Source organism: Ipomoea nil, unplaced genomic scaffold (genome assembly GCF_001879475.1).
Source record: "Ipomoea nil cultivar Tokyo-kokei standard unplaced genomic scaffold, Asagao_1.1 scaffold0319, whole genome shotgun sequence".
In the NCBI taxonomy this organism is placed as follows: Eukaryota; Viridiplantae; Streptophyta; class Magnoliopsida; order Solanales; family Convolvulaceae; genus Ipomoea; species Ipomoea nil.
The window spans coordinates 1,363,373-1,435,461 of record NW_017616747.1 but is presented as its reverse complement, the minus strand read 5'-3'; the positions used below and the strand labels follow the sequence as shown (position 1 = coordinate 1,435,461).

At 35.1% G+C, this 72,089-nt stretch overlaps 4 protein-coding genes and 3 long non-coding RNA genes across 7 annotated transcripts; 3 read left to right on the top strand and 4 right to left on the bottom strand.

Annotated features, from left to right (window-relative positions):
• Positions 1 to 23,611: 23,611 nt before the first annotated feature.
• On the bottom strand, positions 23,612 to 34,703 carry LOC109171524. The gene is made up of 3 exons (XR_002052603.1): positions 34,693 to 34,703; positions 31,641 to 31,644; positions 23,612 to 23,710 (listed from the first exon to the last, which is right to left on the bottom strand). It is a non-coding gene; the product is annotated as an uncharacterized LOC109171524 (long non-coding RNA).
• Positions 34,704 to 35,591: 888 nt separating this feature from the next.
• Positions 35,592 to 38,803, top strand: LOC109171551 (probable pectate lyase 5). Its single transcript, XM_019320591.1, has 4 exons — positions 35,592 to 35,778; positions 36,354 to 37,103; positions 37,615 to 37,753; positions 38,298 to 38,803. Exons 1-4 carry the CDS (start codon positions 35,654 to 35,656, stop codon positions 38,517 to 38,519), a joined length of 1,236 nt encoding a protein of 411 aa, XP_019176136.1. The 5' UTR covers positions 35,592 to 35,653; the 3' UTR covers positions 38,520 to 38,803.
• Positions 38,804 to 43,569: 4,766 nt separating this feature from the next.
• LOC109171550 (T-complex protein 1 subunit epsilon) lies at positions 43,570 to 48,857 on the bottom strand. The gene is made up of 9 exons (XM_019320590.1): positions 48,501 to 48,857; positions 47,544 to 47,862; positions 46,848 to 47,196; positions 46,151 to 46,283; positions 46,009 to 46,061; positions 44,966 to 45,068; positions 44,292 to 44,458; positions 44,074 to 44,187; positions 43,570 to 43,924 (listed from the first exon to the last, which is right to left on the bottom strand). Exons 1-9 carry the CDS (start codon positions 48,697 to 48,699, stop codon positions 43,754 to 43,756), a joined length of 1,608 nt encoding a protein of 535 aa, XP_019176135.1. The 5' UTR covers positions 48,700 to 48,857; the 3' UTR covers positions 43,570 to 43,753.
• Positions 48,858 to 49,223: 366 nt separating this feature from the next.
• On the bottom strand, positions 49,224 to 55,968 carry LOC109171552. The gene is made up of 3 exons (XR_002052618.1): positions 55,854 to 55,968; positions 55,107 to 55,109; positions 49,224 to 49,234 (listed from the first exon to the last, which is right to left on the bottom strand). It is a non-coding gene; the product is annotated as an uncharacterized LOC109171552 (long non-coding RNA).
• Positions 55,969 to 63,448: 7,480 nt separating this feature from the next.
• LOC109171520 (uncharacterized mitochondrial protein AtMg00820-like) lies at positions 63,449 to 63,874 on the top strand. The gene has a single exon (XM_019320547.1). It carries the CDS (start codon positions 63,449 to 63,451, stop codon positions 63,872 to 63,874), a length of 426 nt encoding a protein of 141 aa, XP_019176092.1.
• A 66-nt stretch (positions 63,875 to 63,940) lies between these two features.
• LOC109171519 (uncharacterized mitochondrial protein AtMg00810-like) lies at positions 63,941 to 64,973 on the top strand. The gene is made up of 2 exons (XM_019320545.1): positions 63,941 to 64,786; positions 64,890 to 64,973. The coding sequence occupies exons 1-2, from the start codon at positions 63,941 to 63,943 to the stop codon at positions 64,971 to 64,973; spliced, it is 930 nt and encodes a 309-aa protein (XP_019176090.1).
• Positions 64,974 to 67,139: 2,166 nt separating this feature from the next.
• LOC109171533 lies at positions 67,140 to 68,025 on the bottom strand. The gene is made up of 2 exons (XR_002052610.1): positions 67,972 to 68,025; positions 67,140 to 67,611 (listed from the first exon to the last, which is right to left on the bottom strand). It is a non-coding gene; the product is annotated as an uncharacterized LOC109171533 (long non-coding RNA).
• Between the last annotated feature and the right edge of the window lie 4,064 nt (positions 68,026 to 72,089).

Below are 72,089 nucleotides of genomic sequence, written 5' to 3'. Positions count from 1 at the left end.
TTCAAGAAACGGAAGCATCTGAGTCCTCCAAAATAGATAATTCTGGGAGGTCAACTTTAACGAAACAAAGTGATGAGCCGACGAGAGGCTACCACTCGCAGGCATCGTAGGAATCTCGGTAACAGTCCGTTCAGAGGAACCAATAATAGAGCCGTCATTATCACCGATATTTTCCATGGAAAAACCTAGCTGATACCAAATGAGAATATATTTTCTGTAATTAATGAATGATGTTTGAGAGTACAGGGAGCGAATATATAGAGATGCTAGATAGAATCCTAGTCTAACACGAATAATATAGTCCTAGTCTAATATGAATAATAGAGTCCTAATATCAACTTTGCAGTTTCAAGGTTTTATAAATTTAGGCTCTTCATTTAGAGGATGTGTGTAATGATTTTAAGATTTTTTTTTAGTTTCGGTAATTTTTAGAGGGGTAATTGGAGGTATATATGCTTGTTTTAAATATGTATAGTATAGTATTTTATATGGCTGTTGTGCATGATTTTAGGGAAGGAATTCATGGTAGGTTCGAATTTCGTTGTTGTTGTACACTCCTTCGTGTGGAGTTCTTTCTCCATCTTCTATTGGATTTTACTTCTTTTACTTTTCTTTTATTCAACCATGGACTCAAGTTCATTTTTGTATTTTTTTAATTGTCTCTCATTTGAGTATAATATTGTCTATATTTTTGATTGACTAATATATAGTTTTCGCGGGCAATGTACCAATGCATTTGGCCTCTGTAGGTCTGCATTTGCACTATCGATCCTCGCCGCTGGGTTTTCATTTTATCGTGGCCTAGTGTTCACACTTTGTGTTCATGTGATGTGTGTGTGCATTGTAAACTTGGAAGGTGTGCACTATAGTACATATGCGTTCATATTTGCTTGTAGGTGGTGGTACATGATGTGTATCTGTGCATTTCAATGTAAACGTGCACAGTGCAATTTTAGAGTTTGCATAATGTAATTATAAGTGTGATTTGTGGCGTGTGTGCATATTATGTTGTGCATGACTGCACACAATCACCCATAGCACAGTACAACACTCCATTCTACTGTCGTTTACTACACGTGTTTGTCTCGCTAAATTAAAGCATTGCAAATTAACAAAACAATTAAATTTTTTTATATTTAATAATAATAAAAGTAATAATTTATTTTTAAATAAAAATATTTGAAATTATAGAAACTCGTATTTGGTTGTTGGCCTACCTATTTGGATGGAAGTTTACAATTTTGCTTGGACTCATTTTTCCCTTAATTGATATTTATGTGGTTTGGATTGTTGATTATGCACATGAATTTAGGATGTTGACTTTTAATAATAGTCTTTGATCACATATTTTCTATGGCTAAGATTTGTCGCAAACACACACAAACACACACACACACACACAGATATATATATATATATATATATATATATATATATATATATATATATATATATATATATATATATATATATATATATATATATATATATATATATATATATATATATAAAATTCATTTCAAGTGCGGTTGGATGTGTCCCGTGCGGTTGTGCGGTTAAATCTGATCCATTGATCTTGCCTAAATCAACGTTCGGGATTAACAATGATTAAAAAACGCGATGGCAATTTGGTCATTTTGTATATAGGTCGAATTTAAGGTGCGTGGTTTTCCTTCTTAAGGTACGTGGTTTTTGTACTGTGTGGCTTAAGGTGTGTCAATTTAAAGCTTTAGGTGCGTGATTTTCCTTTTTAAGGTGCGTGGTTTTTCCTTCTTAAGGTGTGTGGTTTGTGTGCTTAAGGTGCGTCAGTTGTTAAACTTAAGGTGTGTGGTTTTCCTTCTTAATGTGCGTTGCTTTCCTTCTTAAGGTTCGTGATTTGTATGCTTAAGGTGCGTCATTTGTTGAAACTTAAGGTGCGCCATTTTAAAACTTTAGATGTGTTGTTTGTGTTCTTAAAGTGTTTTGTTTGTGTGCTTAAGGTGCGTGGTTTGTGTACTTAAGTGCGTCATTTAAAAACTTTAGGTGCGTGGTTTGTGTCCTTAAGGTATTTGATTTGTGTACTTAAAGGTACGGTATTTTAATGCTTAAGGTGCATCTTTTAACTCTTTTTGTGTTATCCGCACGGGAAGTTATCTTTGCACCTGATCCACTCTCTCTCTCTATAAATATATATATATATATATATATATATATATATATATATATATATATATGGATCAAATAAAAACCCTTTGCTTAAAGCTAGTGTCTTATGGCTTTATCACTATGTAGTTTCAGTCCTTGTGTGACTTGAAGAACTCTTCACTTGGCACTTGGCAGGGAGTAGAAGGTGAATCTTTGGCTCTTTTGTCCAACATGATCAAGCTGTCGACCAATTCTTTGAAGTCAGGATCTTGGATTTATTCAAACGTCTGTTCATAACATCCTTCATTGGTGTGAAGAATTGAGAAGAATAGACTCCATAAAAAAATTATCAAGTGGGACTGAAAGAGATGAAGAAAACCGGGAAAAGAAGTTATAAGACAAAAATATTCTTGTGTAAAACGAAATTTTGTCGAAAAAGTTACTGAAAGGATTAAAAGTGTCCAAAATATGATAGTTTGAGGTGTTGAATGACAAAAACGATAGTTTAAGACTAAATATGAAATTATTGTCACAAAAGACAAATGACATAAATAACTCTAATATTTACCTCTTTATATGAGAATACTTAATTAAGTTTATGTATTTTATTAATAATTAGATTTTTTAATATTTTTAATGCAAAGTGAATTGACCAATTCATAAATAGTTAATAAATAGTGTTTTCGTAGTACAGTTAATAAAGAGAAAATTACCAATTTGGTCCATCGATTATGAGGATTTCACCAATTTGATCCTTGACTATCAAAATTACTCAATTTGGTCATGGATTATGACATTTTTACTCGATTTGGTCCTAAAGTCAAACCAGTGTGATTAAAGCAATAAATTTGAGGATATTTTTGTAATTGCACATTATGTCCTTTTTCGGCTGTCCACGTTTATCCCACGCGTTGCCTTTTTTTTTTTTTTTTTTTTTTGAAAACACACGCTTTGCCTTCAGACAAACAAAAAAATTCTTAGTCAACACTGTTATTAGGCCAAAAAAAGGTTGAAGTATGTGTTCTCCCAAGTGTGAGTTTTGAAGATGACAGTATTGAAGATAGTTATGATTGGGAAAAAGGAGAATCTGAAGATGAATTACATTCAACTGGATTGTGCGATTAGGGTTTTTTGTTTATAACTAAGAAGTTTTTTGTTTGTCTGAAGGCAAAGGAAGGCAAAACGTGTGTTTAAAAAAAAAAAAGGCAAAGCGTGGGATAAATGTGGACAGCCAAAAAATGACATAATGTGCAATTACAAAAATATCCTCCAATTTATTGCCTTAATTACGTACACTGGTTTGACTTTAGGATCAAATCAGATAAAAATGTCATAATCGAAGACCAAATTGAGTAATTTTGGTAGTCGAGGACCAAATTGATAAAATCCTCATAATCGAGGATCAAATCGGTAATTTTCTCGTTAATAAATATTGTTATATCAAGAGGGAAAATAACATTGTTTTTTAAAATGTATCACTTAAATGAAAATATCAATTTTTAAATTAAGAAAAAGAAAGTAAATATTGAGTGATGTGTGTTAGTATATAAAAAATGAAAAGGTCAATAATATAGTCTAAAATTCTGAATGTTCACACCACCGACACATGGTCTGGAGTTAATTGTGTCGGTGATTGTAATATACTAATTTCTTGCAAATAATTATCTTTGGCCTATTAGGCATTTCCATTAGTGATTTTTAGGAGGTTTTTTTGCGGGCAGAAAAAATTTACAAATTATGCTGTGGAAATATGCTCACTATGTGCGTTGTGAACACAGGGATAGATCTATAATTTTTATATTGTAAATTTGTAATTTTGTTTTTCATTTGTTGTTAATGACGTTTTTCTTTTCGCAATCGCATTATTTCGTCTTCGCAGTACAGATATTATGAATCTACAGTACGGAAATTATAAATCTACAGTATAGAAATTATGAATCTATAGTATAGAAATTATAAATCTAGAAATTTTGAATCTACAATATAGAAATTATGAATCTACAGCTTAAAAATTATGGATCTATCCTGTGTTCACCATGCGCATGGTGAACACGGTTCCACAACATAACTATTGAAAAAATCAAGCTATGATTTTTATACTAATTGTAACATGATTTTTAGGTGAATTTTACTCTGCAAGTTGTAGTTTTGTGTGTGTGCTATATTAGGCGCAAAATATTAATCTGTTTTATTTTTTTTCTTTTTTCTTTTTTGTCAACTTTGGTTTTTTTTTTCCTTTTTCTTTTCATTCTTTTTTTTCTCGCTAGCTTCCTCATTTCTCTCCTAATTGACACCTTAAAAACCTCAATATATATATATATATATATATATATATATATATATATATATTGAGGACAGGGGCGGAGCCAGCATGGGGGCAACTGCCCCCCTCCCCCCACCCCCCACCCCCCACCCCACCCCTATATTATCCTTGTATGTATATATGTATATATAGAACAGGTTTTAAGTATTAGTATAATAAAACACAAGAATTTAAACATGTGTTGCTTCAGTTCGGTTGGTTGGGCGTGTGTTTGGCCTTTGGTAAGGTCTAGGGTTCGAATCTTGTTGTGCTTAAATAAGATTTATGACTTTTTATTATTAATTGTTAGGCTATTGCTTCAACACAATTTCATATATATAAAATGAGATGTGTACTTTATAATTTATTTTCTATTCTAATTATTTTATCAAATTAATTATGTTTCATATTTTATTATAAATATTTCTATAAAGTTTTGATATGGTTTATTTTTTACTTATATCCAAAAATATTTATAATTATACTTTTAAGTGTTTTATTTTTGTAAAAACTATCTTTTTTTGTTGTAATGTTCTGCCCCCACTGACAAAATTTCCTGCCTCCGCCACTGATTGAGGATGCTCTTAGACATTGTGGTCAACCGGTATAAATGTGGTTCTCTCAAATAAGAGGTCACTACTCAAATTTCAATGGGAATAGTGACTCTATGTGGTTCAATAGATTGAAAAAGTATATATGAACAAATACTACATTATAACACAGTAATACTCAAAAAAAAAAAAATTATCTTTATCCTATTCCTTCCACTCCTCATAATTGGACAACGATTGAACACCTCTTCTTTTGTGTCTCATTTTTTTCTTTCTCTTTGTTAGTGTCTAATAATCATTCTTGTCCTTTTCATACTCTTTTTTTGGCGCTATTAACGTTGTAGGAAAATTTTTAGAGTAAAAAAACAAACTTATCAATCAATTTTTTTTTTTACTATGTCTTTATCAATATTTTTGAAACACTCATAAATCTTTACAGAAAAAATTCTTGTAACACCATCACACATATCAAGATAAAATGTAATACTTATACTGAAAATATAATACTAATAAGGAATAAAATATTTATTGCTTATATAAGAAATTGTAATACTTTTGAAAAAAATTACAATACTTTTACATTTTGATTTAAAAATATTATATTTTTCTTAAAAGTATTATCTTATAAGTAACAAATACTTGACAACATTACTTATAAGGAAAATGTAATACTTTTGATGAAAAATGTAATACTTTTTACATACATCAAAATGTAAAAGTATTACATTTGTCCTTATAAATAACAAACACTTTATTCCTAATTAGTATTACATTTTTCAGTATAAGTATTACATTTTCATATTAACCAGACTCGATTCCGTGAGACGATCTCACACAAGTGTGACCCTTCTTTATAAGGTAGTATCTGTTCTATAGTTTCTTAATCTATTTTAGCCCAGAGAATTAATGCATATACCCCACCATTGGAGTTTGATCCGGTGACCACCCATTTGAAATGGTAACAAAGGTTTATCACACTGCATAGTAGTTGATAATGGAATGCTATTCCATAATGAATGGAATACGCAATGAATAGAATAGTAATTGTATTCTATTGTTTGGTTCGCGGAAGGAATAGACTTTAGGAATTATATTACGGTGTTTGGTTGGTTTAAGAAATAGAAATGAAATATGTTTAAAAGACATAATTACCCTTATAAAAATATGTGGTGGCGGCGGCGGTGGTGGCGGCGGCGGTGATGGCAGTGGTGGTGGTGGTGGCAGTGGTGGTGGTGGTGTCGGCGGCGATGGCGGTAGCAGTGGTGGGGTGGTGCTGGTAATGGTGGTGCTGGTGGCGGTGGCGATGGTGGGGTGGTGGCGTTGGTGGTGGTGGTGATGAAATAGGAAATAAATTTAATTGGGGGGGGGGGGGGGGGGGGGGGGAGAGTAAAATAGGAAATGGCAACTTTAGAATATTATTGAAAACTCAGGAATAGCCTATACCCCCCTCCCCCCCCCCCCCCCCAGAAATCTCTATTCTCCTTGCAAGGGGAATAGGTCATTTCTAGGAACATTGTTTCTGAGAATAGATGTTTTTACCAAACAAAGGAATAGGCCTATTATTGGAAATACTATTCCATTCCAGGCCTGTTTCGCGAACCAAACGTGTCATAAAAGTCACAAAAATGTTAACTGAGTACAAGGTGTTTGGCATCTTATGTACATTTAATTCACTGAACACATTGATTGAGATAATTAGATTTTAGGGATAAAGATCAAACAAGTCCTTGAAATAGTCATAAAATTATAAATAGATTATTAAATTACAAAAAGCTCTAAAAACATCCCTGATTTTGTAAAAAAAAAAAAAAAGAAAATGCAATCAAGTTATTTATTAATACTCCGTAATATATATTTTTACTTTGATTTACTCTCATCCCTTAAGAGGGGTTGAGAACTCAAAACCCCTTCACGTATGAAAAAATCAATATGACTAGAACTTTGGTGTCATCCTCAACAAAAATTCACTAAATTTAGTTGAGGGCATTGGAAGGGTGTGCACTGGGTAAATCTACCTTATGACTTTAGTCAGCAAAAAATCAACTTAGATTGCCCATAGCTAATCGGCTCAAATCAAGAAGATCAATAGGACACTCCCACTGGAAGTCGAACTTGTAACATTGTGATTACTAAGTCATATATATATATATATATATATATATATATATATATATATATATATATATATATATATATATATAATGATGCACCACGAAAAGAGAGATTAACCATTATGGTATTACTAGTTTTACACGCGCATTTCGCGAATGGTTAATGCCCAATATTTATATTTAAATAAATATTTGAAAGTATATCAATACAAAATATATAGGAGAAATTCTTACATAGGTAATTGAATGTCAAATTTGTTTATTTAAATATGTAATTTAAAATATATGAATGCAAGATAATATAGAAAATTCATTATAATTGTCACTAAAATAAATGTTTGCAATTTTGTAAAATCAAAAAAATACTTGGTCTAAAAACGATAGTCTAAATAAATACTACTTTTGGTTTGAATTTTTCTAAATATTCTTAATTCTCTTTTGAGTAACATTGTCATTGTCTTAATCTTCACTGTTTGTCCTCTTCCTTTTTGTTGGTAGTGTGTTATTTGCAATTGAGTTACTGTTGGTAGCATAAATGACAACGTCATGCAATGAGATTATGGTGTAGGAAGCTGTGGATTTTCCTTGTTATGTATATGACTGGGTTCTTAGTTGTACTATGAACTCTTGATCTTGCAAGCCCATATTGATATTTTGCAGTGTTAGTTTGTTCCCCTACATGTTTTATGTGAAAGTATTGAATAAAATATTAATATTTATTATATTTGTGTAAGGTTTATCAGTAGTACATCTTGTTCTATTTTCATAATTTGTTACTTGATAGTAACAACAATAACTCTCCAAGTGTTCGAATACTGATGTTACAATGTGTCTAGTTTAATTTTATTAATAACTTTCACATACATTTTGCACCTGTTCATTTTCATGTTCATATTTTTAGAATTAGTAAGAATGAGTGTAGTATTTAATTCTGTGTGTGTGTGTGTGTGTTTTTTTTTTTTTTAATTCTTTTATTGAATTGATATTAACCTTTGAGTTAAATTATTTTCTACTTTGTGCATAAACATTTTTTAAATAGTGACTATATATATCATATATACCAAGTATTTTTGTTGTGAAGGTTGATGTTGATTTTGCTTGTAATCTAAGCAAGTTGGGTCCAGAAGATGAAATGAATTGTAAATTTATATTAGTTCTAATATATTTAATGAATACACAATATGTATTTTACATACAGGATAAATGAGTGAATCAACAGTGACTATTTTGAAATTTCTTCAGTTTCTAGGTTTGACAAATTGATTGGTTTCGAACTATATATATATTTTTTTATTCTTTTCATGGTATTAATAAAATACTTGGTAAATAAATATATAACATTAGCAAAAAAATAATTATAACTTTGATATTTAATTACAAGATAGTGTAAAAAAGGTAATGGATAATGCAATGAATATCAATTGATGAATTTAAATGTAAAGAATCTTAGCATTGGAGAAAATAACGACGATATAACTAATGAGATTATTTCTCTTATTTTATTTATTAATAATGAATAATTTTTTTAAATAAATACATTGTAAACACATAATTTTAAATTAAAAAAATGCATATGTATCATTTTTTGTTGTAGCTACTAATTTATTTAAGGAATTTAATAAGAGTAAAATAGAGTGAAGAACTTAATTATGTCAACTTTGATTGGAATGAGGTTCGAACCTAAAACCTTTCATATTGAAATCAATGAGTAAGTTAACGGAGTATATAATTTTTAACGGAAAAGTTAACGGTGTGTGGGTATTTAAGTGAAGAAAATCATATAATTAAGGATAAATTTTGAAATCTCAATGAAAAATTAAAATCTAAGCAATCTAAACCATTCATTTTTTTAATAATTTGACCGTCATTTTTTCTACTCATTATACGGGTAACTTCTTTGGGCTCTTATATATATATATATATATATATATATATATATATATATATATATATATATATATATATATATAGTAGATTATATCATAAAGGAGAAATATAGAAATGCAAAACCACTTGGATAATGCACAGTTCTTGTAATCTATATGCACAACTCATATAATCTAAGTACACCACAAAATAAAGTAACATATAAATGGAAATCCCAAAAAAAAAAAAAAACAAGTTTCATTTTTGTCTCTCACATCAACTTTTCACCTAAGGGGGCGTTTGGTTCACGGAATCTTGGATTACCTAGGTCATCTGAGTCTGGTAATGTTATATTACCTTGTTTGGTTCAAGTTATGAGATTACCAGGTAATGTTATATTACCTGAAAGCTGATGTGGCGGTAATGTTTCAAGGTAATGTGATTACCCTCATTTTTTTAGGTAATCTTAGATTACCTTGAATTATTCCAACTTTGCCCTTGTTAAATAATAATAATAATAATGATAATAATAATAATAATAATAATAATAATGAAATTAATATATGTTTATATAATCAAATATACATATGTGTATATTTATATATTTAGTTTTTTTTTTAATATTTAAATTTTGATATACATTCATACATATAAATAAATAAATACACACACATAATATATATATATATATATATATATATATATATATATATATATATATATATATATATATATATATATATATATTATTGAGGGCATTATTGTAAATTGATTCATATAACCTAAAATATAACCCTGAACCAAACAAGATAATATTATATTACACCATCCAAACCAAACACACAAGGTAATCTTACATTCCCAAAATCTCACATTACCTTCGAGGAGGTAATCCTATTACCTGGGGTAATCCAAGATTCCGTGAACCAAACGCCCCCTAATAGTTATGAGTTACACACTCAATTTTGTAATTCAAATGATGCTGTCCACTCCATGTTCCTTGCTTTATGTTCATTGATATCTGCGCTCATAATTGCAGCCAAGTATTTTGATTGTCAGGTTGTTCAATTGCTCCTTGTTTCCTTTCTTTTTTTTGAGGAACCTTGTTTCCTTTCTATAAATCACACTCCCAAGTCCCAAGTGTTTGCAGTCTGGCCACGAAATGCCTCTATATGACGTATCATAATTCATAACTACTCGACAATCTTTTTCCCCTTGCCTTTCACTTGCTCGTTACATGAAATGTTGCACAAAGCAGTGTACAATAAATAATGCACTTGAGTCATTAAATTTTTGGAATTCAATAAATTCACCATAAATTTAGCAATTGCTGGACTACACCACCCAATATCTAAAAGCACAACTCAAATAGTATAAACACACCACCATGGATCAAAATATGCACCAAAAAGTGTTCAATAATGCACCACAACCAATCAACTACTTGAATGCCTCACCCAATGTCTAAAAGCACAACTCGACTACTATATACACACCACCATGTATCAAAATATGCAACACACCACAACCAATAAACTACAAGAATGCACCACCCAATGTCTAAAAGTACAACTCAACTATTATAAACACACAACCATGTATCAAAATATGCACCAAAAATGTTTAATAATGCACCACAACCAATCAACTACTTGAATGCCTCACTCAATGTCTAAAGCACAACTCGACTACTATATACACACCACCATGTATCAAAATATGCAGCACAGAGTGTTCAATAATGCACCACAACCAATAAACTACAAGAATGCACCACCCAATGTCTAAAAGTACAACTCAACTATTATAAACACACAATCATGTATCAAAATATGCACCAGAGAGTGTTCAATAATGCATCACAACCAATCAACTACTAGAATGAACCACCCAATGTCTAAAAACACAACTCAGCTAGTATAAACACACCACCATATATCAACATGAGAGAGAGATAAGTTATAATGAAAAGATCGGAATTCGTAATTGATTTGCAGTCTCCATCTTAGCCGTTGATCGCCTCTCATCCATTGGCTAGCAACAAGCCGGACTATCGTACGGGAGATTAAGGTCGAACACAATCAAGGTCGTGTGTGTGTGTGTGTGTATAGTCGCGTTCAGGTGCAGTTGCGCCTTCCCGTGCGGTCAGTGCGGCCGCACCAATAGTTATACAAATATGCACCACCATTATTAGGAAATGCAGAACAAAAACATGGACCATTGACGCACCAAACCAGTAGAAATATGAACCACCTCTACACCAAGAAAGTGACTTAGTAGCCCAAGATCTTTAAGAGAAAAACGAGCAAATAATTGAGCACAAAAGAGTCCAAAAAGGCTGAATTATTTCCAGTAAGCACAATATCGTCAACATATACTAGGAAATAAATCACAATGTCATTCAACTGATAGACAAATAACGAAGCATCAAAAATAGATTTCTTGAAACCAAAGGTAATCAAAAATTGTGACAACTCTAAATACCAAGCACGAGGCGCCTGCTTGAGACCATACAAAGCCTTGCGCAACCTGCAAATATGGCCAGGATAATGAGAATCACGGAAACCCGGTGGTTGCTCCATATAAACCTCTTCATGTAGTGTCCCATTTAAAAACACATTATTTATATCCACCTGTCGAATAACCCACCTAGAGGACAAAGCAAGAGAGAGAACAAGACGAATTGTCACCGGCTTAGTTACTGGGCTAAATGTTTCAAAATAGTCACGACCAGGTGCCTGTAAAAAACCACGAGCCACAAGACGGGCTTTAAAACGGTTAACACTGCCATCCGATTTACGTTTAACCCGAAACACCCATTTACAGGAAATAGGATTGTGATTAGACCGGGGTACCAACTCCCAAGTTCCATTACACATGAGTGCCTCATACTCATCAAACATAGCACGACGCCATGAAGAATCTTTTAGAGCCTGAGCAATAGATGACGGTTCAATCACAGAAGAGATAGGATGCAAAGTTGTAGAATAATAAAAGCATCGCCGTAGTATTTAGGATTAGGCCGACACTGCTGAACAGGACGAGAAAGACGAGTGGATAAAGAATTTTCTGGAACTGACCTGTGTGGAGACGAGGAAGAAGACAAACCTGGTTGAGCAGTGACCGACACCGACGAAGATGAATTTGTAGACGCAGAAGGCAAATTAGTAACATGTTGAGGCACTAGTGAATGAGAAATTTGTGGACCCTCAATTTGAGAATTTGAGTTCTCTGTATGAGCAACATGTGAATGGGAATTTGATGGAAAATCACATAGAATATTAGGATTAGAATTTGGTGACAATCCAACATGCATAGCAACATCATGCGGAGACAACGGTGCTACTGGTACTGACAGAGCAGGAGACGCCGCACCATTTGTATCACTAACAGAGACACCTGGAAGCGGTGGACAGCGATATGGGAAGAGAGACTGGGCAAAAGCAGGTACATCTGTAACAGAAAGAGAAGCCAACTTGGAAACATCTACGTTGGAGTTTTGAAAGGGATAAACATCATTAACAAAATGAACATGACGAGAGACAAACACCCTAGTTGTACCTAGTTGAAGACATTTAAAAGCTGACTGGGAAGTGGAGTAATCGAGAAACACACACGGAGCAGATTTTGGTTGAAGTTTTGTGTTACGATGCGGTTTGAGCCAAGAAAACACAAACAACCAAAAGACTGCAATTTTGCATAATTAGGTAATTTATGAAACAATAATTGAAACGGTGACTTATTGCCTAATAGAGGTGTGGGTAAATGATTGATCAAATATACTGCAGTTTGAACAACATAAGACCAAAAAGACAATGGAAGTGAAGCATGATGAAGTAAAGCCAACTCGGTTTCAAGTATGTGACGATGACGTCGCTCAGATGTACCATTATGTTCAGGGGTGTGAGGAGGTGTAGTAAAATGTGATATTCCATGAGAATTAAACAACATTATAAGTTTCTGAAGTTCCCCACCATTATCAGAAAAAATTGAGATAATAGGAGAATTAAAAAAATTTCTCAACTAAGCGTTTATATTGTGGAAAAAGGATTTAATTTGGTTAGGATTCCCTTTAATTATATTAATGTGGTCCACCATGGATTGTGGACTCTTGCCTAAACTAGAGTCTTAAGCCTATTAGGAATAAAGAGAGTAAACATTTTACTAGTCAGATTCTAATTAAGAATCCTAGACCTATATATCTATTAGGAATAAAGGAAGTAGGCCTTTATTATTCAGATTAACAATAAGCGTTTATATTGTGGAAAAACAATAAAAACATCTGATTTTCTTTTCAAAGGATAAAGCCACATATACTTTGTGAAGTGATCAACGAATACAACATAATAGGAAAATCCATCAATTGATTTTTGTGTTGTACCCCAGACACCCTGCATATATCAGCTCTAAAGGTTTGGAACTAATTAAAGAATTATCAGAAAATGGAAGTTTGTGACTTTTATTAACATGACATGAGATGCAATGAAATTTGGAAATATCAGATAAACCAGGAATGGAACTCCGAAGAAGCGAGAGAACACGACGAGATAGATGGCCGACACAGTGATGCTAGTCAGACACTGGAAGTGAGGCAACATTTATCTGAGGAGGAGACCACGAAGGAACACAATAAACGTCATACACGTTCTGGCCCTGAATGAGACGTACTCCCATGTGAAGATCCTTCACAACAAAATGAAACGGGAAAAAACTCAACCGAAACTCGATTAGTTTTACATAGTTTTGACACAGAAATTAAATTTTTGCGTAATTGTGGAACACATAAGACATTCTTCAACGAAAGATTACGAATATAATTATGAAGAATAGTGTGACCCATATGAGTAATTGGAAGTCTATTACCATTGCCCAGGTGTATTTCGTCAGGTCCTCCATAATCAACAAACGAATGCAAGTTAGAAGGAGTAGTCGTGGCATGATGTGAATATCCATTATCAAACAACCACGTTTGATGAGGTGGAGTAGACACTGTAGTGGTATTGACCGCCGGAGCATCAGGTTGTGAAAAAGATGACTCACTAAGCTGCAAATTATTTTCCTTTAAAAACTTTGCCAATTTCCTGCAAAAACGAACCTCATGTCTTGGGTACTCACAGAATCAACAAAAACGACCATTCATGTTACCTCCTTGATTCTGGCTGTTGTAATTATTATTCGAATTACCAGACCGTCTAAAATTGGAACTACCACCATGATTAGAATAAGTTCGGTTAGAATTATTATTATGACGGGTGTAGTTTTGTTGCCTTTGTTTTTGGGTTACATTTGCTGTAGCAACCAAATTTTGTGCTTCTTCAACATTTACTTTTAGCACACGTTCATAATCAGTAAGAATGTCTGTTAGTTCGGAGAAGGCAATCAGTGTCTCACGAACACGAAGGGCCGCAACAATGGAGCTAAACTCATCACCCAATTGGGTAATAACATGAACCACCAAATCTTCTTCAGAAACAGGACTCTGAACCAAAGCTAACTCATCGGCAATGGCTCGCATTTCATGAAGAAACTCAGATATTGTTTTACCACCTTTTGGATTCTTGGCTAATTTGGCTTTGAGGGATACAATCCGACCCCGAGAAGCATTCGCATAACTCGCTTTAAGACGACACCATGCATCATGCGCTGATCCAGCTGAGGAGATGACCGGTTGGATCGCGTCAGAGCAACTCCCAAGGAAAGCACTGACAAGAGTTTGGTCTTGACGATACCAAACTAAATAAAGAGGGTTAACAACTTTCAACTCAGTATCACTGAATTGAGCTGGTGTCACGGTCGTCCCATCAATTTACCCATCTAGATTCATCCCAATAAGAGTAGACTGAACTTGGCGACTCCATACGGGGAAATTCGATGGGGTAAGTTTAATGGGGAAGTGGGTAGAGGCACTGAGGTGAACAACAGAGGTTTCTGAAGTCACCGCCATTGAAAAAAAAATAGAATAAAACTCATTAGAGTGAAGATGGCTATGATACCATATAGAAACAAAGCTTGGAGAAAGAATGTATGTATATTATATGTTACAACAAAAGAACAGACAAGTATATATAGCTTAAAGGGAGAGAAATAAGCAAGGAGTTATACCAGAGAAGTGCTATTCTAAAGGAAAGAAATAACAAGAATAAATACAAGACTAATTATCTTTAACAATATGCATCACCATTGTTAGGAAATGCACAACAAAAACATGGACCAATAGATACGCATCACCAAAGACGCACCATTAGGTATGAATAAAAGCACCACACAGTGTTCGGAAATGCATCATTAGGGGTGGGGAGTTATATGGTGCATTTTTTTTGGGTGTGTTGTGTATTTTTGCACTTCAATATTGTGCATTTCCCTAACACTATTAGTGTATTTTTCAAGCGGCCGCACGGGAAGGCGTGACCGAATTTGAATAGACTTCGATGTATATATATATATATATATATATATATATATATATATATATATATGTATATATATATATATATATATATATATATATATATATATATATATCTACTATATATATATATATATATATATATATATGTATATATATGTATATATATATATATATATATATATGTATATATATATATATATATGTATATACATATATATATGTATACATATATATACATATATACATATATATATATATATATACATATATATATATATATATATATATATATATATATATATATATATATATATATATATATATATATGAAATTCACAAACTCCCCCTTTGGCAAATGTTGATCAAAAAACTAATGCTTATCACTCCCCTTGTGTCGTATGTACTCCCCCTTTTGAGTAACAAATGCCAAAGAACCATTCTTGAAAGATATCACAACTAACTAGCAAGCCAAAATCTCTGAACGATCAGGTACAATAAAGGCACCGAATGAAACTAGAGAGATTTATATAAGCAAGTTACCAAACACAGTCTATAATGAATTTGTAGCCAACGAGGATAATAGAGGTTTATGAGGTCGTGACAAGTGTACTTTCAATGTAGAGTAACGCTAGGAACATACTGACAATGTAGGACAAGGCAATGACAAACTTGATTCTGTATGTGCGGGAATTGCATGTAGCATATTACTAATATTGCATGTACAACATAACAGTTGTTTTGCCATACCAAAAACACTATGTGCCAGAAGAGTTTTGTTTGGGATTATATATGACTCTTTGTTTTTTTTTTTTTTTGAGAACGTTGTTTTGTACGATCCACGAGGTGTCCGGGTCTTTCTCTGTCCGTTTAATAGTCCAGGTCCACCCGACTAATCCCCATATATATCAGGTGAGAGCAATGTGACAAGAATTTATAGGAGTATATACGAAAAAGTGATAGTGTTTAAGCCTAGTATCGGATCCACAGACGAAACTGAGATATCCCACTTTTTTCTTTTCTTCCTATTTTTTTGTTTTTTTGTTGTTGTGTTTTGGCACGATTCGTTCCGCTTGGGTATTCCGAAAGTGAAAATATTCATTTCAAGAGTTGGAGCAGGAAGGTGTTGACAGCTTGGCATACAAATTCATTAAACGGAGCTAATGCAAGGAGTCCTAGCAAAATCAACATCTACTTCTAGTGACATGGGAATAGTTTATTGAACCCAGAAGAGATTATTGACATACTAACTAGATATGAACTTTCAAAGGAATAGTTACCATTTGGAGAGTAGGAATCAAGCATCTTGAGATGTAGTGGTATCACCCGGTACTAGTGGTGTATCTCCCAGTTTGGATGCAGATGAATCAACGTTATGTTGTGAGGGCCCTGCAGGTGCAGTAGCATCCCATAGTAATGAGGACGAGAAGTCATTGGTAATTTGTTCCCTTGCTTTGAGCATTTCTTGTTGTTCAGCAATCCATTTCAATTCTTCGTGAAGGAAAGTAATAATTCAGTGGCTATTGGGAAATGATACAGTAAACTTCATGACACCAATGTTATCAGCATATTCGCACACTAGTAAGAGCGAGTCCACCTGAATTGGCACTTCCTCTGCCTCAAAAAGTTCATCTTTTTCGCTTTGGAACCCCTGCATAACGAGCAAACTAAAAATCATATTAGGTAGAATGAGCTCCTTTCTCCTTCGTTTTCCATCGCGGGCTTCCAACACTTGATCAAACAACAGCTGCCCTAAGTTAATCTACACGCCATTAGCAATTTTGTGAAAAAATACAGTTAATGACGCCTTGACATAGCATTTGTGTTTTGTTGGCATCGAATTATGCAAGGCAATTTTATGTAGCAATGCATATGATGGAGTGAGAATGGCTGATTGCACAATGTCTTTTGTTGTCCATAGATGCTTGACCCTACCAGTCAGTTCATATGCCACGATGTTTAAATCCTCTCTGTAGGCATTATTTATATTTGGTGAACCAAATAAACAAGTAATCACGATTGGATTAAAATCATAAAATCTCCCTCGTAAAAAAACTTTCCCTTGTTTAACCAAATCGGGCACTAGATTTGTGTAAAACTCATATACTACGTTTTTTACAAATGGATCAATTCGAGCAACAGACTGCAGCAGTCCAACAGATTCAAGCAAACCTGGGACTCCAATTTTTGGGGTAAACTCATCAATGAGAAGTTTTCGTTGACAGATGAAATTTTTCTTTTTCATGGTAGCAAACAAAAGTTCCAAATCATCAGTGTAAAAGAGTCTAGACTTATCTAAAACAGAGAAGTCGTTGGTCGGGGTTCGGTTCATTGATTCGTCCGGGATGGATGTATACACGGCTTCTTGACGCTTTGTGGCAGACCGAGTCATACGGTGAGGATAGATACGGAGTTGTTGTCCATCAGCTTTATCACTACAGGGATTTTCCTTGTGAGCAGATGACTGCATGGTGCCCTCTTTTTCAGCAGTATTGTTGAAGTTGAGACGCCGTTTGACAGTACATTTGTTCAAACTGATTGGAATATCATCTTCTTCATTACCAGTGATTTTGTCTTTGGCAATGGTGGTGGTTTCCTTCTCGGAGCTCTTGTTTGTTTTATCTCTGTTTGCGGATCCCAGGTTGATTCGTAGAGTTGGAGCCATGTATAATGATATGAGGTCGTAGAAAGTACTGGCAAAATAAAAGAGCTTGTACACATGCATGAGATTAAGGCAAATTTAAATAGATCAGAGTAGTCAAGGAGAACTGACGTCCTAGAATGCAGCAAAAAAATAGTTTGATTTTTTTTTTTAAATAATCAATTTAAATTCCAAAAAAAAACAATATTGTTTGTAGAAACCGTATTTTATTAATTTATATTTTTAGAAATAATATGAAAGGAGAATTAAGAGGAGAGAAAACAATTGAAAGAAAAATGAAAAAAAAATAATTACAAAACTAGTGAAACAGCAAAAATTTTTAATTTTTTTAATTATTTTTTTTTTAAAATTTATGTTGTAAAGGAAATTAAGATAATGTACACAATCCTAGTTTGTGTCTGAGAGTTTCAAACCCGTTACGTCCAATGCTTTCGTGAAAATATCAGCAAGTTGATTTTCTGTATGAACATATTCCAGGCAAATAATTTTGTCTTCTACAAGCTCCCGAATGAAGTGATGCCAAATGTCTATGTGCTTTGTTCCGGAGTCTAATACTAGATTTTTCGTGATGCTGATAGCACTCAAATTATCACAGTATAGTGTGATTACCTCTTATGAAAGACCATAATCTGGCAACATTAGTTTCATCCAGAGTAATTGGGCACAGCAACTCCCTGCAGCTATATATTCTGCTTCGGAAGTTGACAAGGATATGGAGTTTTGTTTTTTGCTTAACCAAGAGATTAAATTAGAACCTAAGTAAAAACAACATCCTGATGTACTCTTCCGGTCATCAATATTTCCTGCCCAATCTGCATCTGTAAAACCAGCAAGTTGAGTGTTTGATCTATTTGAGTACCAAATACCGAAACTTACAGTGCCTTTTACGTATTTTATGATACGTTTTATAGAAGTTAAGTGTGATTCCTTGGGATCTGACTTATATCGAGCACAGGCTCCAACACTGAAACTGATGTCAGGGCGACTAGCAGTTAGATATAACAAACTACCTATCATGCTCCGATATAGACTTGTGTCGACAGTTTTGCCTGTCTCATCTCGTTGCAGTTTCGTGTGTGTGGGAAATGGAGTTCGTATATTTTTAGAAGTGTCGAGTCCAAATCGTTTTACCAGATTGTTGGCATATTTGCTTTGTGAGATAAACATACCTTCAGAAGTTTGTTTGATCTGTAGACCTAGAAATTAGGTTAGTTCACCTACCATACTCATTTCAAATTCATCTTCCATGAGATTCACAAAACTATCAGTATGGCTTACAGACGTTGATCCAAACACAATATCATCAACATAAACTTGAGCAATTATTAGATCAGATTTATGCCTTTTGATGAATAGTGTCTTATCAACACTTCTCCTTGTATATCCTTTCTTGATTAGGTACTTAGTAAGCCTTTCATACCATGCCCTGGGAGCTTGCTTTAGTCCATAGAGAGCTTTCTTTAACTTGTACACATGGTCTGGATGCTTTGAGCTTTCAAATCCTTTTGGTTGTGCAACATAAACTTCTTCTTTGAGATATCCATTTAGAAATGCTGTCTTGACATCCATTTGTTGTAGCTTGAACCCTAGTGAGCATGCGATGGAAATGAGAAGTCTGATGGATTCCAGTCTTGCTACGGGCGCAAATGTTTCTTCGAAATCAATGCCTTCCATCTGTGTATACCCTTGTGCGACCAGACGAGCTTTGTTTCTGACAACTATTCCATTTTCGTCCGATTTATTCCTGAAACTCCATTTAGTACCAATGACATTTACATTTTCAGGTTTCGGTACCAAGTCCTATACCTCATTCCTTTCGAATTGGAGTAGTTCTTCTTGCATGGCATGTATCCAACACATCTTTAAGGGCTTCACATACATTTTTTGGTTCTACCATTGAGATGTAGCACGAGTAACCTAGCATCTCACGATAGTTTTTCTTCTCTTTGCCCCTTGTTCTAACTCCTGAGTTGATTTCTCCAATCACATTGTCAATTGGATGATTTTTCTAAATCCTTGTGGATGGTATTATGTCTAAGCTATCTTTGGGTTCCATATTTTCGATTGACGGTGCATTTTCTTCTGCCTTTTCTGATGTTTCTCCTAACCATGTTGTTCTCTTCTATGTTTCATCGTCATCATCACATTTTTGGATCACATGATCATCTACTACTACGTTTATTGATTCCATGATGGACTTGGTTCTCTTGTTAAATACTCTATAGGTTTTGCTATGTGTTGAGTATCCCATGAAAATTCCTTCGCCGCTTTTAGCATCAAACTTGCCTCTTTGTTCCCTGTCATTCAAAATGTAACATGTACTACTGAATACATGAAAATACTTAAGATTCGGAGTTCTCCCTTTCCACAGTTCATAAGGGGTATGTTTTGTACCTGGTCTTAAAATTACCCTGTTTATGATGTGGCAAGCTGTATTCATAGCTTCAGCCCAGAACCTCTGATTGATGGCTTTGGTGAGTAACATTACTCTTGCCATCTCTTGTAGAGTTATGTTTTTCCTTTCCACTACCCCATTCTGTTGTGGTGTTTTAGGAGCAGAAAATTCATGTTGTATGCCAGTTTTGTCACAGAAGTTGCTAAAAGCATTGTTTTCAAATTCCCTACCATGATCACTTTTTATCCTTTTGATTTTCACGATTTGAGTCTCTTTTTCTATTTGTAATCTTAAACATATTTTTTCAAAGGCAGAAAAAGTATCAGATTTTTCTTTTAAGAAATCAATCCATGTAAAGCGTGAAAAATCATCTACACATACCAACACATATTTTTTTCCTCCTAGACTCTCTACCTGAGTTGGACCAATTAGGTCCATGTGAAGTAATTCAAGTGCTCTAGTAGTATAAACGTGTACTAACCTTTTATGATGCACTCTGGTTTGCTTGCCTTCTTGACATGGTCTACATACTTGAGGTTTCTCCTTGATTGAAAAGTTTGGAAGTCCTCTAACTGCTCCAAACTTGACCAACTTTTCCATGTCATGATAATTTAAGTGTCCTAGTTTATAATGCCAGTTTGTGCATTCATTTGTTGTGACACTATTGCACATGAGCATCGATTTGATTATATAGCAATTATCAGCTGTTCTAATCCCTTCCATGACATGTTTCTTGAGTATCAAACACTTTGCATTTTATCTTGGTAAAACTAACAAGCAAGTTTTGGTCACATAACTGGCTTATGCTAATCAGATTGGCTTTTAGACCATCTACCAAAAACACATTCTCAAGTTTAGGCATACCTTCTGTGTCGAGTGTTCCTCGTCCAATGATTTCTCTTTTTTCTCCATCACCGAAGGTGACTTGATCAGCATGCTCATATGTTATGTCTGTCAGAAATCCTTTGTGTCCGGTCATGTGTCTAGAGCACCCGCTGTCGAAGTACCATGTTAATGACATGCTGGCTGACATAGATATTTTTGTCGCTATACATGTGACCTTGGGTCTCCATACTTTCTTGAATTTTAGCTCTAGTCTTTTACACCATCTCCAACTATGACCTTGCTTGTTACACCTAAAAAAGCTTTGATTGAAAAAATGACAAGTGTATTTCCTTACCTTTGTTGTGGTTTCTCTCAACCAAGTAGTCTTTGATTGATTGATTGTTCCTTCAACATATCCCAACCCTGTTTTGGTCGAGGATTGTCCATTTGTTCGTAGTATCTCATCTAACTTGTCTGTTCCCGTGTTCAGCATCCGGACTTGTTTCTTCAAGTGCTCAAGTTCCTTCTGTAAAGACCTTTCACTGGAATCTTTTACGCTTATCTTGTTTTCAAGTGTCTTTACCGAAAATTTCAGTGTCAAGTTTTCTTCTTCAAGATTTTTAACATTTTTGAGCAAAGAGCGATTTAGTTTACTTACCTTGCACCAACTTATGCACAGCTCTTCGTATGCTTTTGCTAGATCATCTTCATCTTCTAATTGAGAGTCATCCTCATGATCTGACGCTTCTTTGGGCTCTCCTTCCGCACACTTGAAGAATTTTTCAAAGTTAGCTCGTTCTTCTATATCATCTGGGTGACAAATATTACCGTGAAATTCCACAAAGTTGCCAGTTTGCTGCTCCTCTTGTTCATCTTTGTCAGAGTCATCTGTATCACTCAAAGTGAGAGTAAATGACTTCTTTCCTTTGTTGTTAGCACAGTCTGCTTGCATGTGCCCGTATCCTCCACACTCATAACATTGAATCCCCTTTTGTTTGTAATCGGTGCCCGCATTTTTTGCTTTTTGATTGCTCCCAGATCCTTCACTTCTTGTGTTTGATCCTCTGGTCTTCCCGCGACCTCTAGTCTTCTTTAGAAATTACAGTACCATGTTCTCATCAGATTCAAAATCTGAGCATGTATTCTGTGTAGTGACACCAAATACCACTCCCTTGTTTTTCTTTGAGTGCTTGTCTTCCTTGTTAGTCATATATTATTTATTAGTCTTGTTATATATGTTTAGTCAATATTGTAACAGGAGAATAAGTCCTTAGTCATCCGTCTTAGATAGGAGTCTCTTACGTTAGTTGTTATTTCCCTTTATATTGTTTTCCTGTTCTTGTGCTGAATAATATAATCAAACATTTATCTAATCTGGTATCAGATAGATCGGGTTCTCTCTCTCTCACCTCCTTTGTCGATCTTTATCGCCGGCAATCACTCAATCCCCCACCATGTCCACGAACTCCTCTGAAAGAACAGTCACTGCCGGCGCATCAAACCCACCGGCGACTGCCTCTAATCCCCTCGCCGGTGCGAACCACCATGTTTCTATCAAACTCACCCATCGCAATTTTCTCTTCTGGAGAACTCAAATAATCCCTTTTCTTCGCGGTCAAGAGCTGTTGGGGTTCGTTGATGGCGATACGCCGTATCCGCCGCCCACAGTCGAATCACCACCCGCTTCCGGCGGTTCAAATTCCGCAGCTACCACCACTGGTCCGATTCCCAATCCCGCGTACAAAGCGTGGATTAAGCAAGATCAACTGATCTTATCTCTGATCATTTCATCCCTCTCGGATGAAGTGATGCACCTCGCCGTCGGCAAGGCCACATCAAGAGAGGTCTGGGAGTCAATCATGGCGGCGTTAGGCAGCACCACCCGAGCCAGGTGTCTCAGCCTCCTCGGGCAGGTCCCACGGGCCTGGTTCAAAAGGCTACACGATTTCTTGATATCTGCAGGTTTTGTGCCATCTAAAACCGACGTTTCTCTTTTTCATTACTCTACCGGATCATCCAGAGTATATCTACTTGTGTATGTTGACGATATAATCATGATGGGGAATGACCCACCTCTTATTACTACTTTGTTGCACCGGTTATCTACTGCATTCAAAATTCGGGATCTAGGCACCCCAGGGTTCTTTCTTGGGATTGAAATGTTTCAAGTTGAAGGGGGAATCATGCTATCCCAGCGGCGCTACATGAAGGATATTCTAAACCGGGCTGGTATGTCGGACTGCAAAACTTTAGCAACCCCGGCTGCTGTTACACAGTCTGTTACACCGTCGGACCAGCTTCATGATAATCCGACGCAGTATAGGCGCATTGTAGGTGCCCTGCAATATCTCACCATTACTAGACCCGACCTCTCTTTTGCTGTCAATCGACTCTGTCAGTTCATGCACTCACCGTCCGTTGATCATTGGGGTCTCTTGAAACGTGTTGTTCGGTATGTCAAGGGTACTCTTGAGTATGGTTTACGTATTACAGTCTCTGCTTCCTCGGCTATTCATGCCTTCTCTGACTCCGATTGGGCCGGCTGTCCGTTAGATAGGAAGAGCACGAGTGGCTATGCTGTATTCTTGGGGACTAATCTCGTCTCCTGGTTGTCTCGGAAACAGCGCACTGTAGCACGCTCCTCTACTGAGGCTGAATACAAGGCTCTAGCAGATGTATCCGCTGAGGTCACTTGGGTTGTTTCGTTGCTTCGCGAGTTGGGTCTACATACTGGCGAGCCGACAACTCTGTGGTGTGATAATCTTGGGGCCACCTATCTCTGTGCTAATCCCATGTTCCACGCCAGAACCAAACACGTGGAAATTGATTTCCATTTTGTACGAGACAAAGTTGCCTCAGGGGACTTAGTAGTTAATTTCGTCTCAAAAAAGGACCAGATTGCAGATATCTTCACCAAACCCTTGGCTGGTCCACGTTTTGCTACTCTACATGACAAGCTCAATGTGGTGACTCACCGACCTTGTGCTTGAGGGGGAGTGTTAGTCATATATTATTTATTAGTCTTGTTATATATGTTTAGTCAATATTGTAACAGGAGAATAAGTCCTTAGTCATCCCTCTTAGATAGGAGTCTCTTACGTTAGTTGTTATTTCCCTTTATATTGTTTTCCTGTTCTTGTGCTGAATAATATAATCAAACATTTATCTAATCTTCCTCATCTAACTCCATCTCGAAGGTTTGTAGGTTGCCTATCAGCGCATCTAGTGGGAGAGTTTTCAGGTCTATGGATTGTTTAATAGCAATTGTTTGCATTTTAAACTTTGGAGGTAGAGATAGCAACACCTTACGAACCATTCTTTCTTCATCGAATGGTTCCCCTAGGTTGAACGCATTGTTTGCAAGGCTTTTGACACGAGCATTGAACTCTGAGACAGTCTCTGTCTCCTCCATCCATAGACTCTCATATTGGGACATGAGCATCTGTATTTTGGATACTTTCACAGATCCAGTGCCTTCAAAATGAGTTTCTAGTGCATCCCAAGCATCCTTTGCCTGGTTTGTAGCAGATATAAGCATGAATTGTTCTGAACTCATGGCGCTATGAATTGCGTTCATAGCTCTATTGTTAGTTGATGACAATCTTTTCTTTTCTGTTGTCCAACTAACCACTGGTTTTTTTCTTATCTCATTTTGTACCGTGATTGTCGGTGGGGTCCAGCCAGTTTCTACAGCATCCCAACCTTCCTCATCTAGTGACTTTATGAAAGCCCTCATTCTTGCTTTCCAAAAGGCATAATTGCTTACACCTTTCAGTAATGGAGGCCTTGAAATTGATGCCCCTTCTTCCATCCTGCAAACAAATAACTCGAGTATCCCTAAGATCTGGCTAGTAATTTGAGCGACACTGCTCTGATACCAATTGTTAGTTTATAATGAAAGGATGTACGTTCACTAATAATTTTTAGAGGAAGCATTGAAAGCAATTTAGGAAGTTATTTCAAAATAGGAAACAAGTAAATATGAGCACAGGTATTTGATAACGCAGTTGAAGACTGCCTTCTATTCTACGGGGCCACGCCCGAAATATTTTTCAGCTAAGTACAACTCCAAGTTTTTACACTTTACAAGATTCAATGAATTACACAAACTAAGACTAACACCTATTTGAGACACTAATCTTATAAGTAACTTTCTGAAAAATAAAGAAATACAATTTGAGCTAATTCTACAAATTACACAAATTGTAACCAACCTTATTTCCGAATTTCAATCTGTTAGGAATATATTGTATAAGTTTTGATGAGCCAAATGTATTTTGTAGACCCCAATTTTATTTTATTTGAGTCAGTTCTGGTTCACAAAGTATAGTGCATCACTGCCATGAAGCCTACATGAAGTCTACGTAAAAGCAGTTTGAAGGAAGAATAAATGAAAGCGGGATCATAGCTTAACACATTTATGAAGCATCAAGTCACCAAAGGTTGAGATGGACAAGATGGTAGAAGACTTGTTAAAGCATGCCAAATGCGAAATGATTTACAATTTGATTCCCATTGAGAGCAATTTTGGTGAAAAGATGAAATGTTATCGTGAAGAAGCAATATCATGATAGTAATATCAGGAAATACTATCATATGATAGAACAATTTTTATCGTGATAGTTGAGAATTATCGGATGATGACGTCACGATTATCGGGTAATGACATCACAATGTGATAAAGCTAGTGCAGAACACGTGGAAGAGATAAGTCAAAAGCATTTAAGTCTTGGATTTTATTAATTGGATACCCAGCCGAGATGGAAGAAGCCTTACTAAGCAAAGCAAATGGTCTACAATTCAATTCCCACCTAAAGCAATTTTATGAATTCATGATATTGGTTCACAATATACAATGGAACATGATATACATGGTCCATGATACAAGGTGGAACATGATAGCTAATTCATGATATGAAATGGAACATGATATATATGGTCCATGATACAAGGTGGAACATGATAGCTAGTTCATGATATGAAATGGAACATGATATATATGGTCCATGATACAAGGTGGAACATGATATATAGTCCATGATACAAGGTGGAACATGATATACTATTGGGATATGACTTCATCAAAAGGAGCTATGACATCATGATAGAATTAGACAGAAACATTATGTTGAAGCTCTGTTTCTGCAGAAGAAGTCGAAGGAGAAGAAGAAGCTGATATACGAAGGAGATCTTTTTAATACTCAAGCAAGAATCAGCAGATAAATTATTTGATCAACTTGGCACATCAGATCAATAATTCAACAAAAGTCATGCCAGAGAAATTCAAATTTGGAGGCTACCCATTCCAAAGAAAAGCTTTGTCAGATTAAAGGAGAGCAACGGCAAGATTTATTCAAATCTTCTGACAGACGGCGAAATGATTTTTGCAGACCAAGTTGGCAAAATTATTTGATCAACTACAATTCAAATTGGACGATCAAGATCGAAAGTTGATCAACGGGCAAATAGCTTTCATCTGCTATAAAATGCCCAAGCAGACTTGAAGACAACAACAACTAGATTACGACTGAAAAACAAAGAGAAAAGCAAGCAATATTCAAATCAGCCAAGAAGCAATATATTGAGCTATACACGATTAAATTCAAGTCTGAGTGAGAAAAATTTTTTATCTCTATTGTAAATCTTCTACTGAGTGTAGAAAAGGGGTAGAGTAACTAGGGAGAGTGAAAAACCCAGTTGGAGTGTAGCTTTGTGCGTAGCACTCGGTTGTAACGGGCAGAGTAACAAGGGGAGCTTGTGAAAACCCGGTGAGAGCGTAGCTTTGTGCGTAGTTCTCGTGGTGTAGGAGTACAGCTTGGTGCGAAGTACTCGGGAAGGCGGAGTAACAAGAGGAGCTTGCGAAAAACCTTGGTGGAGTGTAGCTTTGTGCGAAGCACTCGGAGAAGTGTCGTTGGGCACTTATTCACTATTGTATCTGGGTGATCGAAGAATAGTGAATTTCCTCCTTGAAGGAAAAAGGAGAAGAGTGGACTAGGAGGATTACACCACCTCTGAACCACTATAAATCTCTCTCTCTCTCTATTTACTTACTGCTCATATATATTTCGTGCATGCTTATATTATCTGTGAATTAACCTGTTACGGTTTATTGCCCTGGGTTTGATAGTTCCCTCGTTTGCATGCAAGTGAAACTTTATATACATCATCCTACATCTATATTAAGTGTTTCTAACGTGATGCATGTATAAAATCTCTCTTGAGCACGACACAATTTAAAGCATAACACTTTGCCGTTACATTTCCGCTGTGCACACTCTAAGTTGTTATACTTGTTTATGCTTGTTACTTAGAGTTGAAGTTACCAAAGTGTTGTTTGCTAAAGAAGTTTGAAAAGTTAGAGAAGTCTATTCACCCCCCCCCCCCCCCCTCTAGACTTCTCGCCACCCTTTCGGGACCAACACAATCATTGAAGTCGTGTCACTTCGAATTTGCTTCCGTTAAGTTTCTTGAAGTTTTTCTTCTAGAGAGAATATTTCTCAATTGTGTCTGAAAACTTCATTTTTACAACTATTACAAGGAGCCTATATATAGGGTAATAAGCCCTTGTATTTAGCAATTAAATTGCTTTAATGTCGCCACTTTCTCCATGATCAACCTTTGAGATGTGAAGGCATTTCTCCACCACTCAATTTTAGCTAAAAATGTGACTGCATACTTTGACTTAGAATTTTTCCATTTTGCATTTCCTTCTTTAACATATCATTCACATACTGCATTGCATTTCCTTCTTTAATATATATCATTCACGTACTGCATTGCATTTCCTTCTTTAATATATCATTCACGTACTGCATTTCTCACAACCCATATGAAACACATTCACACAACATTAAGTTTTTCAACATTAAGTCAACATAATTATGAAATTCACAAGATCGTAGAAAGTTCGATCCCTAAATCGCAAACTAATCCGACCTCCGGTCGTACCCAGCAACCCGGTCGGTAGACCGATAAAGTAGACCTCTAGGTCGCGGCTAACCCGATCTCCCGATCTTAGCTAGCTTCCCGATCGCCAGATCGGTAGATTCGACCTCTCGAATTGTGTTGCAAAACCGACCCTTAGGTCAGGCAACCCCCTTCTTTAGTCCACCAAACTGCGCTTAGGGTTGTGCTCTTTTTTCCTAAGCTAAAATTTTTTCCCACTAGATTTTTATTAGCGTAAGGTTTTTAATGAGGCAACCAGCGTAAGTCACGGACCGCATATAGTTAAAGTTTCCAGCCCGAACCCTTCCTCATTGGTTCATCGTCAAGGCACCGACTGGGGGAGAGGGGGGCTTCTTGATAGGTTATATACCCCAGGTTCAGGCTCCCCGTACGCTCCGTGCTCCTGTTTGGGTCGAGGTCAAACGGTTCCGGTCGTGGTCATAGTCAGCGGGTCAAACCCGCCCAAACCTTTGACCTATGAAAGGGCCTTTAGCCTTTCAAGTTAGGGATCTCTTCCCTTCACTTCCACTATGCATTCTCTCTCTACATTAAATGCTCTCTGTGAGAATCTGAAGCTGTGTGTTTATTCAAAGTTTACACAGGGCTATAAATAGCATACAAAGCCACAGAACGAGGAGCAGTTACACCTACCTCCCCAAGACTAGGCAAGAAGCAAAAAACAAACAAATATAAATAAAAGGAATAAAAGCTAACATGACTAATTCTTAACACGCCCCCGCAAGATTGAGGCACCGTCAGTGAGCCCAAGCTTGGACCGAAACACCTCAAACAAGCGGTAACTCAGCAGTTTAGTTAAAAGATCCGCAACCTGCTCCACCGAACGAACATAAACAATACGCAAAGAACCAGAAGTAACCTGCTCACGGACGAAGAAATAGTAAAGGGTCAGGTGCTTCATACGGGAGTGAAAACCTGGATTTTTGCAGACATATGAAGCACTCAAGTTGTCAGTGATAAGTCGCGGTGTAGAACGCGGGCGCGAGACAATTCGACTCCGCGATGCGGCGGCACAACTACCGGACAAACGAGTCCAGGCATCATGGGCAGAAGTAGCGGAGGAAATAATCGGTTGCAGGACATCTGACAAACTACCGAGGATGGCACTAAGGATTATTTGATCCTGCCTAAACCACGTTGTGTAAGCAAGATTGAGTGCGGTGTGAGCCTCATCAGAATACTGATCCGGAGCTTTAGTAAATCCTGTGATATAGCCTAAAAGGTCCAGGCCGATGAGGGTGGATTCCACCTGTTTCTTCCAGATAAGAAAGTTTGAAGGTGTGAGTTTGATGGGTAGATGGGTTGGGGCATGAATATGGACAATTGGTGGGGGGTTGGTAGTTGCCATGATCGGAAAAGAAAAGGAGGGGGGAAAAAAATTACTCGTTAGACATTATGGCTCTGATACCATGTGAGAATCTGAAGTTGTGTGTTTATTCAAAGTTTACACAGGGTTATAAATAGCATACAAAGCCACAGAACGAGGAGCAGTTACACCTGCCTCCCCAAGACTAGGCAAGAAGCAAAAAACAAACAAATAAAAGGAATAAAAGCTAACATGACTAATTCTTAGCACTCTCCTTTCTCTCTACAAAGACACACAAGAACAACATTAATAAAGGAGGCTCATTTGCTACATCGATTCTTGCTCGTTGTTCATACATTTACATATATCCTAATACACGGGAATTAGTACCATCAATAAGGATAATAGCAAGGTTGGTAATTGAAGGATTCATAGGATTCATCATGGAAATCATAACATTGATAGTCCATTTTCAAAGATTAATTTAGCATCAAAGCACAAGACAACAGAAAAAAAAAAAAAAATTGCAACTAAAAGTAATTGCAAGTAAGCTCAATATGCAATTTCAATTTCAAAGATCAAAAAGAGAAGAAATAAGCACACAATGTGCAAATCTTAACTATAATAAAGCTATATGGTTTGGGAAGTAATTAATGTTATAATTATTATTTTGGTGAGTAATTATTGTTACAATTATTATCGCTATCCTTATTATTATTATAAAATAGCCACAACATCCCCTACTGGAAATTCTGAAATTTCCGACCACCTGAAAGTTATCTTAAATCAAGTCGAAAGCCTTGTTCCGACCACTTTTGGTATCCGGAAAAATCCTTATTGCTATTCCCGATCAATTTTTGCTTTCGACTTGATTTAAGATCACTTTCAGGTGGTCGGAAATTCAATAATTTCCAGTAGTGATCCTTTACTATTAAAATAAAAAATTAAAAAAAAAATTAAAAAAAAAAAAAAAAACACAACATTTGAAAAATAAAATAGCTATTTTTTTCTCCCTCATAACAAAAGATTACATTTATTTTAAATTTACTCATACAAAATTTGAAATTTGCTTTCTAAATGTAATTATCTTAGTTATTATTCGTATTGTGAAAATTATAATATAGATGAAATACAATTAAGAATAAATCAATGTAATTATGTAAATTCTCTCTATAAGTTTATTTGAATATGTACATAATTAGAGATTATATTAATCATACCAAATTTTAATTGTAATTTTGTATTCTATAAAAATAATAAGTACTTGACCTATTCTATGTATTGAGATCATATCCCTCCTGACTCGATTGCAGATTTGATTCGTTAATACAATCATTTATTGGTTGGCTTTCAAAAAAAAAAAAAAAAAAAAAAAACTTGACCAATGGAAGCTCAAAAATATTATTATATTAAACAATTTAAAATATTTTTATTTTTTCTATTTTTTATTTATATTTATAATAACATCATTTTATCCCGTGCATCGCGCGGGTGAATTACTAGTGAAATAAAAACAACTATGGAAACACAAGGCAAAACGATGTAATGATAAAATAAACAACAAGATGGATTCACAAGGTAAAACAAATGAGCACACTAGATAACAAGTAAACTAAAATGGGCAACCTAGAAATCTTATTGACACACTCCTAGATTGTCATAGTGAACACCATTAGCTATGTATAAATGCACCGCCTATATATATATATATATATATATATATATATATATATATATATATATATATATATATATATATATATATATACCAGTTCAAATGAGGACATAACTTTCTGTGCTGCCGGTGCGAATTACACCATTAGGTATGTATAAATACACCACACAGTATTCAAAAATACATCTGAATAAAATGCAGACTTGAACCTATAACCATCAATTTAGAATGGTAATCGAGATGTCATCACACCACATGATAGTTGACGTGTTTGTTTAATTACTTAACATGTGTTATTTTTAGTTCCATAGAGGATTAAAAAATGACACATATATTTTCAATAGTCTGAAAGTATAGAAAACTTAACAAACAAATTTCACCCTCATCCCAATTCCAAACGTACTCCATTATAATATATGTACCATAAAATTAGATAAGTTAGGAAACTGAAAACCAAACTGCCACAAATATTTAAACTTAATTTTGTCGGGCCTTCAAAGCCACCGCTTAGTAATGAGTAAAATTTCCATTTCATGCAGTAACTAATTAAAATCAATCCTTAATAATTGTTATTATATTATACTTATTTATTTCCCAAATTTTTTATTAATTCGTAAAAAAAAAAAAAACGTTATAGATAATGGTGTATTATGTCATCAAGTAAAAAATATAGCAATTTTCAAACTTTAATTTGAAAATAGATTTTAGTTGATTAAAAAAAAAAGTTAATTCCACCAGAGTTCCTTTTCCTTTAGTGGCAATTCCAAATTTAGTCTCAAACTATTATTTTTGTCATTTAATATCACAGATTATTATTTTCTGAACACTTTTAGTCTTTCTCATGACTTTTTTTATTTTTTTGTAAGGGCATTTTTGTCTTTTCATATTTTCTTTTGTTATTTTTTCGGTTTCAAGCGGTTTAATTGGTTTAGGACTTTACTAAAAATCGGTTAAAATATGGTTACTAAAAATCGGAGGTTACCTAAAGTTCTAAACTAATTAAACCGGCTGAAACCAGAAAAATAACAAAAGAAAAATATGAAAAGACAAAAATGCCCTTACTAAAGATAGAAAAAGTCATGAGAATGACTAAAAGTGTCCAAAAAATAATAGTCTAGGATGTTAAATATCAAAAATAATAGTCTGGAAATAAATTTAGAATTATCACCAAAGACAAGGGATATCTGGTGGAATTAACTCATTAAAAAAATAAAAATATTGACATTCATTAACACATCGTTTACATTTGTTATATTTATTAATAATTATTCATACATTCTTGCCCAAAAGGTTGAATCCTCAACCCCGACCCAACAGAGCATTTTGGAGGATGTAAATCACGGTGACACAATGGCTCAATAACACAGGGCCAAATGCCAGTGCATACAAGGGATCTGTCCACTTTGGACATAATCTCCACATTGTCGCACTGAGATTCGGACCTTGGTCAGTTCTCCCAAATATTGTATACTAAAACATTGAGCTAAGCCCGTGCGGACATTATTATTCATACATTGATTAAATTTTTTGGAGATATCATAGTAGCACCTCTTTGTTCTTGTGACAAAAGGAGAATCGCTCACTCCAAATGCTCACGGGATTATGGAGAGATAAATTATTGTGACTCATATTAACTAATCAACAGTATTACTGGGGTGAGACTTAATCCTCGCATTCATCGGTCTCTTGTGATAAATTTCACCTCTATGACTAGTTACCCATGCGGGCAGCACCTCTTTGTTTTTGATTGGTGGAATGCATAGGGTGCACAATTAATTGATCATTATATTAATGTACTCTTTTGTCTCGTTTTGTTTGTTTTATTTACTGTTTTAGTTATCATATCGACAAAAGTTTAACCTATCTAAGTTTTTTTTGACAAATAACCTATCTAAGCTTTAATACTCTTAATTTAACTTTGAAAAAAACTGTATTTTTAATCCTTATTTGTGCAATTTGAATCATTTTAATTCATATCTTATTGCAAAAATACTTCAAACTTTACCTCCCCCCCCCCCCCCCCCCCAAAAAAAAAAAAAGTAATTTTCAAAAACACACACACATCCATATATGACTTTACCAAAAATACATGCTAATTAAATGTGAAATAAGAGCTAAATCACATTCTGGTACTTGAGAGTTGAAATTCTCAATTTTCTTCATAAAGTTAGGGTGTATTCTACAACAACAAAAATATTTGCAATAAAACAACTAGAGTTGCTTAATTGAGAGCTTAAAATGCATTATATTTTCCCATTTAAATTTAAAATAAACAATTAAATATTATGACAATTTTTTACGAAAAAAATATTTGATAAATTGATACACCTTTGTGCATATAGCATCTATACACATCATCGAATGCCTCCCCATTGTAACTTGTAAGAAAAAAATGATTATATTTTGATCATATTACTCCGTAATTAAGTGGCAAAAAAATGGAAAAGAAAAAATGTGACAGAAGTGTTTTGTATTTCTTAAATCAAAAGAGGCATTTGGCAAATAGCTATTAGCGGATTGGGTTAACGAGTTTGACTAGAGGATAGCGTTAGCTGGTTGTAATAAGATATTTGATAAATTAATTGTTAGCTGATAACTGATTACCAGGAAAATGACATTTTAAGGGTATAATTTAATTTCTCATAAAGCTGATCAAAAAAGCTGCTTTGAGCAGCTTTTTAAATTTTTGTGTTTTGGAACAATAAACTGTTACAAAAAGCTGATTAATCAAACACTCATATTGGCTATTTAACCAAGTCAAACAGCTAATAGTGGCCAAACAAGCCAAAATTGAATGATAAGTTAACTATGTTATCAGGTTATATATTAATTATTTGAACAATCACAATATAAATTACTGAAAAAATATAAAATTTAAATTGTGTTAACTTTTGAAAAACTAAGTTGATAAAGAGATGTCAAATTCCTATTACCTCAAAATTCATTCTGTGAATCAAACGTGTTCTTAAAGGGAAAAGGTTACAGTATTAAACTCTAATGGTGTTGTATTGACTCTTTGATTTACAATAGATAGAGAAAGTAAATGTACATAACATTTTCCTTTTGGCTCTCGGAGGTTAATTTCAGTTCTTGTCTCATCAATTATATGTTTACTTTTCATTTTCTCAAATATGAATAAACTTTGAAATGCCAAAAGTTTTATAGCTAAGCGGTGTATATAAAAATGAAAAAAAAAAATCAATTATAATTTTCTACAAATATGCTTTAAAACAGTAATTTGTTTTTAGGAATAAAGGGATTTCTTAGTACATCGAGCTAAACAGTAAACAGTAATTGTAATCAATTATGGTAATCATGATATGATCATGAAATGTTATTGCGTAAGAATATATATATATATATATATATATATATATATATATAAATTTGCATTACCCAGAGAAAACTGTAGGAAGCACGAGGTGTCTGAATACAATTGTTATATCATACGGAGTAATTATTATTCATCTTGCATTGTGGAATATAGTTTAAAAATTATGTGATACATTTTGTACTTGTCGTTTATCATTTGAGTCTGTAGTTATTATTTCATATGTCTGTAATTAATATAATATATGCTTTTAATTTATTTACAGACATATAAATAGTGAATTGCAGGTATAGAATATGTTAGACACATAATCCGAAGGTTATTTTAAATCATGGTCCACAATGCAAGATAAATCCTAATCCATGGTATAATTTGTCTCATGGGTATATTTTAACTATAGGTAGTACCTTTAAACTCGTAACCTACTCAAACTAATTTTTATTCGCACCGGGTCAACCTAGTTAAGGAACAAAGTGTTTGTCATATTAATTTTTTCATATGAGAGGAAGTTTTGAATTCCCAACCTATCTTAAGGTATGAGAGTGAGTAAAAATATATATTATTAATAAATAAATTTGCTTTACCACTAGAGAAAATTGTAATTTTTCTTCTCCCTTCCCCAAGAGTTCCCTACATCCTGACAGGACAGAGCATTTAAGATTATTGCCAACTCTAAGGGCTCCCTGCATTCCAACTTGACAGAGTATTTGGGATGATGTAAATCACAGTGACTCACTAACTCGAAAGACATGACCAAATGTCGGTGCGCACAAGGGATCTGTCCACATTAAGTATAATCTATCCACTACGGTTTGAATCTTGATTTTTTAAAAAAAAAAAAAATACTGCAAACTGAATCAATGAGTTAAACTTCTACGGACAAAAAAAAAAAAAAAAAAAAAAAAAAAAAAAAAGAGCAGAATCAAAACTGTAATTTTACCCAGATGAGAGAGAGAGAGAGAGTTGAGGGAAAATTGAATTCCGAAGTGAGCAGAGGAAAAGTTGAAGTTTATTATTAATTGAGAGGTGGAGTTGGTGGCCCCTTTAAGACATTATTCTTTGTATATAAATGCCTAACATTTTCCCCCACCTTTTCACACTCTCTTCTCTTTCTTTCTGCAACTCGATCAGCAACTATGGCGATGCCGCCACTTTATTACTTTCTTTTCCTCCTCCCTCTTCTTCTTCTTCTCTATCCCACCTTCACAGCCGCCTCTTCTCCATTCCCAGATCCTGAAGTCATAGTTCAAGAAGTGAATGAGTGAGATTATATTGCATTTCTCTTAGCTTAGCTTGTTGCTTTAATTTATTTATAGTATACATATATATATATATATATAGATTCATTAATGTAGAATGGGCGGAGGCCGATAAGGCAATAACAGGTCAAGTCTATCAATACACATTGTTTTTAGAAAATGTAATGACGGTCTATAAAGGAGTTTTTTGTACTTTTGGTTCCAGAGTATTGTAGTATGTTTTACAACTTTCAAACGTTGCAAACTTGATCCAGGATTATCATTTTTTTTAGTACAAATGGTCCTTCTGGCTAGATCTCTGTACACGACTCAACCCTGCTATAAAGGAAAAAAATTCGGTCACAAATGGACGGAAATTGAGTCAGAAAGGCTATTTGCGCTAAAAAAAAAAAATGGATAGTTGTGGATCAAGTTTGTAAGGTTTAAAAGTCGTGGAACAATCTTGTTAGTGTCACAATACTCGTGAAACCAAAAGTGCAAAAAACTCTTATATAAAGAAATAAAATTACGTCTTTTGCTACCAATTATAGTTTTAACATAGTGGTAAATGCTTGATGCTAACAAATATACAATGTAGGAAAATCAATAATGCCACAATAAGTGCAAGGAGGAAGCTGGGGTTCCTGTCATGTGGCACAGGGAACCCAATTGATGATTGCTGGAGGTGTGACCCAAACTGGGACAAAAACCGGCAGCGCCTAGCGGATTGCGCGATCGGGTTTGGAAAACACGCCATTGGCGGAAGGGACGGCAAGATTTACGTGGTGACAGACCCAGGGGATCACCCGGTGAACCCAAAGCCAGGGACACTGAGGTACGGGGCGATACAGGACGAGCCATTATGGATCGTTTTCGCCCGGGACATGGTGATAAAGCTGAAGGAAGAACTAATGCTCAACTCATTCAAGACCATAGATGGAAGGGGGGCAAGTGTACACATAGCAGGAGGCCCCTGCATCACAATCCAATATGTGACAAACATCATCATCCATGGGCTAAACATCCATGATTGCAAGCAAGGAGGGAATGCGTATGTGAGGGACTCCCCAGATCATTATGGATGGAGGACATTATCGGATGGGGATGGGGTGTCCATATTTGGAGGGAGCCATGTGTGGGTTGACCATTGCTCCCTCTCAAACTGCAGGGATGGGTTGATTGATGCCATACATGCATCCACTGCCATAACCATCTCCAACAACTACATGACTCATCACAACAAGGTCATGCTCTTGGGCCATAGTGATACCCTTACAGCAGACAAGAATATGCAAGTCACCATAGCCTTCAACCATTTTGGAGAAGGGCTGATTCAGAGAATGCCAAGGTACATGCTTTTTATTTTATTTTATTTTATTGCCTGATTTAAGTCATTTAGATGGATGTAAATCAAATACTAATTTTGGGTATTACCAAAATGACAATTTTGTTGGTTTTGGTCAACACATGTTTAATTCTGACCAATTTTCATTCACAACTATTTTGCTAGTGTCAAAATTCATTCTGGATCTGAAATTATTAAAGGTAATTTTCGTCCTTTCATAATTAAGATTCCAATTTGAGCATAAATAAATCGTTTTTAAGTCTTAAAATCTCAATTTTTGTTGTTCTCCTCCTCATCCTTCTTATTTATGTTCCAATTCATATCTTAGCACTTAAATCCCTTTATTTATATTCGAATTGGAATCTTAATTATGAAAGGACAAAAATACCTTTAATAATTTTAGATTTTGGCATGTTCAAAGGTTAGTTTTTATTTTATTTTATTAGCAGATTTAGATGTATATGTTGGGTGTGATGCCATACCATGCTAACATCATCATCATCATATCATGCAGATGCAGACATGGATATTTCCATGTGGTGAACAATGACTACACCCACTGGGAAATGTATGCAATTGGTGGGAGTGCTGACCCTACAATCAATAGCCAAGGCAATAGATTCCTCGCTCCAAACGACAGATTCAACAAAGAGGTAATGTTTTAATTTTGCCCACCCTACCCCTAGAAACAAAGGAACCTATTGGAGTCCCAACCAAGCTGGTTAAAGATATATAAACTTGTAATCAAAAGGTTACGAGTTTGAATTTCAATTTTCTTGATTTGAACCGGTCAATTATGGTCAACCTAAGATGGTTTACTTCCTTGTGATCCTTTACCAACTAAGGTCACAAGGTAGAGTTTATCCAGTGCACACTCTCGAATAGTGACTACGAATTTCACTTGTCACTCCAAAAAAGTAACCCCAACCAAACTAGCTAAGGATACAAACTTGTAACCACAAGGTCATGAGTTTGAATCTCAACCTTTAGTTTGAGTCAGTCAGCTATGAACAACCTAAGTTGGTTTACCTCTTTGTGGTCCTTTGCTGGGATTTACCCAATGCATACCCCCAGGTAGTGACTGTGAGATTTATCTTGTGCATATCCCCAAATATTGATGGAAGGTTTTCCTCGTCATCCCCAAAAAAAAAAAAGTAATAATAACTATAACAACACACATTTTCTTGTGTTTTGAAGGTTACAAAACATGAGGATGCAGCAGAGAGTGAATGGAAGAAATGGAACTGGAGATCAGAAGGGGATCTGATGCTGAATGGAGCTTTCTTTACAAGGTCAGGTGCAGGGGCTTCATCTAGCTATGCAAAAGCATCAAGCTTGAGTGCTAGGCCTTCTTCTCTCATCAGTTCCCTCACAGGGAATGCAGGTTCACTTACCTGCAAAAAGGCCAAAAGATGTTAATTAAATAGACTCCCACTTTAAAAAAAAAAAAAATTAATTAATTTCATGCATGTAACTCGTCTCAATCTACGTTACATTACGTTACGTTTCTCCTTCTTTTGCCAAAAAGGTTGAATCTCCAACCCCAAAGGCTCTCATTATGTTACGTTTCTCCTATTCACAACCTCAGCCCTCCCAAAGCCACTAATGCTGGCTGGGAACTGATAGAGTTGATTATTGTTCAATCTAATGTTAATATATAACTCCAACTTTCAGTTCAATCCATTATATTTATATATTATATATCCACTCCACTCTCAATGTATTACTACTACTTTTTTTTCAGTTTTTTTTAAGACCTCTTTATTACTTACATATTTTTATTCACAAAATTCGAACTCCGTATTTAATTTAATTGGCTATTTGAAGATATTTATGAATTCTGGTCCAAAAATTGTGTGTTTGTAAATTAACACATTATATAATTGTAGTTAATTATTTCTATACTTGTAAACAAATTGAATGCACATAACATAATAATTACAGACAAATAACATGATAATTATAAATACATAACATGATAATTACATCCACGTAAATTTTAACTGCAGATACAAACACATAAAATGATAACTACATACATGTAAATTGTTACTGTATGTACATAATATGTTAACTGTAGACACATAAGATTTTATTTGTGTGTCTGTAATTTGTACATAATCTGAATGTTATTTTTGGACTAGAATTCACAATGCAAAGTAGATCCCAATCTTTGATATAATTTGACAGTAGATATTTAACCATAACCATTTTTATGAAAAATAAATGGGCCAACATAAATACATGTAACTCTATTTTTATAAACCAACAAAGATGCATCGTGCACCAGGGCACACAATACTGGTACAAAACGATGTCTGTGTTGTACTTTTTTTTTTTTTTTTTGAAAATTTCGCTTGTCTGTACTTGTTGTTAACTTGTTAAAAAAAATCATGTTTTGAAAATGTACATAATTGTATATGAGAATGTATATAAACTTTTAATTGTTAAAAAAAATTGCGTGTTCGAATGTACATAATTATATAAAAAAAAATGTACATAATTGTATAAAATAATGTACATAATTGTATACCAGAATGTACATAATTATATAACATAATACACATACACTCTGTCGCGTCGATTCTCTACACAATTTATCAAAACGATGTCGTTTTGAGAGGCACGAGGCGCTAAGTGCTATGTCCACCGTGGTATAGGGTATAACGATTGCAAAGATGCACTCGCAATCTCCACTCCAACATTGCTTTGGTTTCGGGTCTTGGCGTGTTGCGGGAGGTCCCACAAGGTAGGCAACAAATAGGTTAATGTTGACACTCAAAAATAATGAGATTAGAGTACATGGTAATAATGAATTTTTTTTTGTGATAAATGATGAAATCGTCCAATAATTTATGGAAGGGTAAACCATGGTGATGACTCATCTGATTAACAAATGCTAAACTTTTGTACCCCTTATTTTGAGAGGTTACTTCGACACTGTTTTCTGGTGAGATTCAATTCTTGATCTCTTATGACAAATTTGTCTCTGTGACCAGTTAAGCTGACGATGCGAGGAGACAATACCATTTATTACCTTCTACTAGGGACCAAGATGTTGGTCTGAATTTTAAAGAGAGAAATATTACTCCGTATATTGTGTGCAAGGCAAAAGGTTAAAGTATGATAGATGGAGGGGTGGGGGAGCAGATCTAAGATCTTGTCCGCGGGGCAATACTGACAACTGCTCAACCGACCGTCGCAACTAACGTGCTGACATTAAAGAGCCTCCCTCATGCCTCAATCGCTGGTAAATGGACGATAAGGAGTGGTTGCAGTCTTGCAGAGGCGGTTTAAGCGTGAAAGCCACATCCCATCTCCAATTTTATTTTTTGTACTATCATCACATTTTGCCACTAAAATATACGGAGTTAAAAACGAAAAAGTTTAAATTCATCATTGAACTATACACGAAGATTGTAATTAAACCATTGACCTTTAAAAAAAATGTAACTAACACTCAACAAGTTAAAAGCGTGTAATTGGAATAAATAACAGGTGCATGATACCATCCTGATAGTGTTAATTCCCACGTAAGCGGTAAATAAATAACACAAGTCCAATCAAAGCAAATAAATCTTTTATTGATCAGGTGAAGGATCTAAATACAATCTACACTGGCTATTCTGAGGGCCGACTGACTGCGGTCGGGATGCTCTAACAATAGCCTATCGATCGTCCAAAAGTCCCTCACACTGTTAAGTTGCCGCCGCGGGTATTTATAGCCGCTAAGCCGGAGACACAATTCTGGCCGGTCGGCATGCAACCCACGTAGCAATGACGTGTCTTCTTCCCGCAAGCCCGGCCTGTCAACGCCTAACGTTGCCACGTGCCTCTTCTCGACTTTTTCGTCTAAGGGCTATCACTCGGGTACTGAAGACGCCGGTCGGGTACGACCGGATTCTTCTAAGAATATCCGACCTGTAACCTGCATAAACAAGAATAAAACACGTGGCATGTCGGTCGGGGTATTCCCTACCAGATCCTATTTCGACTTTAAGTGGTATTTAATTTGGGGCTAAATATTCACTCATGAGCTAGCTTTTGTGTGGAGTTAGGGTTTTAGCTTGAGTGCCGTATCATTTGGGGCTTTCGATTGAGAGACCAGGTGTGGTGGGAAAGGACTACCTGGTGTTTTATAAGGTTCAAAAGGAACCGAGAAGAGTTCGAAGTGAAAGCTATCCAGAGTGAAGTCGTCCACTCATTCGGTGCCGACCTAGCGGAGGGATCAACCTAGGAAAGTGCTACCTGGTACTTGATAAGGTCTAGAGTGAAACCACTGGAAAAGGACTACCTGATGCCGAGAAGAATCTGGAGTATGCGTCTTTTAGAGTAAGCCGCCGCGAGATCAACTCCTCAAAAAGTAAGCAATGATACGATCTCGTTTCAACTCCACAAGAGATTGTAGAGTGGTACTTAAGTTGGGGTTCGACTTCACAAGAGATTGTGAAGTGATACTTAAGTTGTGGCTAAACCTCCAGTAATTAGTTAACTTTTGTGGTGGTTTAGGGTTAGTATAACTGATTATGTATTTTTTTAATTATTTATATTTATATTTACTAAAATTATTATACATTTAAACATTTCTTCATTAAAAAAAAAAAAAAAATACTACGTCGTAATAATTACGATCACATTGTTTCAATCTGAGACAAACAAAGCAACAAGCTTTATCCCTAAGATCCCAAAAACGATGCTTCGTCTCTAGGCGATCTCAGAGACGAAGCAAGTTTTTTTCATCTCTAAGATTTTTTAATGAATAAATATAAATATTTAGAGTATAATAATTTTAATAAATATAATTGAAATGAAAAAAAAAATTATAATAACAAGATGACCAATTGGTGATCTGAGCCAATTTTAACTTATTTAACTACTATTAATTATTTGATTTGGTTAATACTTAATATAGTCCTCGACTATAGTAATTTTACTCAATTTAGTTCTAAATGGCTTTTTGTGCTCAATTTAGTCATCGACTTGGAGGATTTTACATAATTTAGTCCTTTGTTAAAAGTTTTGTTAGTTGACTGTTAAAATATGATCCTAATAGTAATTTCTCATCCTTCATCCCATTTGGGATGATTCCTTCTTCTTTAGGGATGGCAATGGATCGGATGTGGGTCGGGGAGGACTACATCCATCACCCGACCCACCTTATATTTTCTCCACCTATCCCCACCCCCAACCCGCATTGGGTGAACTTTTTCAAAACTCACCCCACCCCCACCGGGTGCGGATGCCCACTACGGGTACCCACCACTTATCATTTTATTATTTTTTTCAAAAAATAATATTTAAATTACTTACACATAATAAAATGATAAAATTCATTAGTGGTACTAAAATATAAAATAATATAAATATTTAAATATAATAACTAAATTGTTAAGTTTTAAAAATAAACTTAGTAGTTTAGATATAAAAATAGTAAAAAGATACACAAAGTTATATAAACTTTTATAAATAACTACATACTAGTACTTATTTTACTATTATATATATAGACACACACACATGGTGGGTCGGGTGGGGTTCTAGACGGGTTTTGTACATAGAACCCGAACCCAACCCGACCCACTGCGAGTTTACTTTTTTAAGACCCACCCCGACCCACCACCCACCATCACCCAAAAAAACCCGATCCATGCGGGATGGATTCGGGTGGATATCCGCGGGGCGGATTGAAATTGGCATCCCTATTCTTCTTCCCTTTATTAAAATTCACGTAGAAATGCAAATTTTCGTATTCAAATCAACTTCAACCCTAAATAAATAAATACAGAGTAAATAAATATTTGGACACGAAGATTTACATTTCTGCTAGGATCTTAATAAGGGGAAGAAGAAAGAATCATCCCAAATGGAATGAAAGATGAAAAATTACCATTAAGACCTTATTTCTAACCGTTAACTAACAGAATTTTTTAAAAAAGACTAAATTGTGTAAAACAATCAAAGTTGAGGACTAAATTGAACACAAAAAATCATTTATGACTAAATTGAGTAAAACCACTAAAATCGAGGACTATATTGAGTATTAACTCATTAAAAATCAATATAAAAAGCTGCTCAAAATAACTAACTTTTTTAACTAGTGTTTTCAGAAAACAAGTTACACCAAACAGCTATCAACTAGTAACTAATTTACCAAACACTTTTCTATAATCAACTAATGTTATCAACAAGTTATACTCTCTAATTAACTCAATCAGTTAACAACTATTTACTAATCAAGACCTTAGTGTAATTACAAGCTTTTAACTTGTTGGAGTCTTGGAGAGGGTCAATTTTACTTTTTTTTTTTTTTTAAACTCAGTTACCTAATTACATTTTCTTATATATTTTCTTATATAGTTCAATGGTGAATTTGAGCATTTTTCCTATAATAGGATGCATGGCATGCCCATTGCCGCACCAATCACTCAACCTAAAATCCATCAACTAGGGTAATCTTTGTCGACGCAAATAGAGACAACCAGATTGAATTAGATAAATGTCAAACTCATGATCAACGAAACAATCTTCAAATGTAATAATACATAACAAACTCCAAACACTCAGATGCGTAACCACCAAAAATTTCTTAACCATACCAAAAGTTGAATGTTAAACCCACTTGTTCTACATGCTTCGACCTGCCTAATCACTCACTAATAATCCGCAGGCGTGATAACATCATCAATCTTTAGAATCATCTTAACAACTTGAGTTGCGAGTAAAACCTGCTGTTGCTTCCCAATCAAAGTCTCAAACACATTTTGCTCTCGCATGTCATTTGTGCCAACGTCATTGCAATCAATCCCGCAACATGGATTATTTTCCTGCATACATGCATTTCAAGGTTAAAGTCACAACCAAACCAAAACAAAGCCATTAGCATTATGAAATAACTAGTGGCATCATTCCCAATTCTGTTATAAGACTCCATTCTTTAAAATTCCCCCCTCTCCATATATTGTGTCAAGCTAACCTGGATTTGCTGTGATTTAACAGCAGATAGAGTTTCAATGGGTTGAAGGCCACTATTCTCAGCAAGGGCCATGGGGACAGCATCTAAAGCATCTGCAAATGCCCTGATTGCATACTGCAAAAAAACACAAATGAGCCATTAGCTTGAAATATTACACCAATTACTGGAAAATAAAAAATAAAAAATAAAAAAACAAGCAAACAAACAAAGCTACATACCTGCTCAACACCTGGATATTTATCAGCAGCAGCTTCCACAGCAATTGAGGAAGAGATCTCAGCTGAGCCACCACCATATACTATAGAGTTGTTCCGAATAAGATTTCTGGCAACACACAAAGCATCATGAAGGCTGCGTTTTGTCTCCTCTATCATCATTTTGTTACCTGATCGGCATGGAATTTCAACATCAATCAGATAAGTGTATATGCCTGCAAGAGTTCCTTAGGGGAACAAGAAGCTACCCAGAGAGGTAATAGCAAGCAATATAGTAGGACTTTTTAAGTAATGTGTATATTTGGTATTGATTGCTAGAGTATATTTGGTATTGATTGCTTGTTACAAAGCTAAGTTCAAAATATTGAGGAAAGGATTTAAATATTTAATAGAGAACAAATACTGAAGTACATTATTTTGAGGAAAATATACAACTCTTAAATTGTGTTATGTCAACAAAAACAAGGTCTCCAAGTTTTCAACAATTGTTTTAACTAATTCTGCACTAAACTTAATTCAAGTTTTTTAATAAGAAATTCAAACCTTATACATGAAAATATTGTAACCTGCTAAAGATCCAAATCCTAAACAGCATCAAACAAAAGTATATGTTCTCTGACCTAGTAAACTGAGAAAAGGCTATTAGAGCAGGAATTGCAAAAGACAAAACAACTTACCCCCACGTATGAATATAGTCACTGCCCTTGAATTTGCACAATGTTCAATATAAATCATTCGATCCTTGGTCGTACCAAAAGATTTCTCACGAACCAGCCCAGCCTGAAGTCATTAATAGGAGTGACACATTTTATAGTGTACACAAAAAACTACAGTTAAAAGAGTATCTTCTTTAAAAATTAAAATCAAAGGATAAGATGCAATTACTCAAAATCATTTTTGGTATAAGGGTCAAATAAGACTGTGAACTTGTGCAAAAATGCAGTTATGCCCTCAAATTAAAGAAGGCTTTGAATAGACCCTCAAACTTGAGAAAAAATGCAATAGTCATTTTTACCTATAATTGCCAGTAATTAACCAATTAAATGCCAACTCACATCATTATTATTCTTACTACTATTTTTCTTCTCCTAATTATTATTATTATTACTATTATTATTATTATTATTATTATTATTATTATTATTATTATTATTATTATTATTTCTTCTCCTTCTTCCTGGTCTGCATCAATGAATCAAACACAAAAATCAATGGAATGCCATGGCTGCAACGACATCAAGCTCCACCTTCATCAATGATCGGACAAATAGATAGAGCATTATTATTATTCCGAGAAGACTGGTCAGTATAATAATAATAATAATAATAATAATATTATTATTATTATTATTATTATATGGATGTCACTTATGATGCCACATCAACAAAAATCTGTAAAGTTAGCAATTTTTTACAAACTTCCTGTTTCTGACCTTCTAATAGGGTTCAATTGCATTCTTTTACAAGTTTAATGGTCTATTCAAGATTTCTTTTAGTTGGAGGGTGTAATTGCATTTTTGCATAAGTTCAAGGGCTTATTTGACTGTTATTCCATTACTTTTTAGTTAAAAGTCAGTTAACCTACTTCAGCCTTTAACATGCAAAAAGAAATCTAAATCAAGCATACATAACAGGCAACTATAACAATGTAACAGACTAACAAGCAAACTACATAAACCACAAACCAGAAATGTGCAAGATAAAAGAGAAATATAATTACCCTGCCAAGTTTTTCCGGGGTCAACTCTTGAAATCTTGGCACAATTCGCCCACCTAGGCACAAATGCATATACAAAAAGCATGAGTAATAATAACAAGTAGCGATTAGGCTTCAAAAACAAGAGGGCTAATTAGATCCAAACCAGTGGCTATTGCAATCAGCTCCAGCTCCACACCACCAACCCATCTAACAGCTGGCAAATTTCTATGCATTAGTAAGTGGTTTGCTTCATCATCAAATCCCCATTGGCAAATAACCAAGGTCGCACCAACATCCTGTGTCAGAAATAGCATGTTGGTTAAGGAACAAGAAAACCAAAGCACCTAAAACTATTATGAGGAATTGAAGCCCTGAAAACGTATAAGAACCAACTAAACCACTAAACTATCAGCAACAAAATGTACAACACAGTATTCCAATTGGAGTATATTCACTTTTTATGATTTACAGATGTCTTCTATTCACAGAAAATAAGTATGAAAATCTGAAAGGAACAAAATAGAGAGGAGTGGATCTCATTCTCCCTCCTGTTAACCAGTTCCAAATCAAGTTAAAGAAAAGAGGAGAAAATAATCAGCAGAAAGGCATTTATTTTGTCATCAGAAAGTCCAAGAGAAGGGAAAAAGAAATGACAACTTTGAGAAAGTATTTTTAATAACTCCATCTTTTAACATCCTCAAATCCAACCAAATTCTATTTAAAAAATATTAAAAAAGAACGTGGCATCTCTTTTCTTTCAGAAGCCTTCTCCCCCATATAAAGTCAGGATGAGGCCCAAATTTCATTAACAGTTTTCGATCCACCTTCCATTATACCAAGAATAGTGCATGCACTTTTACCTTGCATTTCTGAACCATGTCATCAAAATATTTCTGTTCCTGCTGCCTTAAAGTCTGGAACTTCTCAACAGTATCGATGTCAACCTTATGCTTGGTCTTTGGTTTAGGGGGCTCAAATGGACAAGTCAAAATGGCAATTTTTGCATCCTCAATTTGCTTAGGCATCTGTGGATGACTCATGTCTTTGTCAACAACAATGCCATAAATCAGCTCTGTATCCTCTAGCTTTCCACCAACTTTTCCCTCTACTTTGATTAAGTCCAGGTTAACATCCTTCCTCTCTAAATCTGCAACAGCGAGAACTGCTTTGACAGCAATCTCAGCTAAGTTACGCTTGCATCTATTCACACTGAAAGCAGAGTTCACAACATCAAAACATGCATGTATGAATAATAAAAGCACATGAACAAATGACAAGCTATATTGGAAAAAAAATAGAGATTAATTAAAATTATAAGTTTTCTACTCATACATGTCACTTTTACAGAGCTTCAGCTTTCTTTTTTTTAGATTGGTGTGCTCTACAACAGAAAGTGGCATAGTGGAATCACTTTGGAAATGAAGGTTAGTTAAAATAAAAAATTACTTAGGATATGGATATGCAATGCAAGGTGCTACGATTTCTAGACATCAGGTGACACATAGATAGAGCATGACCAATATGGTTCACAACTTGGAATCTAACTAGCCACTTACATCTTAGATGACAAGGTAGTCATGCAAGTTTGAACCAAAGGCTCAATGTCATTCACACCAAATTCAAATTTATGTGCAATGCGCTCCAGATGTCCAACTGCAATCCTGGATGCCATTTCATATCCCTCAGCAATTCGAATTGGATGAATACCACGTTCTAACAACTTTTCAGCTTGTTCAAGAAGTGCTCCAGCCAGGACAACAACTCCAGTTGTTCCATCACCAATCTCATAATCCTGACTTCGGGACAATTCTACCATAAGCTTTGCAATTTGATTGTCAACATCCATCTGCTCCAAGATGGTTGCACCATCATTTGCTGCCATTACAGGAATTATTTAAAATTAAATGAGATAATCAGTAAAGATAAAGTCCAGATTCTCACTGTTGCATCCAAAATATAAGCAGCAAGGGCAAAGAAGTGCATTCATGACTAAAAGAATTCAAACAAGTATACAATATATTTCAATGAGTACTAATATCCCAAGTTAAGATCATAGCTTCTCATTTACTCTCAAGGAGTCAAAGGCATTAGATGCAAAATGTATTCAAATAATGAAATCAAGCAGCAAATATACTTATAAAGCCATTATTTAAATAATGAAAACAAACCCCAACTTCTAAAGCCCCCCTATATCACATTCAATACACCTCCTTTTCAAACTTCAAGCTCATATTATGTAGAAAATCAAGCCCATTTTAATCATGATTTCCAGGGGCAACTAAGCATTTCACAATACCAATGTCAGAACTTAACATCTGGCTTCCGAAAAATTAGCACAAACAAGCAAATACCTAAGCACTAATTCACAACAAAATAAACCAATTCTGAATCTACAGCTCTAAATCGCATTAAACACTAACACATACTTAATATCTAACACCATTTATCAAATCGAACTCACAACACTCATTGATTAAGAGTACTAAGAGAAAATCAAGGAGAGAGTAACAGACTGATGGTGACGTCGCCATCAGGGCTCTGAAGCATCTTGTCCATGCCTTTGGGGCCGAGAGAGGTGCGGAGGATGCGAGCGACTGCCTTTCCGGCAGAAATGTTGGCCTTCTGAGCATCGAGGCCTCTGAGCCTCATCTTCTGCTCCTGCTCCTTGATTATTATGAACGGCCTTCCGAACTCATCGAAAGCCAAGGCCATTGCTACTCGCTCTCGATCTCGATCGGATTCACAACTTCTCTTCAGAGACTCCGAAAGAGAAAAGAACGATATAGTGTGACGCTCAGTGTGGCGTAGAAAGTTCCTGAAGGGTTTGGTGTTGCCCTAGGCAAAGTAGGAACTTAAACCCACGGCCCTTGAATTAGAATATTAAGACAAAAATACTACGGAGTATTCATTTCGTTACTAGTTACTACTTACTAGTTGGGGTCTCCTTGGTTTCAATTGTTATATCGTGAATAGTCTATACTGTCGTGTGAATTATGGTTCAAAATGATATTATTTGTTTAAATGAAAAGAAATGATGATAAATTAATTGTGCCTCTGTGTTGTGCTCATTTGTTTTTTTCTACCAATAAGCTGATAAAGTTAGGCCCTTAATAGGAACAAACTAATGTTGGTGTAAAAACATGTAGGGAAAAAATTATTACGGTCAAATATCAACACACACTTGCAAAATAAAGAGTTCATAGTACAACTAAAATTCAATTATATACACAGTAAGACAAATCTAAAACTTCCTACACCATAATCTAATTGAATGACGCGGCCCTCTATGCTACCACCAGTAACTCAATTGCACATAACACACTATCAATCAAAAAAAAAAAAAAAAAGACAAATACTGAAGATGAAGACAACGACAATTCTACCTAATGGAGAATATGATTAAGAAGATTTAAAGATATTTAAACCAAAAGTAGTATTTATTTAGACTATCGCTTTTAGACTAAATATTTAGACTAACGTTATTACAAAGTTGCAAACATTTATTTTAGTGACAATTATAATCAATCTCGATCTCACATATTATCTTGCATTTATATATACATTGAATTGCTGATTAAAATAAACAAATTCAATATTCAATTATTTATGCATGAACATAATTTTACATTGATTGATATACTTTAAAATATTTATTTAAAATTAATCATTGAGCATTCGGGCAATTACACTTGGAAAATTAGTTTAAATATAAAAACGAAAAGCAAGTTTTTGGCTTTGTTACATCTCTCGCGCACTATTGTTATATCTCCAAACATCATAGTAAGTGTGTTCTTTTTCTTTTTCTTTTTTCTAATGTCATTGTTGCAAGCCTAATGCTTTCATTAAAGGTGATAATATTGTTATCCTATAGGTAATATTTCATTCCTTGCTAAAATGAATTCAAAAAAGCAGACACAATAAAGCAAAGTTTTAATAGTTTATTTATGAGTTATTATGTTTTTGTATCTTTTTTTTTTCTTTCCGTAGAGTGGCAATTTTTTTTCTTCTTTCTCGTTTCTTCTGTGCGTAGAGAGTCTCTAGGGTTTCCCTTGTGATCTCTGTGTCATAGTGCGAGAACGTTTTCTCTTTTTATCTTTTTGTATTGTGCGACTATGGAGAAAGGGAGTGCAAGTGCTTTGGCTGAAGCATGTGAAGCTTTATCAATTGGTGATAACGAAGAAGGAGTGGTTATTGAAGTTGATGATGTGGTAACGCCGACGTTTGATTTTTGTTACACTATCGTTGGTAGGGTGGTTACTGAACGCCCGGTGAAGTATGTGGTTTTCCGTGATGTCATGGCAACAACCTGAATAAAAAAGAAGGAACGCCAAGGCCCCCCAAGCGAATAAAAGAAACAATATCCAGGGCGGATCGGTCATGTGCTCTCATGAAGTCGGATCAGGTCAGGAACATATACGTGCCACCTATAGAGATAGATCCGAGCATATACTTGATTCCTATAGACTGGTAGGTCAGTGATATTTCCTATCATTATGAAATTAATAATAATTACATAATGACTACAATTTTTTGTACTTAGATAAGATTAGTAATTATTCTTTAGTTGTAATTTAATAAGATGAAATAATTTATGATTACTTTTATAGTCAAATTATTTATAAAATAATATTATTCAGTATGTAAAAATTTTAAAAAATAAATATAATGATAATATGCTTGAAAATAAAAGAGAATGATAAATTGTTTTGTTCATAACTTTGATTCATTTAACAAATTAAGTTCACCATACATGTTGTCATGAATGTAATATTCAACCGACCGTGAATAAATATTCTCAACATTATAGTTATCAATCAACATCATTAGTACGACATTGTCCTGTGTATTAAATAATACATCATCTCTTGCATCAATTTGAAAATATGTTTCTATTTTATCCCACAGTTGCGTGAATAATGTTGCATCGAAGTAGAGCTCTACTTTTCTATTTCCAACAATTAGTTTTAAAGTGTCATTGAAGACGTCAGAGCTGTTGAGAAATGTACACAAGAAAGCATGCTATAAAAATGTTGGTTCGTCTTTATGTGCCATTTCGACAATAAAGAAACCTCGACTATTCCATTTTTGCATATGTGTCGCATGCTTTACACTCCAATCATCATTTGTTTTACCCGAACGACCGTTTGTGTCATGCAATTTTTGACTATATCACACAGGAACTGGGACATCTTAAAGGCCGTGAAATTGCCTACAGAACCGCTCAAGGTAATGATACTCAACAATGTAAAAGAAAATGAGCGGTACCTGGCTGTCCAATACTCTTGCCCAACTTTGCAATAACAAGGCAAGTTAGGCAAGACGTTATCGTATTGGAGTGAAATTAAACTGCAAAACAAATTCAATGTCGTGATGTTAAAATTTTATTTATGTTATGCTATGTAAATATATATTATAATGCTAAAATATAAACATAATATTATAGTAACTCACTTTGCTTGCACTAACTTGATCCAATTGGTCTTGATAAGCTCGTACCACGTGTCCGGGTACAGAACGCCATGAATGCGGACAATTTCACCTATGTTTCAAAATACAACAATAAGTACTTCACATATAATACAAATTCATAATTTTAATCATACTTGTTACAAACTTACAACTAACATTGCTGCAAGTGGCAAATGACCAAGCATTTCGTTAGGCAAAACGCCTTGTGGCCTAACCATAGGCAGCTTCTCCCATGTTCAAATTTGCACCAAAATTAAGCATCTGCATACAGTCGATGTTTCGTAATGAGCCACTTTTCACAACGCCATGTACAAATACGCTAAAACTGTCGATCCCCAACTGTATTGACCTATACTTCAAAATCACGAATAAACTCTAACAAAAATAATTTCATATCTTTTTCCATTGTTTCGGGGAATAAAAATCATCCTAATAAGTGAAAGATAAGTATCCACGTGACATCTTGAACCTCAATATCTGAGTTGTTCGCGATTAGTTGTGATACATTGGGTACGGTTGTAGAAAAAACCTTACTAGTTGTAAGGAAAGCTTTGAGAGGTTGAATTCAAAAAAAAAAAAAAAAAAGTCTTCCACTCTTGGACAGACCCCACTTATCACCTCATGTAACTGGTATGTCATTCACCTTCAATCCGAATAACAGTTCAATATCTTGAAGTGTTATGCCCACTCACCGAAGGGCATGTGAAAGGCGTGGACCTTCGGACGCCAACGCTCTATAAGGGCGACAATTAATGTGTGGTCCATACTTCATATAGTATTATTTAGGTATTACAATCATCTCATAGGTTTCAGAATGATTTATAACTGCAATTTAGTTCCGAATGATTGTAAACCCTAAATAGTAGAAACTATAAAATGAGTATCATGTATGTATACATATAATGAAGCTTAAACATAATGAACCTTGCTACTCTGTAATAAACGCCTCTACATTTCATTAGCATTTAGTGTCTTGAACGTTTAGTTTTGCTGTGAAACATTTTTTTTTTGAAAACCAAAACTCACTTCACATTAAGCAAACAAAGAGAAAATTTCAATTTTGGTCCACTGACTATTGAAGTTGTGTTAATTGCAACACTTGACTTTCAAAAACGTTAATTTAGTACCTTGACTATGCAATTTCTATCAATTTGGTCACACCGGCCAAATTGACGGTCAAATCTCACCGGAAAATTTTAATAGGTCAAATAATGAGGGTATTTTAGTCATTTTACTTCCTTTTCTTTATTCTCCGATGAGCTCTCTCATTTTCCGGCGACAATTTCTTCTCGGTGTCTACCTTGTCTGTATGGCTATACTCGTCATCATCCTGCTCTCTCTCCTCATCCTTGCCTTCGTCGTCACTCGTCTTGGCTGAGAAACCACATCATGATTCACGAATTCGGATAGTTGGGGGAAGATAAGGGCTTGTTTGGTTGACGGTGATATTTGCCCCAAGCTTAATAATGAGTTTTTCACTGTTGAGTAGTTCTTCGCCGCTCATCTCTCTACTCTTCAGGTAACCATCAATTTCGCTCCTTGCAAGCAATTTACTCAAACAATAACTGTTTGGTTTCTTTATTGCATCCAATTATACATTTGGAAAGAATTGGGATATGTAGCTTTTTGTTCACTTCAAGAATGTGCAAACGCGCAACATTAGTTAGTGCTCAATAATTGATTGCTTGATATATACACAATTTCTTTAGCAGATATAACGTCGGAGAAGAAATCGTGCCGGAAATGGAGAGAAGTTCATCGGAGAAGAAAGAAAAGTGAGAAATGACTAAAATACCCTCATTATTTGACCTATTAAATTTTTCCGGTGAGATTTGACCGGCAATTTGGCCGGCGTGACCAAAATTGATAGAAATTGCATAGTCAAGGTACTAAATTAACATTTTTGAAAGTCGAGTGTTGCAATTAACGCAACTCCAATAGTCAGTGGACCAAAATTGAAATTTTCTCAACAAATAAATTATTCATACAAACCATATCAGAAACAAAACGAGGAATAAAATCTAAACATTCAAGCTTCCCATCCCCCTCATTACAGAAAGCCCGCTTTGCCAAGGAATGGACAAGAATATTTCCACCACGCTTAACAAAATAAAAATGAACCATTGGAAGCTCCATCAAGAGTAAACGGATGTTATGAACAATGGCCCCAAAAGGAGTAATATTCACTCCACTCTGCACAGCTCGTGTCACAATTTCTGCGTCAGTTTCAAGAATAACATGTTGTCACCCTTTCTGCTTGATCCAACTCAACATCTTCATGAACCGAGTACCGACCATCCATAACAAACATCATAATCCCAGGCACAGAACCCGCAACATCATGTAAACTCCGCCCAAAACCCATTTTCCGATCCCCATGCTGCATTGCTACATCAATATTTAGCTTGAGAAACGGTGCAGGAGGAGGCTCCCGACGAACATTTTGATTCGGCTGCATAGTGTTTCGAGAAGGGAGCAGACCATCACCATGTATAGTTTTCCAATTCTGAGCATAGAACGCTGCATGGTAAACTAGAGTACGAGCATCTTTACATTGATTCTTCCATACCATCGAATTTATGTTATCCCATATTTCCCAACATATAACAACAACTTTCTCGAGCATTTCACTGGGCAGTACATCCCACATCTCCTCAACCCACGTAGCAATAGAATTAACATGATTAAGATTCTAGCTATCATTCAGGGCATGCCAACACTCATGAGCAAACACATAATTAGCAAAAAGATGAACAACGGATTCATTAGCCCTTCCACACAAAGCACATATCGGATCACAATTAACCTGTTTAACAATCAAAACATCCTTAGTAAGGAGTCTCAAGGTACACAAAGTCCAAAAAAAACACTTCACTTTTGTTGGAATATTCAACCTCCACAAATCTGGCCAACCACTGTCTAACTCCCTCATCTCACACCCCTTTGCAATCCTATACCCACTTCGTACCATATACATCCCCCTTTCCTCACCCTTCCAAAACATACAATCATTAACCCCGGAAGAAGGAATAGGTAAACTAAAGATAAGTTGAACATCCCGTTGACAAAAAAGATCTCTCAACAAGGCATAGTCCCAATTATGAGTACTCAAATAGAAAAGAGAGTCAACTGTAGGGTTATTAAGGTAACCATATTCAAGAGTAGAGATATACGAGTTTTTGTCGTCCGGAAGCCACAGGTCTCCCCACACCCTCACCTAACCCCCATCCCTAATTCTCCACCTCATTCCCTCCTCAACAATCCCTGGGATTCCCTAATACTTGTCCACACAAAAGAAGGGTTATAACCCCCTCTCGCTTCAATGATGGAACAATCTGGAAAGTACTTTAGTTTAAAAACTTTTGACACTAGAGCTATTGGGTCAGTTAAGAATTCCCACCCCTGTTTCCCTAACATTGCCAAATTCATCTCCCTCACTGTCCTAAAACCCATTCCCCCAAACCTCTTTGGTTTACACAAATCAGCCCACGTACTCCACCGAATCCCTTCTTCACCCTTTCACTCACACCCCCACCAAAAAGAATTCATGAGCCTCTCCACCTCATCACAAAGACCCTTAAGGAGTAAAAAGACATTCATTGAATAATTAGGAATGCTTTGAAGAACAATTTTTAACAAAACCTCACAACCCCCTATAGACAGGAAATGGTTATCCCAATTCATAATTCTAGCACTAACCTTATCCCGGACAAAACCCAATATTTCTTTCTTCCTCTAACCCACATAGCCCGGTAAACCTAAATATCCCCCCCCCCCCCACCCGTACTGTTCATGCACCCCCAGGAGTTCACAAACAGCCTCATTATCCTCTTAGTGAACATTCATCCCAAACACTATAGAGGTCTTATCTAACTACGTACTTTGCCCACTCGTTATCCCATATTCACTAAGGATATTCCTCATTACCCTAGCCTCAAGACTATTTGCCTGGAAAAAGAAAAGACAGTCATTCGCAAAAAATATGTGGGAAATAGCCGACGCACCCCTTGCTACCCTCACCCCATGAATAGCACCCGCCCTCTCCTATACCCGGATCATCGCAATTAAACTCTTCGCCTCTAGATAGGATGATTGAACCCACTCCTTCCCCTCAACTAACAACCGATACTGCATAGTAGACACACACTCCTCCATCAACCTAGCCCAATGAGCACTAAAACCCATCCCCCGCATAACCTTACCCAAAAAACCCCACTCCACTCGGTCATAGTCCTTAGTCCTTACTCATATAAACTTTTAAATCCCCATACCCTCTTTTACTACCCTTTTGCCTATTCAAAGAATGGACCGACTCAAAAGCAATCAGAACATTATCCACAATCGACCGACCCTGAATGAAACACTTTGATTACAAGAAATTACAGAATTCAAGAGACCCCTCAAACGATTAGCTAAAACTTTGGCAAGAATGTGGTAAATAACATTACATAAGGAAATAGGGCGAAAATCAGACATAGACTCAGGGGTTTTAATTTTTGGGATTAGAACAATATGAGTATCGTTTATATGTTCGGGTAAAATTCCAGTAGAAAGAAAATTCAGGCAAAAAGAGACTACATCATCTACCAAGATATCCCAATGCATCTAGAAGAAAGCCAGTGATAAACCATCCGGGCCCGAAGATTTATCCGGATACATCCCGAAAATAGCCGCCTTTGACTTCATCAACAGACACTACCTCGAAGCATCATCTCATTCTGCTCATCATCGATGGTGCGCTCCAAACAGTCTAGGACTGGTTTCCCATCTCCCTCATTGGCCAAGAACAGATTAGAGAAAATAGTCCACCATTACACTTCACATCAACGCCTCATCGGACACCACCTCACCAGTATGAGTCTGCAAGCTCTCAATTTTATTTCTTCGCCGTCACCGGTTAATAACCGAATTGTGGAAAAATCGTGTACTAAAATCCCCCCATTGTACCACCATTCCTTTGCCCTTTGCCTCCACCTTTCACTCTGGCTTTGTAGAAGAGACATATACCTCCGTTGGACCTCCTTAAACTCCCTCATACTGCCAACATCTCTCCTTCCCCTCAACCGTCCCACGCACTCCCTACAATTTTTCAATTCCTACATCTCACCTTTACTATACCGTCTACCCCAATCCTCTACTTTTTTTGCACACTATGCTAACCTATCAACAATATTAGTCCCTTGAGAATTACTCCACGCCCACTAAACCACCCTTATAATCCGGATGGCGACCCCAGGCATTCTCAAACCATTTCCGACGATGAAACACCATCCCTCCCTCTTGCCGAGTAACTAGAAACAACGGCATATGGTTACTACTACTCCCTTCATCCGACCATGCTCTAGCCCCCGGGAACAAATCATGCCACCCTCCCGACACTAAAATAATAAAATCCTATCTAACTTCTCCTGAACCCAATGACTGGTTCCCCTCCCCCTTTTCCAAGTGTACTAGAAACCCTCAAACCCAAAGTTTGACAGCCCACTCCCCCGATCCGCCTCTCTAAACTCATGAAGAAACCATTGAGGATGAGTAACCCTCCCTACCTTCTCCCAATCCCACAAGAGGTTGTTGAAATCCTCCATTATGAGCCGAGGTAAAGAGTTGAGAGAAGACAAGTACCTAAGAATGTTCCATGATTCTCAACGTCGATTGCGATCTAGGCTACCATAATAGCCCGTGAACCTCCAGCTTTGACGAGAAGCAGAAGGGCGAACCACTGTATCAATATAGTGATTTGAGTACCATAATATCCCGTGAACCTACTTATTCATGCAACTGTGGGATGAAATAAAAAAGTAGAGCTCTACTTCGATGCAACATTATTCACGCAACTGTGGGATGAAATAGCAACATATTTTCAAATTGATGCAAGAGATGATGTATTATTTAATACACAGGACAATGTCGTACTAATGATGTTGATTGGTAACTATAATGTTGGTGAACTTAACTTGCTAAATGAATCAAAGTTATGAACACAACAATTTATCATTCTCTTTTATTTTCAAGCATATTATTATTACTAGTATTTTTTATGCGCGATGCGCAAAAAATAGGTTCCCAATATTAATACATTATATTAAAATTTTAAATTTATTTAGATTTTAGATATTTAAATTATTCTAAATAATAATAATATAAATCATTTTTATAAATTTAAATTTATATTTATGTAATAATTAACATATAACTCAAATATTTAATGTGTATATATTATTATTAATGAAGAAGATAAGAAAATATATGGTGGATGCATGTGCATGGTAACAATAGTGGAAAAGATAACGAAAGTTATAACGATAGGGGTATGTTTGTCCAAAATATTTTAATGTACAACCTTTATAGCATAATGTACAAAAAAACTTAACGAAAAAAACGGACATAAATCAGGGGTATAACTTTCATTCACACTTATTATGTTTTTAGATTAGATATTTATTTTTTAAAATTTTTACATAATAAATAATATTATTTTATAAATAATTTGACTATAAAAGTAATCATAAATTATTTCATCTTATTAAATTACAACTAAAGAATAATTACTAATTTTATCTAAGTACAAAAAATTGTAGTCATTATGTAATTATTATTAATTTCATAATGATAGGAAATATCACTGGCCTACCAGTCTATAGGAACCAAGTATATGCTCATATCTATCTCTATAGGTGGCACGTGTCTGTTTCTGACCTGATCCGACTTCATGAGAACACATAACCGATCCGACCTGGATATTGTTCCTTTTATCCACTTGGGGGGCCTTGGCGTTCCTTCTTTTTTTGTTCAAACTCGATCCCTACTTAGAGGGTGTGGCCCCGAGCTCAAGGGATATCCTGAAGCGTGTCCATGGGCGACATCACTCAAACCGAGCACATCCGCTTGAGTCAAGCCTATTGGTCATTTACTAATCTAATACCCTCCAACATGTGGACGCCTTCTCTATAGTCGTCTAGACCGCCGAGTGCATGAGAGACATGTGTCCCCTATAATCCTCTATAAATACCCCGCGAGACACTTGTGAAAGGGACGCTGGGCATTTTTCATATATTGACCTTTAGCTCGGGAACCTCTGACCCACTGCCACATAATCTGAGCCTAAAGACTAAAACCAATAAGCAAACTAGAACATGATCCCTGTGCGATCCAACCCTCATTCCTTACATTTTTGTTGGAATCTTTGTATTTACTACATCACATAACTTTTATGATTTCTAATAATTAAACAATGTTGTAAATTGTTTCCTTTTAGCTCGTAGTGTTCCCCTGTGAAACGGATTATAGTATAACCAACGGAAGAGACAAAATGCAGGGAAAGAAAAGAGATATGTAATTGCAGAGATTTTATTCCAACATCTCAAACTTCAGTACATAATACATGAGATATATAATTACAATTGTAACAGAAAACAATAATGGAGACATAAATACGACCATACACAATAATGTCCATAATAAATATTATATATAACACGCCCCCTTTGACATTATTTTATCATATCATGCCTCGTTAAAAACTCGCTAGAAAAACCTTGTGAAAAAAACCTAGTCGAGAAAAGAGTACAAATGTATGAGTAAATGATGTGTTGTTTTGGCTGTCTCATTAAAAACCTTACCCTAAGAAAACCCTATGAGAAAAAAACTTAGTTAAGGAAAAAATAGTACAACCATAAGCCTTCAAGGCATAATCTCCATTCTCCAGGATTTTGAGGTTTGTTTATTTAAATATTTATTTGCAACTTCCTCAACGATATTAATATATCATACGCATGCCTCGTTAAAGACCACACAAGAAAAATCTAATGGAAAAACACCTAGTGAGAAAAAGAGTACAAGATATATATATATATATGCATTCATGTGTTGCAAAATGGGTACAACTGTTAGTCGTTAAGACTCAATAATCATCAGGATTATTCAAGTCCAATCTTTAAGATTGATTCAAGTAAATCCTACTACCCTTGAATATAACAATCTTCAAGGTCTATATGTTTTAAAATAAAAATATTGTTTCAAAATGAGTGTAGAAAAATAGATATGGTACAATCTTCAAGATTGTCACTAGAATTAACATTTTGTATAAGAATCTCGTGACTCTTCTGGAACTCAAGTGGCTTGAATATTGACGTTATATATTTTGTCTAATATTCTTTAAAATACCCATTTATTATTTGTATAACACAAGCTTTATTGTCCTCATATAGAATAGTGGGGGTAAAGCCAAACATAACATGTTTGAGATTTGGCATCATGGGATCAAATAAAAGAGCCAATATCTAAGTGGCCTATGAAAATCACACATCGATTTATCGCATAAACTTCAAAATCTTGTATAAATCGAAGATATTGGAGGATATTTTGAATACTATTCTAATATTTAATTGTAGGAGGAGCACTAGATGTTGTTAGCAATTTCATTGCAAGAACAATGTCAGGCCTGATGCGATTATGGAATTTCTGGTTCTATAATAGTGCTCCAATAGCAATGAAGGAATGGACTTTCCCAAAATGTTTTCATTACCTTCTTCGAGTCTAAATGGTCCCTTATCTACTACACAAGATTATTAGATAACCGTTAGTGTGATAAGTTAGTGGTACTTATCCATAAAAAACATCGTTAAGACATTTTTTAATGTAGGCTAACTAGTGTGTAAAACTCCTTCAAGGATATGCTTGATCTTTAAGCTGAGATCACAATACTTATATTTCCAAGTCTTTCATTTCAAACTCTGTCTTTAAACACGAGCTAATATGATGAAGCTATTTATGTATTTCAATGATGTTCATAACACCAACACAGATTAAGATAATAAATAAATAACTCCATTAACAACTCTTTAATGAGCACATAATGGCACATATTCCCGTTTACATATTCTTATTTCAACAGGAAATTACTTAGTCAATTGCTTACTACTTCAAGTTATGTAAAGCCTTTGTAATTCAACAACAAATATGTTTCGATTTTTATTTTCTTTCATTCTAAGAATTATAAATCCATCAAGGATTTTTCTAAATAAAAATTAGCGCCTAATGACCCATAATTATGTGGTCATGCTCATTAGTTGCATATCTAAATTTGTTATTTACTGCCAATAATATTATGTAGCGAAATTTAATGACGTCCATTATGGGAGAGTATATTTGATTAAAATCAATTATGGGTATTTGCGTGAACCCGTAGGTTACAAAACTCGCTTTATATCACACCACCTCATCTTTCTTGTTTCTTTTTTTTTTTTATACAAACACTCATTTGTAACGTACCTACATGGTTAACATTTCGATGGTGTACATATTATAAAGAGAATACATTTATTAGTGAGTTTAGTTATATATGTCTTAATTGCTCCTTTTATAAATCAATCAGGGTGCTTCTGGCGCCTAACTCTGGATTCAGATTGTCATTTAATATGAACAATTTTGAAGGCAATTGTGTTGTCGACAATTATTATAATATATATCTCCAACATATATATAAATTTTTATAAGTCAACCAGATTCTTGTCATTTACCAAAGATATTTATACCTGGTTGTTCCGCATCCCAATATTTTGTATTTATTTGGTGCACCTACAGATTTACTGGTGTTCTCGTCTTCTGGACGAACGTTTTAAAAACATAATTTTTCAAGAGTGACGAAAATTTTTTACTTGCCCCAATGAATTTTCTGTCAAAGACAAAGTTAAAAATTGTGCTAATAAGGTAATTTCTCATGTTTTTCTTTGACAAAGTTGAGATCATGTGGGTCGATATTGAATTGAGAGGTTGTTGGAACAAAAGAAAATTAATTACATTAAGGTTTGTTCATTAGTGTTTTATATATATCAGGCAATTTCTTAATGGTTTTTATGTTTTTTTTTTTAAATTTTTTTTACTGTTAGGGAGGTGTATTCAATCATGACTTTCATAGAGTTTTAAAGACTTTTATGAACTTTAAAAGTTTGGGGGTATTCAATTCAAACTTTTAGAGAGTCTTTAAAAGTCAGACGGTATTCAATCAAGATTTTTAAAGAATCTTTAAAAGTCGTGTGGTATTCGATGAAGACTTTTAGAGAGTCTTTAAAAGTATGTGATATTCAAAAAGTACTACGAATAGCAAACTACTGTTCGCAACAACAATTTGGGGTTACAAACAGTAGCACCTTCTTGTTGTTCGCAGTATCTTATTGCAAATAATAGTTCTTTGCGTGATGCCTAGCAATACATATCAAGTATATATATATATATATATATATATATATATATATATATATATATATATATATATATATATATTAATATTAGATTTTTTTATGCAACTTGTAATTATATTTTTAAATATTTTAGTTGATCAATTCTTTTATCATAATTATATTTTGATGTTTATTAATAATATATATATATATATATATATATATATATATATATATATATATATATATATATATATATATATATATATATATATATATATTATTAATAAACATCAAAAAAAAAATTATTTCATTAGAAATTCATAACAATATTGAATAATAAAAATATAAGTCTCAACATACATACTATGGAGATAAATAATAATGTTGATGATAAAGTAGACAAGGACACTCTTGTATTTTTCCCCCTTCCCTAATTCTGTTATAACTCCCATAATATAAAGCAGTAGTTTTTCCCTCCTTTCTGCATTATGATTTTGTATGTTAATACTCTAAACCTTCAGATCTTCTTCCTTGTTCTTCTCTCTATTTGATTCAATGGTGACTGTGTGTGCTTGAGCTCTCTTCAGTTGAGAATGTTACGTTGATGTGAGTGAAGAACTATATAATAAGAAAATTTTATGATATATTATAAATGTTTTGTAAGAAAATTATATAAATGATAAGAATCAAAATCATTGAAAGTTTGTAATGATGTATTTAAGACTTTTGTAGACTTTTTAAAATAAAAAATTGATAAAAGTCTATGAATGTTTTTTATATAGACTTTTATAGAGTCTTATAAAGTTTTAAAAAGTGCTGAACGACTCTATGAAAGTCAATAAAAGTTTATTAAAATCTATTATTTTAAAAGTCTTTAAAACTCTACAAAAGTCATGATTAAATACACCCCCTTAGATTAACTTGGAGGCCAAGGACTGAATCTTTCCTTGACTGCAATTTACTATGTAACTAGAGATAAGATGAGGAGGTATCTTTCTTTATAAAACAAATGCCACTACTTTGCAACTTATCAAAGCTTTAAAACTAAAAGCAGGGGAAAAATATGATGATCATCAAATTAAATGAACTATTATAGAAACTTTTTTAATTAAAATCGAAAAAAGTCTTATGAAAAATACACATTATACTTTTAAATGGTTAAATAATTTGATTTATGTTGTAAATATATCTTTTTATGTGGCCATTATCTTATGATCAATTCAAAGAGTGGTGAGAAGGCTCCCTTTGAAATACTGTTTGGGAAATGAGTGGATTATGATCAATTCAAAGTGTTTGGCTGTCTGTGTTTTGCCTCTACTATTCCTCAAGGAAGAAATAAAATGCAGCCAAGAGCCAAGAAATGCATTTTCCTGGGGATCCCTATCAATGTGAAAGGCTACATGTTATATGATATTGCTAACAAGCAGATTTTCATCTCTAGGGATGTTCAATTTTATGAACACATATATCCTCTGAAAGATCTAAGATCAGAAGCTGATGACAAGTTGATGTTCAATCCTGTATTGCCCTTAATTCCCATTTATACTGAAATAAGTGCAACACCCCTAGAGGATATAGAGGGGACTGATAATCAGAATCTAGTCTCACAAAGAGCTGATAGTCCTTTACCTTACAATGCTGAAAGTATGAATACAAATGTCAGTCCAAGCAATGAATTGCCCACTGAATCATATAGTGACATAGCATTGGAAGAAGAAGTAGTTCAAACAGACATTGTTTAGTCAGAACCAAGGAGGTCAGATAGAGTAAGGCATATTCCTACAAGATTACAGGATTATTACTGTCATTCAATGACCACAGGAACCTATCACAGTGGATCCTCACCACATTCAATCAATAAGGTTATATCATATGATTGTCTATCTCCCAATCATAAAGTTTGTGCATCTTCTATTCTATCTTCACATGAGCCACAATCATACAATGAAGCAGTAAAAGATGAAGCATGGAGGAAAGAAATGAAGTGTGAAATGAATGCCCTTATTGAGAATAAAACATGGACACTTACAGACTTGCCACCAGGAAAGAAACCTATTGGATGCAAATGGGTATACAAGGTGAAACACAAAGCAGATGGTTTTATAGAAAGGCACAAAGCTAGGTTGGTTGCTAAGGGTTACACTCAACAGCTAGGAGTATACTACATTGAAACATTCTCTCCTGTGGCTAGAATGACAACAATAAGAACATTCCTGGCTGTGGCTATTGCAAAATGATGGGATATTCAGCAATTATACATTAATAATGCCTTTTTGCATGGTGATTTACAAGAAGAAGTATATATGATTTTACCTCCTGGTTTTCAGAATGATAATAAGCAGGTTTGCAGGCTACTGAGATCCTTATATGGACTAAAGCAGGCTAGTAGACAGTGGAATGCTAAGCTAACAATGGCTCTGCAAGACATTAGCTTCCAGCAGTCCACAGCAGATCCATCCTTATTTACTAAAACCTTAGACACATCCTTCATAGCTCTCCTGATCTATGTTGATGATATTTTGGTTGTAGGATCAGATTTTCAACAGATTAGCAAGCTGAAGCAGTTCTTGGACAAGACTTTCAGAATAAAAGATCTTGGCCATCTAAACTATTTTCTAGGTCTTGAAGCATTCAGATCATCTAATGGGCTTAACCTGTGCCAGAGGAAATACACTCTTGAAATCCTAGAGGAGAATGGTTTTTTGGATGCTAAACCTGCTCACACACCCATTAACACAGGCCAAAAGCTTACCAATTCTGAAGGGACAATCCTTGATCAACCAGAAATCTATAGAAGGCTGGTTGGGAAGTTGCTTTACTTAACAAACACCAGACCAGGCATTTCATATGCAGTCCAACAACTAAGTCAATTTGTTGACAAGTCTAGAGATACACACCTTGTGGCTGCTCATAGGGTACTAAGGTACCTAAAGGGATCTCCTGGAAAGGGATTGTTCTATCCAACAAACTCTAGAATCAGATTACAAGGCTTTTCTGACTCTGATTGGGTCTCTTGTGCAGAAACTAGAAAATCAGTTACAGGTTATTGTATCTATCTTGGAGAGTCCTTAATATCATGGAAGACAAAGAAGCAAGTCATTGTATCCAGATCATCATTTGAAGCTGAATACAGAGCCCTATCTTCTACAGTATGTGAGATTCAATGACTTCTATACTTGCTAACAGATCTAAAGGTGAAGCCTAACATCCCTACTGCTCTTTTCTGTGATAGTTAGTCTGCTATTGCAATAGGAGAAAATCATGTTTTCCATGAATGCACTAAGCACATTGAGATTGATTGCCATGTTGTCAAGCAAAAGGTATGTGAAGGAGTGATAAAGTTGATGTCCATACCTTCCCAAAAACAGATTGCTGATGGATTCACCAAAGCTTTGCCAAGACAAATGTTTGATAATTTTCATTCTAAGCTGGGTCTTCAAGACATTCATGCTCCAGCTTACGGGGGGGGGGGGGGGGGGGGGGGGGGGGGGGGGGGTGATAAAGTAGACAAGGACACTCTTGTATTTTCCCCCCTTCCCTAATTCTGTTATAACTGCCATAGTATAAAGCAGTAGTTTTTCCCTCCTTTCTGCATTATGATTTTGTATGTTAATACTATCCATGAATAAACCTTCAGATATTCTTCCTTGTTCTTCTCTCTATTGATTCAATGGTGACTGTGTGTGCTTGAGCTCTCTTCAGTTGAGAATGTTACGTTGATGTGAGTGAAGAACTATATAATAAGAAAATTTTATGATATATTATAAATGTTTTGTAAGAAAATTATATAAATGATAAGAATCAAAATCATTGAAAGTTTGTAAGGACGTATTTAAGACTTTTGTAGACTTTTTAAAATAAAAAGTTGATAAAAGTCTATGAATGTTTTTTATATAGACTTTTATAGAGTTTTAAAAAGTTTTGAACGACTCTATGAAAGTCAGTCAAAGTTTATTAAAATCTATCATTTTAAAAGTCTTTAAAATTCTATAAAAGTCATGATTGAAACACCCCCCTTAGATTAACTTGGAGGGCAGGGACCAAAACTTTCCTTGACTGTAATTTACTATGTAACTAGAGATCAGATCAGATGAGGAGGTATCTTTCTTTATAAAAAGAGATGTCACTGCTTTGCAACTTATCAAAGCTTTAAACTAAAAGCAGGGGAAAAATATGATGATCATAAAATTAAATGAACTATTATAGAAACTTTTCTAATTAAAATAGAAAAAAATCTTATGAAAAATACACATTATACTTTTAAATGGTTAAATAATTTGATTTATGTTGTAAATATATCTTTTTATGTGGCCATTATCTTATTTTCTAGGATGATGTATGCATGGTATATGATTTTTACTTATGTTGTATTTGCACTACTGACACGATTTTTAAAAGGTTCCGAGTTCTCGTATTCAACTGGTTCTTCTTCTTCTCTCTCTGGGATCTTTTAAATTTCCTCTTTATGTTTCTATATTTTACAACAATTTATTCTAGATAATTTTTCATTGTAAAATAATCCGTACATTACAAATTTAAATACCCTCCATAGTTCTTCATTTTCAAGTTCAAAAAGTACGTGTACAGAAGTTCATTAAATTCTCTCTATCCTCTTAAACTCTAGCTTTCTTGTGCTTCATTAATTATATTCTTCACATACTCCTTTTGCGAAAGAGTCAAACAAGTTAAGCCTACTCTTGTTCTACGCCATTGAATCCATAGATTTGGTAGTACTATAATGAGCTAGTGTGTAAGCCACCCAAGCTAGGGTTTATTGATTGAACCTTAAAAATCAATAGCTATTGGATTCCATCACCTAATTAAAGTTCACAATACTTTGGGTTACTTAATTTGTTAGTAATATGTGTAATGTATAGAATTTGATGATGTCATAAAAAGTATAACGTTGAAAGTTTATCACCATTACTATATATAAAAGATAAAAGATATTGAGTTCAAAATATGAATAATTAGTATAGTTAAGGGAATCCCTAACACATCCAAATAAGAAAATAATCCGTAGAACAGTTTAAACTAGGAATGTAAAACATTTTCAGGGCAGCATGCAAATCTAAGATCTACCAATAATATATAGTACACAGTGGTAGAATCCAAACAAAAGATCTAGTACGAAGAACATAGAATGTCTTTTGATAAAAAGAGCTATTAATTAATTAAGCACACTCTTCTAAAAGAGTTGTAACAAAAACATCAAAAATCTAACTAAAATACTTATCTCGTCAAAAGAAAAGCATTATATTACTGAAAGTGTTAGACCATCAAAAGAGGCCTAACATCATAAAAATGTTGAAGAAATATTGTCCTAAAGATCTAAAAAGAGTGTTGAGCTCGAAAACATGAAGAAGATAAAGGTAAATAGTTTCAGGGTTAAAATTGCATTTTTCCCATTAAATTAAATAATTATTGTCAATTATTCAAATTGTTTTTTATTCAAGAAATCATCAGAAAATTAATTAAAACAAGAAAGAAATACACCAATATATATGATGATTATGATTATATTATATTGCCACAATGATCAAGTCATGAGGTTGAATTAAATTAAATTTCACTCAATTTAAAAGAAGAAGGAGGCAGCGACGGTGGCGCCGACGACGGTGGCGGTAACAGCAGAGGCGGCGGCCCTGACAGTCATAGTGGCACCGCTACTGGGTGTCCCAGCGGGGGCGAGGCTTTCGTAAATAGAAGCAGGAATGGGCCCACCAACAGGCGCGGCGGTAGTTGTAGCGCCTCCATCGAGGGTGCCAACGACACTGTTGTTGGCCGCCGCCGGAGCTTCGCTCGGCGGAGCGCTCGCCGGAGCATCGCCGGCCGCCGCCATGCCAACAATGGCAAAGAAGAATAGAGCAAAAACAACAAATTTACTTTGGGCCATTATATTATATTATTGGAACTTTAATTGTTTAATGGCTCTAAATGCAGCGATTCTCTTGACGAGGCTAGAGAGAAAAACCTGCAATAGAGAAGAAAGTGGAGATTTAAAGTTTATATAGAGCTAATGTAGGGTGGTTATTCATATGAATGCACAAAAATATGCTTTTCATTTTTGACTTGGGACTTTGAGGTTTTAATTTGCAAAGTTTAAGGATTAACACAGAGTGGCTTGTGGCATGGATTATTGATTATATTGCTCTTAGCTTGTTGTTTTGATGTTTCATTTATATTAATGTATAAAATAAAATATTATTTTATCCTTCTAATTTCTTCTTCTTTTTTACTTTCATTCTCTAATTATGTTGTTTTTGTTAACAAAATATTAGTAATTAATGTGTTAGTTGTAAACAAATAAATATGGGCATATATAGGAAGTTACCTTATCAATTTGGCCTCACATAAAGAAATCCTCAGCACCATCGAAATGGAAGGAAGGTATTTGTATGGAGAGCAATTAACCACTGGGATCTTGCCAACTACTATACGGATAATCTGAGGAGGAAAGATGTAGATCAGAGATCCCCACCGTTTGTGCACTGCCTATGTTTGGCGGTTGGTTGGAGGGGGTGGCGTCAAGCTGCAATTCGATGATCTTTGTTAAGATCATGGCCTGGGAATTCTCCACGGAATCTTGTGCGTTATAACGGCGGGGAATGGTTCTTTCGTGGCTGCCATTTATGGTGCTCCTTCGATTCTAGGATGGCGGAAGCCCTATGATGGATTAAGGACCGAGGCTACACCAACGCTCAAGTCCAAGTGGATTGCATGGCTGTATATACGGAAAATGTTACATGTACTCCCACACACAAAACCTAACACTTTGTATTGGGATTCATATAAAAAAATAACTTATCAGAATCCGTCATGGAGTAAGATTAGAGAGTACATGTAGTAGAACTCCTGTATATACCAATCTCTTGAAGGGCAGGATGGATATATCTTATCATTCTTATATTGGTTTAATCATTTGTGATGCTTTAACCGGATGTGTGGTTCGTTTTGTTTGTAGAAGTTGTTAGAAAAAATAGCTTAAAATAGTATATTAAGTGGCTATTTTGTGGTACAATTATCAGTAGGGTCCACTTCCGATTTGGATCGGGTCAAACTGGATTCGGGTTTTTCGTAGTCAGACGAAAATATTGACATATTGTACGCTCAAAATGGATAATGGGTGAATGAGATATTGATTCTCAAAATATAACCCATTTGAGTTGGAAAAGTGAAGGGAAAAAGCTTGGGAGTAGCTTTTTGTCCCACATTGGCTTGGAAAGTGAGTTTGCACCACTATTTATACAAGAACCTTTCTAAGGTTTATTGAATTATATAGTATAGAGGTTCTCTTTCCCACGCAAGGGGGTGCAAATCAAATCCCAAAATGAAGATTAAATTCATCTTCCATTACGGAATTAATCTTGCAAACTGATTTTTATATCCATTTTAAATGCCAAAGTAAATGCTATTTGATCCTCAAGCCCTATATAAGAAAGGGTAGAGTAGTAGCACTTTTTTGCTATTTGACCCTCAAGCCCTATATAAAAAGGGGTAGAGTAGTAGCATTTTCTTACAAGAACAAGTACACATACTTACACGTTTTTCCTGCTCCAAAAATCTATGCTTCTACTCCTTTCTTAGCCTATTGTTTTCGAACTTTTGCTCTAGTTCGCCGGGTTCAAAGTTTGGGTGCTCAAACGATTGAACCATAGTACGTTTTATCCTGGGAAACCTAGGCTACAACGCTCCTACACTTGTGGGAGGTAGCAAATAAGGTTTTAAGGAAAGAGGGTTTCGCTCGACTCGCACTAAACCTCTTCCCTCGGTATCCTTTCGTTCTTCCATCACATCCGATCATCCTTCCCATTTTTCCATAAAATAATAATCTTTTGATAGGATTATTATTGAATTTTTACCAACACAATATCCAATAGTTGTAATCAAGTCGCTCACATCTTAGCCAAGATGGAAGTGGCTCGTGCTAGGCGTCATAGTTGAATTGGTTTGATGTATCCCGGAGGTTATTAGTTCAGTGATGGCTTAATATAAGTTTTTTTTAAAGCTTAGTATAAGTTTATTTCTCTACTTTCAATATATATATATATATATATATATATATATATATATATATATATATATATATATGTATGTATATATTGTTAGGAATAAAGTGTAATGGTTTTGATATGCCAAATTTGTATTTGTAGATCCCCCAATTTTATTTCATAGGTCTAGTAGAGTCTTAGACCATGATCGGGAAATTATTTAATTATCAAAAGAGAAAAACAGAGGAAGATGCATGAAATTGGAAGAAGAGAATATCAAGCCGAAAATCAAGAATTTGTCTGGAGAAAATGACAAATTGAAGAAGAAGATGAATGATACAATATTCACGTCGCTACTACTCAAAGAAGATATCCCAGAAGAATTTTCGTGAAGAAAATTAATGTTGGAAGAATGCATGAAATTGACTTGGAGATCAAGCATCTATGGAAAGAAAGAAGTACATCAAATATGATTGGAGATTTAATCAAAAGCTGTACGGACAAAGTGGATGATGCTTGATATATTATCCGAAATGGCTTAAGTTCAAAACTCACCATCAACAATTTTACAAGGTAAAATTTGAGAAGTCAAATTAAATTAATCTGATGGAGTTGGGCGCCAGTTTAAGCTTTGGGCGCCGTCGATTACAAGTGGAAATTGGGTGGCAATTGAGATGCAATTGCACTTGGGAGCCGATTTCATAGAAATTGAAATTGGGAGCTAGTTCGAAGCAATTGAAATTGGGAGCTAGTTGATTAATTGAAATTGGGAGCAAGTTTCAAATGGAATCAATTCAAGTTGGGAGCAAGTTTCAAATGGAATCAAATTGAAATTGGGAGCAAGTTTCAAATGGAATCAATTCAAGTTGGGAGCAAGTTTCAAATGGAATCAATTCAAGTTGGGAGCCAATTCAAGTTGTAGTATGGGTTGAAATTGGGAGCTAGTTGATTAATTGAAATTGAGAGCAAGTTTCAAATGGAATCAATTCAAGTTGGGAGCAAGTTTCAAATGGAATCAATTCAAGTTGGGAGCCAATTCAAGTTGTAGTATGGGATGCAATTCAGATTGGAATCAATTCAAGTTGGGAGCCAATGTAGAATTGAAATTGGGAGCCAATTCAAGTTGTAGTATGGGATGCAATTCAGATTGGGGACCAATTAAAAGAAGACATTGAGGAGCAATTGAATTGAGATGAAATTCAAAGAGAAGTCCAATTTCGAAGTCAACATTGAGAAGTAATTGGAGCACCAGGAGATGTTGGGAGCCAATTGCAAGTCAAAGTCAATTGGGAGCCAATTACAAAGGAAGTCAACATTGAGAAGTAATTGGAGCACCAGGAGATGTTGGGAGCCAATTGCAAGTCAAAGTCAATTGGGAGCCAATTACAAAGGAAAAATTCAATTTGGGTGCCAATTACAAGCCAATTGAAATTGGGTGTCAATTACAAAGGAGAAATTCAAATTGGGTGGAAGTTCAAAGCCAGTTTGAAGTCTGAGAACACCCAGACGTGAGAATGAAGAAGATGAAGCAGAACTTACAGTGAAAAATATTCTCACAAGGAAAATACTAGTCTAACTAGTATGGGATTAAAATAAAGATTATTTTTGAATCCCAGAGATACAAGGACCACTTCAGAGCTAATCAGAGAAGCCATTCTACACCAAAACTGAGACCCAGATATTTCCATTCAACGTTAAAACAGATGAATATCAGATGAAGTTTGGGAGCTCATTTACATGGAGATGAAGATCTTTCAAACGGCTAGCTTATCTCTTTCTGACATTTTTGCAGAAGATAAGATAAGATCTCTGACATGGGAGCGTCTCTTTCCAACGGACGAATTCTCATCACCAGCTATAAAATGATGAAGATATGAAGACTTGAAGAACAGAAGTGAATAAGAGCAGTAGAGCAGAACACGAACTCACGAACAAGAGAGCAGAAAATTCGAATCCATCAAAGGATCGAATAGAGCAATTAAGCTTAAAAGAGCTAAAATCTTCAAGTGTGAGAAAAAGAACTCAGAGAGCTTCAAGAGAAAAATATTCAGAGAGTTCTTAAACAGAGCAAAGCAGAGCAAAAATATCAAGTGCTTTACTTGATATATTCAAAGAGAGAAAACACTCAGAGCTATCAGGAGAAATCTTTCCAGAGTGTTTATCTTCATCAAAGAGACCTGCGCATCATTGAAGATCAACTACAGAGTCTCAGAAGTTGGAAGCAAGACAACACTTGTTTTGGAGCAAAACAAGTGAAGGGAGGAAAGTAGCACGGAGCTGTGAAATCCTGGATTGTCACACGGAGCTGTGAGATCCGAAGCAGCAGTGTCGGAGGCACTGGGCGTGATTGGTGTGGGCTTGGTGATCAAAGCACCAGATCACGGGATACGTTTCTACCGGAGTGTGGAAGACGGGGGGAAAGTAACGCGGAGTCGTGAAATCCTGAGATAGTAGCGCGGCG

Excerpts from the sequence above, each read along its gene's own strand:
- LOC109171551 (XM_019320591.1), top strand. The coding sequence starts at position 35,654 with ATGGCGATGCCGCCACTTTATTACTTTCTTTTCCTCCTCCCTCTTCTT. Across the intron at positions 35,779-36,353 it reads ATAGTTCAAGAAGTGAATGA|GAAAATCAATAATGCCACAA; the intron begins GTGAGATTATAT and ends TATACAATGTAG. Across the intron at positions 37,104-37,614 it reads CTGATTCAGAGAATGCCAAG|ATGCAGACATGGATATTTCC; the intron begins GTACATGCTTTT and ends CATATCATGCAG.
- LOC109171550 (XM_019320590.1), bottom strand. The coding sequence starts at position 48,699 with ATGGCCTTGGCTTTCGATGAGTTCGGAAGGCCGTTCATAATAATCAAG. Across the intron at positions 45,069-46,008 it reads CCCCGGAAAAACTTGGCAGG|GCTGGGCTGGTTCGTGAGAA; the intron begins GTAATTATATTT and ends TAATGACTTCAG. Across the intron at positions 43,925-44,073 it reads TTAAATCACAGCAAATCCAG|GAAAATAATCCATGTTGCGG; the intron begins GTTAGCTTGACA and ends GCATGTATGCAG.
- LOC109171520 (XM_019320547.1), top strand. The coding sequence starts at position 63,449 with ATGACCACAGGAACCTATCACAGTGGATCCTCACCACATTCAATCAAT.
- LOC109171519 (XM_019320545.1), top strand. The coding sequence starts at position 63,941 with ATGATTTTACCTCCTGGTTTTCAGAATGATAATAAGCAGGTTTGCAGG. Across the intron at positions 64,787-64,889 it reads ACAGAGCCCTATCTTCTACA|GAGAAAATCATGTTTTCCAT; the intron begins GTATGTGAGATT and ends CTATTGCAATAG.